Raw genomic sequence first — 72,089 nt, 5'->3', positions numbered from 1 at the left:
GAATATTTTCCTTATTTTTTTTAAGCCATGTTTTGGTATGTCAGCAATTAGCTTAATGAGTACAATGTCACCAACAATGCAACTAAGCAGAAATATTGTGTTTTAACTTCAAAAAAAGTTTGTTTAATGTCAGCTAATAAAGCATATATATATTTTTTTATATTTATAGATTATATATTTTATATTTATATATTACCTTTATTGATCCCTTATGGAAATTGTTTCTGTATTTTTCTATCCCTTCAGCCCCTGAGCAGTGTGTTCACTGGGAGCAGTGGGGAGACATAACGTGGTGCCCAGGACTCAATTTAGGGGTTAAGTGCTTGCACAAGGCAGTTCAGCCACGGACAAAGAGGTGAATCAAACCTGCAACCTTTGGTCCCAAAGTTGCTTCTCTAACCAATATTCTACTGTTCCCACAAATGATCAGACAGGAGCCGTAGTGTCATTAGTGTCCTTTGATGCACTCTTTTAAAGAGCATCAAGCAGAACTTTGAACTGTTACAATATGGTCAATGTCTTTTACTTCTCCTGTCAGTGGTCATAATGTTATGCCTGATTGGTGTATGTGTTGTGCTACAGAGAAATGTTGTTACCAACACATTTCAACCACCCTCTTTGCTGTCAAATGTAATTTGTTTCAAATAATGTATTTATTAACGCAGGTTTGTGACCCCAGTTTTCCGATACATCATTAATAGTACAACAAAGGCAACACAATAACTCGTATAGCGCTTCATTTACACTTGGTCCTTTGAATTCCTCTCTCTGAATAGCAATTTGTCACATAACCAGATCTAGGTCTGCATGAATGACATCTGATCCAGTTTAGGCATGAATTAGTGACTATGCAATTATCCACATAAAGAACATAGAGTAAAAAAGGAATTGGGCGAGAGGACAGAAAAAAAAAAAGAGGGGCTGGCTTGAGGAACTCTTAGATGAATGTGCACCGTGACTGTGTCACTACAGTGAGCTGCCAAAGCGAGCGAGTTAAGTGGCAAATGCAGATTTGCTGTAACTAAGTGGCTACTTGTTACAGAAATTATGCAGAGGTGAGTGTGTGTGTGTGATGCATATGCAGTAGCCATAATGGAAATCACTCAAAGCAGCATTTTAACTGTCAAAGATTTAACCAACTAGGGGATAAGGACTTTCTCTCGCTAGAATTTCAACAATAGTTTTACCTACAGTAAACACTGGTAGTTTTTATATGACTCTTTTTGTTCTAAGTTTATGCCACTCTATATCAAGTGTATGTCATCAACATCATCAATCAAAATCGAAGTAGACATCGTGTTTGACATAAGAAATTGGAGAAAATAATCGTTGAGGATTTTCGGGACGGTACATTAGACAGCACATGTGCTGCCGGGAGGCATGAAGTGAGGGCTGTGGAGGAAGGGCGCAGGTGTTGGGGTGACTTCCAGGGAGAGAAAGGTTTGAGAACGACTGAAGATGAGAGAAAAGGAATGCAGTTCAAAAATGAGAGGTACGATGAGTAAGACATGACAGAACAGGATAGGATAGTGACAGCAGACAAGCAGGGTCATTTAACCCAAAAGGTGCTAAACCTGCAAGCGTGCCAGCTGACCAAATTTTAAGCCCACATCTTGGCAGGCAAGCGAACAAAAACGCACACACAGACACACACACACTGGTTGGCAGAACATCACATGATGGCACCTAGATTATCCGGCAGGCATCTGGTGAGGCAGCTAACACGATCTAGCAGAGCATGCAGGCTAGGGCCATATGTGCGCATGTGGGTGTACAGTATTTGTGTGTGTGTGTGTGTGTGTGTGTGTGTGTGTGTGTGTGTGCGCACAACCCCGTGTATTGATGAGTGGTCCCGTACATGTTTGTGTGTGTTTGTGTGTGTCAGGTGTTCAGACAGCTGCTCACTAAATAGTATTATTGTGTCTAATTGGGGATTACCAAGTCCGTGTGTAGTAGGGGAAAGTATTTTGTTTCGGCAGTTGACAGGGGCTCACATATGCAGATGTACAGGAGGCAAAGAATAGGGGAAAATCAGGGTGCATCCTCAAACAGCACGTTTCCATCCAAATGGAGTAATTTTAATCAGATTTCCATAAATATAGTAAGAAAAATTGGCAAAAGAAGTTATCCACATGAGTATGTGGAGTTAGTCCATAAAGATAAACATCTGGTGGCACTAATTCTCTTAGGTGCCATTACACCAATGCAGAACAAGAGGGTGCAATGGAACAGTCATGTGTCAAAAAATTGAAATCCAATGAGTGAAGTTTGCCATTCATGTTTATTTCATGCACCAATTTGAAAAAGGTCACGCTCTCCTCATTGCTCCCAAGAAATCAGGTTTTGTCATCTGCCATTCTGTTCTGTCTTTTCAGCGGAGCAGAAGTTTTAGTTGACATGATTTATGTAGATGATGATGTGTTCGTTTATTACACTTTGCTGCATTTTGCTTTAACCAATACATAAAATTTTCTAACCTCAGCAGAAAAGTTCTTGGTAATATTTCAAGCTATTCTTTAATCTTCTGTGCACAAAAAAAAAAAAAAACAGGTGAAAGGAGATGATGAATGCACTTGTATCCATGAAAGAGTGCTGAAATGATGGTGATCAAGCTTCTCTGGTTCAGCTGCTTCTACCTCTAGAAGTGTTCTCAATATGATTGGGTGTGTGTACATGGACATGTAGTCCACTGTTGAGTATCTTGGTTTGGATCAGGGTTTAAGGCATTTTTGGTTTGTGTGTTTGCACATGTACAAATCATATCCTGATTTCCCTTACGCTGATTTGTAGAACTTCAGTTGTGCTTTGTGGTGTACTACAAAAGAAAACCAGGAAAGTGCTGCATGCATTGCATCAGGATTGTTGAGAACTGTTGACTACCTAGACAGGCGAGGTAACACAAACAAGGACAATTTTTTTTTTTCTCACTTTGGAGAGAAAAAAAAGTCAGCTTTGTTTTTCAGAAATAAAATAATCAAATATGCTTGGTACTTTTGAAAAGCATAAAAAAAGAAGACCCAGTCTGCAGTAATCAGGCCGGTACAGCAGAGAGAAGTCAGTGCAGCAAGTCCGGTCAAAGTCAGGAAAGGGAAGTCAGGTCACAAAAGAAACATTACTATGTGTCCAAACATCAGTACTACAGACGTGGCTCTGAACCACTTCAGAAGGTGTTGTTAGTGTTGACGGTGACGTCCGTCGTGCCATGAATGCTGAGCCTCCAAAGGGTGCTATGCAATATTCAGATAAGCTCTAATACTAACACCTATACTGTTTATCATGGGTTTCCACACTTTTTCTTTTTTTTTAACTAAGAGCCACATACGGGAATATATAGAGAAGAAAAAATACAGCCTACATCATTTCATTTCATTTTTTTTTTTGTTACAAAAACAGTCAGCAGCTCATTTGGAAACAGCAGCTTGCTGGTTAGTCATGTTGATGGGTGGAGGTTTGTTACGCAAATAAGTAATTGGACTTAACACCTGAAGACTGTGGAATATGTTTTAAACTCTTCGCTGTACTCAGTGGGAACAGTTCTGCTTTGGACTGAAGGATTTGTGGCAGGGCAGGAGGAAGTTTGGAGGTTGAGATGTGCAGGACATCACAGAGATAGCTGTTAGTCATTCATTCTCAATCTGCTTTTCTGTAATGCAAATGAAGTTATTGTCACCTTCCCAATAAAAAAACGAACAGCCGTGCGGTGTCTCTAGAACCACATGCAGTCGACAAATCTTCAACTTGTCTCACAACTATGTTTCTGGACATGTTAACGTTATTGAATGGCTGCCTTTTTTATGCAGGAACATTAATTAAGCTCTTGTATGAAGTCACCATCTGAGAAAGGTTTCCTGTGTTAGACAATGAGTTGAGTATCTTGGCTATTGTGGCATTTTCTTGGGTTTTGTTAGCATGGGAAAAAAAGCTGTTAAGCTTACAGACTAGCTGCCATTTGCCGAACTTTCTGCTCTCATTCGACACCAGTGTAGGTCTGATGTTTGGTTTCATCCCCTTGTTTTCTGTGAAGAAATATACATTTTTCCAGTGTGTCAGAAATCTTGTTCTGTGGAGACTAGGGCTGAACGATTTGGAAAAATAATCTAATTGCGATTTTTTCCCCCAATATTGCGATTGTTTCCCCCAATATTGCGATTGCGATTTAATATGCAATTTTTTATTTATTTTTGATTTCATCCTCTTTTTTTCCCAACAAAACATAATGATGTTCTTTCCCATAGGCTGGGCCTATTTGTTAGAATTAAATTAAAAGATGCATGACTATGACTTATGATTTTTATTTAACTGCTCATTACAGAAACATCTGTGGCTTTGCCACTGTGCATTTAAAGGGAAACTACTGTTTTTTACAACCTGGACCTTATTTCTAGCATAAAATCGTTTACACACCAATGTCACTTTTGTTTCATTTGCACTTGTTCAGGAGATAATTAGATCAGCGTATATCCATATAGCGGGAGTGGTCAGGGCATCGAAACGCAGCCTCTAAATAACACATTATCTGCATCGAAACTCGTTCATTCTGCCAATACTTTGTTATGATACGCTATTGCTATTCCCCGTTGGGTCCGGAGTTACGTGTTAACATCATGTCTTCTGACCTGGATGATGTCATCTCTGAGCGGCGCACACACCCGTTACGGTCGGTTTGTTTACCTGTAATTTGCTACTGCTATGGTTCGTCCACAACCTCAGAGTCGGACAAATATTCAGCCATGTTGCAAAAAACTAGCAGTAGCAGATTACAGGTAAACAAGCCGACCGTCACGGGTGCGCGCGCTGCTCGGAGACATCTTCCAGGTCAGAAGACATCATCCGCGTCGCTCGCGTCACGTGACCTTGTAATCGCGCAAGTTGCGGTTAGAAAATCGCATTTTATCATATTGCGATATTATCGCAAATGCAATTAATCGTTCAGCCCTAGTAGAGACTCTGTAGCATTCAAGACACTGTGGCGTTCAAGATGCTAGCGCCACCTACTGTTAAAGCTAAATAGCACAACACAGTCAAGTGCAAGTTCCATGTGTGGGCCATTTTTCATTATAGGTTTAGAATTTGCCGCTGGCCAAAAGTCACAGGTGGCCCACGGGCCATAGTTTGGACGGACCTACTGTATATCTTCTGTATTCAATCTTCAGTCATTGTTGTAATTTGTTTTGTAAGTATAACAGGAGCCTGTTCAAACAGTATGCAGCAATATATATGAAAATAATTACAACTAGGATAAGCCTCGTGACCGACGCACATTTAAACATTAATCAATCTATACCAATGAAGGAGTCAACATTTTGCAGATATTATTTGTGACTAATATTCACTTATAATATAACTTGCGATGATATGGTCTGATATGTTTTATACATTTCTGTTGGCCACGTCACTGATCCTGAACAGACAGCTGCAGACTGGGAAGAGGTCACTGAGGAGAGCTGGAAAAAGATCAAGAAGGCCATCCACGTCCAACGGCTGAGACCACAGAGAAATTCCACGTTCATGTTGCATGAACTCCAAAATAAAACAAAACAAAAAAAAAACATCTTGCAGACAAAACCTTGACCAAATGTCTGCTGTGAAAAAGGCCCGTTGTGAAGTGTTTCAATGTCAGAAAATGTTCCACTATTTTTGAGTTAAAGTTGAATTCATTAATCGTGTGTTTGTCAAATAATCTTTTATATGTTTTCACCGCTTTTTCTTTTAAAGGATATTTCTATGTATCCTTGCGAACACACCATATGGTATGCTAATTCTTTAGCAAATATAGTGGAGTATTTCTTCAGACATCAGTTGATTAGTTCACTGTGCATCACACCATATGTTGCTGAGGTATTCCAGGTTGTCTGATTCAAACAATCATATTCTCCACTGCTACTCCGAAAATATATTCCCTCGGCATTTTGATTTATGTTCCTATTGCCTAAGACGTAGTGCTGCTCTACATCTGTCTAAATTTCTTTTTATAATATCATAGGGTGAAAACCTTTCCTGAACGTACATTGCTCTGCCCAGATAGACACAAACCTTTTTTTTTTTTTATACATTGGCAATTTCTAAAAGCATGAGCACACAGAATTCATACAAATGCATACATGCCCCATACACACACAGACTTTGATCTTCATGCCGACTAACCACACACCCATTTCCCCAACAACCGCTCAGACAAATCACTGGGGGACCTGCCTCCACGTCTCCAAGCAGCCAGTCATACACTACCTATCCTTCTAAGCCTTGACACACAACGATGTAAAAATACCACGGCTGCACTTAAAAAGGCACCAGGGGGAAAGAACACAAGGCAGTCAAAAGCACTTCTGTTTATTTCTAATAGGACACCCACATAAGATCCGCGGGGAGAAAACGTTTCGACTGCCATGATTGACTCACTGGCCACCAAGAACAAAAAAAAAGAAAAAGCTAAATTACCATCTAAATAAAAGTCTAAGATTCTGCAAGGTTACAATGAGGCTGCATGAGGACTTTGAAGACGTCATGTTGAAGACATTATTTGCTATTATTGACAGTCATTTGTTCTACCAATCACGTACAGCTAATTTGATATTAGACTGTGAAATTATAGCAGGAAGCACCTGCCATGTGAAGACAGAGAAATGGAAAGTTAGATAACCTTGCTTTGGGGCTTAAGCTGCTTTATCTTGGCAGCATCCTGTCCATTGGTCTTTCTGTTCCGTTAGGTTTAGAGTGTGAGAGACAGAAGGTAATTGGCCAGTTAGATTAAAAGTGGATGTTGTAACTATTACATCTTTATCTGTAACAGATTTAGACATATTTGGTACAAATGGCAACCTCTAGGGCTGAAGCCAACACGGTAGTGCCAAAAACTGTAGTTCACTTGGGGCTGGCATCAAAAGTCAGCTCCCCATGTTAAATACATAGACCTCCATGTTAAAATGTCCAACATTGCATCAGAAATAAACATGTTTACAGTCTGGTACAAATAGCTTTGGTCTTTATAGCTAATTTACACATTTATCAAATTAAATTATATCAAGACTTAAAGTTATACACAATTTAGCATGTGGCCACTTTGAGTGACAGATGGGTGTGGTCTGAGGTTGCGAGCTGTCTACCCAGGTATCACCTGCCCATCTTGGCTCCACTACTCTCCATCTCATCCCAATTTTGAATTAGCTGCGAGTTAACAAGGTGGTGATGGCCAGAGCCACCCACACTGATCTTCAAAACCTCTCCTTGTTATTTCCATTAATTCATGGAGGGTGTGTCTATCTTTGTATAAAGTCAGTGATTTAACACAATGCAGAAGAGCACGGATCTATGGAAATAGATGCTGTTAATTCTTTGACTGGTACTCTTGAGATGGGTGACCACCACCTATGGCAGGTAGGTATACACTGACTATGAATACGTCATAGAACCACATTTCAAAGAAACAGATGCCCTTTAAGCTAGCTGGATGGATTGTAATTACAGTGTATTTATCTGAGATATATATATATATTACATAAAATACTGTTATATTTATCAGACTTCCCGCAACAAATGCATAAACCAGTTAATTAAGCATAAATGTTAACCCACTCTGGCTTCCTCCCACTGTTCAAAGACATGCTCATTAGATTAACTGGTGATTCTAAATTGGCCGTAGGTGTGAATGTGAGTGTGAATGGTTGTCTGTCTCTCTGTGTTAACCCTGTGATAGACTGGAGACCTGTCCAGGGTGTACCCAGCCTCTCGCCCGATGACAGCTGGGATAGGCTCCAGCAGACCCCCGCGACCCTTAACAGGAATAAGCAGTTACAGAAGATGAATGAATGGATGAATGTTTACCCATATTTAGTTTATACACACTAATTCTGAAGTTTCTCCTGATAAAATTATGGAGTATACATGTAAAGTAGCATTCAATAACGTGTATGTGGGTAACTGCACCCAAATGTGTTCCACCACTGTTTGTAGTTTTAGCAGTGGTCAAGGAGAGATTCCAGCCTCTCTTAGTCTTGATGCTAAGCTTACTAGCTCCTGACTCCATCCTTATACTGAAAAAACTAATTAGGGTAGCTGCAGTTATTGAGGTGCTGTGTATGGATGAAGGTTGCCTGACCTGGAACACAGTACGTACTGTACACTGCGTGTGTTTGTGTGTGCAGAGCTCAGTTGAAGCAAGGCCATATGGAAGCTCGGTAGAAGCTTTTTGCACCTCTTTGCACCTCCTGGTCTTACCACTGTTAATATTGCCGTAGGGAGGACGGCGAGGAGAGGACTATACAGAACAAGTTAAGAACTCTAAATGGCTTTCTGAGACATGCTGTGTGTAAGGACGCCACAAGGACGTGTGAGATATTGGTGGGTGGGGGGATTCCAGAGCACAGAGGGAAATAAACAAACCTTGATATACAGACCAATACAAAGGCTCACGCGGCATATCATTCCTACAAGAGGCTGTTTAAAAGTCATCTCAGCCTTTGTGAATATTCCCTGAAACCCTCAGTAACAAATACTGCGCATGGTGTGTTGTGTAAACATCTTTTGTTTCGCACAGTGGATCCAGCATGCTAAACAGCCCTCTGCTAGTGTCTGACAACTTTCTAAATGAAGCTCATTATGTCCTCATTGATTTTTCATATTCCTTCTCACCGGTAAATACCCCCAAGGTGCTCCTCTTACACTCGGCCCTCCCGCTCGCCGCTCCGCCCCACGTCTCTCGCTCTCTCTCCACGGTACCTGCGCTATCTATCCATCCATCCATCGCTCCTCTGGTTTTTAGCAGCCACTCCCTGAGCAGCAGCAAACAGCAGAGCACTTAAGGGAGCTGAACGGTTTCCAATTAGCAAAACAAATACCTCCGTTCACTCTCACCCTGTCACATAGTGCCTCGGAGAGCCTGGGCGGCCATTACAGACAATTAGAATTTAATAAGCCCAATATGCTCACTGTACTAATGGAGAGGGAGGAAGGGAGGTGAGGAGGGAGCGCGAGAGATGTGCCCCCATCATCGCTCACTCTCTCCCTCGGTTGCCATATATTTCTTATTGCTCTAAATCCTCGTAGTTGTCCTGGCAGCTTGTTCTTATTTGAATAGTGTCAGGGCTTGCCGGGGTAATATCCGTCACTACGCAGCGCTCTTTCCCTTTCTCTCACCGTCTCATCAGTATCATTTTCTCACTCTTTTTTCGCCTCCTCTTCTCTTCTCATGCCCTTTTTTCCACCTCACACCTATTTCTCTCCATTCCGCCCATTTCGTCGTTTCTCTCCATTCAATTATCCCATCCTCTCATTCCCTGCCAGTCCTTTCCTCACCCTCCGTTTTTTTTTTAAATCCTCATTTCTCACCTGTCTGGCTTTGTTGCTCTTGCAGATGTTTTTCTTTTGCCATTTCCTCCAATTTTACCCCCCTCGCCCCCCCCCCCCAATCTCTGCTCTCATTTTAGTCTGAAATCTTCTCTTTTTGGTCTGTCCTTTCCTCTCTGCTACGCTCTCACCTCTTTTTCATTCTCTCTTTCATCCTCCCTCCACACTCAACCTACTATATCTCTGCTCCCTCTCCGTGTCCCCCCTCTGTCTTCTCTTCTGTTTCATCTGTGTAGTAAGTCCTTATGAAATGAGGTGATACAAATGGCATTTTATGGGGCTGTGCAGCACAACCAGGCCGAACACGGCAGGCAATCATAAAAGCCATTGTCTGCTGCGCATGCCACTTTTAATGTGTTCCATTTGATTTAATGCAAGGGATAGTTGAGGCAAGAGAGGAGGGGAAGACTCGGAGGTGAGCGAGAGAGGGGTAAGAATGGAGATAAAGGGGATAAAGAGACAGGGCTACAGAGGTAAAGAGGGGAAGGAGAGAGTGAAAGAATGAGAGGTGAGAGCAGAATCTAGGTCGTAACTGGAGCCCTTACTTCTGGGTTGAAATAATAAGGGACAGCCGGGCTGATATCTAATTTCTAGGGAAGAAATGCCATTTAGAGTGAGAATGAAAATGGAATGCATGCAGGGAAGCAAGCCGAGGAAAAAAAGAGACGTACAGACGGGGGAAAGTGAAATATTAAAAAATAAATGCAATATCCAATGCACAAAGTGATTACATTGCCAGAGGGTGGCAGAGGTGTGAGGATTCTGATGGCTTTTTTGTGCTTGTAAAGCCGTTCATTTAAAAGAACAGACCTATTTACATCCAGATGGGGACCATGTAGGCATTACCTACGCCCTCGCCCCCTACCCACACCCCAACTGCAAGACATATGTGACAGAAGTAATTGCAGGAATCTGTCGTTAGTGTACAAGATTGGATGCATGATTCAAATTTCAGCCACTTTTATTTTTCATAGTCCATTCCCGTCAGTGTTCTTGTAGGCGGCGAGAGAGGGGTGGGTGGAGAGGCGCTGCCGTTAGCAGCACATTTCAGTGGACCTCAGCAGTTCAATTACACTCACTTGGATGAATAGCCCAAAAACTGATGAGTTCAACTAAACATGCTGTGTATGGCTCTACCACAAAGGTAAAAATAACCCTGATCAAACTTCTGCGCTTAATATAGAGTCCTGAACAATGGATTAGACTTATTGCACTTGTCTAAATAAATGAGTTTTGCAAGCCAGGCATACAAAACCTGCACGCACACAAACAGTACAGTTCATTTAAGTTTGATTTTTCTCATGTTATCACCACTGTGATTTTTTTTTTGTCCTTACACACATTTTACAACTGACATTTTAAATAGCTTTGCATGTTGAGACTGTCAGATTCAGTTGAAGGACTGGATGTTACATCCAGATGTATTCCATACAATTCCAGTTCACAAGGTCACGATTCGATTCGACTGCTTCAGAGACATTACAGTTTCAAAACTAGTTTGCTTAGTCATGAAACAAATTTTCACAAAACTAATCTTGTCATTGCTTTTGGAGATTTGTTGTTTTTCCCACAACATTTTATCTCTCGTATAAGGCTTTGCCTTTGTCCTGCTCTTTTCTGTCATTACACATTTTAGGTCCAAAATGCTGCCACACATCAGGCCTGAATGTATGCTAAGAGATGGAGCTTCTGTCATATTTTGTTATGTCCTTCACACGTGGACCAACATCACCACACAGCAAGAGTTATATTTCCAAAGAGACTATAGAGAGGAAATAGGATTTATTAGGATCAGAAAATGGACTCTTTAAACCCAGCCATATTCAGTTACTCAGTTAACAGTCTGATAAAACCATCTAAAATTCATTTTTTATAAATAAAAGCAGTTCATTCCAAAGACTGAAGTACGTAACCACTATCAATTAAAGAGTATTTGCAATAGTTTCTTAGTTGCAATAAAATTATGCATGTGAATAATAAGTGTATAAAATTCTCTGACAATTTCATGCCTATCAATATGCAAGTAGTGTTTTCACCAGTGTTGGCTGAAGTGGAGTTATAAAGTACTTTATGCACATTTACTTTGGTTAGTCTTGTAGTTCCCAACCCAATCCCATGTGTCACAAGATGAAGTTTGGCTTGGCTTAATCTAAAGATTTGGATCGTTGATTAGCAACTACGGCTTCTGATTGTTGCTGTGGTGTAAAAGCAGTAGGGCTGGGCGACATATCAAATTCATTCTACAAATTTGGGTGCTCCCTTTCTTGTTATCCAAATATCAGTCAGTTCTCAGTAGTGACATACTGCAGGCTGTAGGTTCCTTTGAGTTTCCATCATGTTTGAGTTTTATGTGTTAACCACAAGCTTGCCGCTGCCCTTGAAGACGACCAAATCATACCAAATACCTTACTATACAAATACCTTGCTGTGGAAATTGTTCAGTTTGTGGATGTCTGATGTGGAAGAGGCCGAAACACACAGTTAACACAGTCGAAACGTTTGTAAAGATACTGAAAAATGGACAACTCCAAGAATGAACCCTCAAGTCAGTCTCATTGCCCTATTTTTACAATGAAATATGAGAGAAGATAGTGGTGCTGCAGGACCAGAAGAGCCATGCAGTCTGAAAAAAATATTTTATCGTCCAGCACTAAAATGTAGTGAACTCAAATAAAAAGTAGCATAATATTCCATCTCCCAAGTTTGTTTCAACTATCAGGGATGTAATTTGTTGATATTGCTTCCGGTTCATTTACACCAGCATTGGCTTAGTGTCGCTGTCGGCTACCAGGCATAGCCTCCATCAGTATCATTTTAATGTCAACCTTGGCTGTTTTTTTTCCCACCATCAGAGTTCAATATCATGGCAAAGCTTAACAGTGGATATGAGACGCCACAGCCAATGTTCAAACATTTCATTAACGTCTCTATTTGTCAAGGTTACAGTTATTTTAATGCATTCTTGTGCTCTTCCTCCTCCCCTTTCTGTTACAGTTAAGACTTACTGTACATCATCAATACTTAAAGAGTCAGATGAATTATGCATACATTTGTCCTGTGATGCTACTTGTCAAACAGCTGTAGGCTGGTGGTTGATCTGGCTTGGCTGGCGTAACCACAGAGATCAGTGCTTTTGGCCAGCCCCCATCTCTCAGCTTAATAGTTATACACACCCTGAGAGCAGTCCTGTGATTGTCAATGAGTACTTTAGCTTCCAAGCACCACGGGATAATTAGCTTGCTTTCTCTGCCTGTCAGACTTGGCAAGACCTCCCTGGTTTCTTTCTCAATTTTAGTATTATTTTTTTTTTCCACCCTTTCTGTGCATGTGTCTGTGTGTGTCGAGAGAGAAAAGAAAGCATTTCTGAAGAGCTGTCTTAATCTAAGATGGTGCACAATAATGATTACTGTTGCAATATTGCTGATGGACACGCATTTTGATAGGATGTTTCCATTTCTTGGACCTGCATGCTAAACAATGTCAAATGAATGTTACCAGGCTAACTATGTGCTAAAAGCTTCTCCATGATTTTCTTGGCCATCATGGTGATGAGTCCCACCACAGACGTGAGCCAGGATGATGCATACTTAAACATCGGTTCTTTAAATCAACCAAACAGAGAAGGAGAATCACAGGTTCTATGCACATTCAGCTTATTCATTTTTAACCCAGAACTGTTTAAACCGGATTTAGCCAGTTTTTAGTCATTCGTGCGAATATTCAAAATACAGCCCATTAATTAAAAAATGGAGGTACTGACCTAAAATTAATAAATAGAAACACACACAAAGGCATCTGCCGCCATGCGATAGACTTTCGACCTGTCCAGGGTGTACCCCCGCCTCTCGCCTGATGACAGCTGGGATAGGCTCCAGCAGACCCCCGCGACCCTTAACAGGAATAAGCGGGCACAGAAGATGAATGAATGAATGAATGAATGAATGAATGAATGAATGAATGAATGAATGAATGGCATCTGCCAGACTGAAAGGGTCAAATGATGAAATGTGTCAAGTTGTATTGAATAACTAGGATTCCCATGTTTTTTGAGCTACTGACATATTGGCCTTCATTTTTTAAACCCTTCTTTTGTCCACCAAATTTCTGAAACCGCAGAACTAAATAGCTGAAAGAGCAGTTTAACAAAAAATAATAGACCAGACTTCACAAGGGCTTTGGACATCCTACCTTCTAAACAAAATGCCAATAAAGTTGATCAGCTCAGCAAATGAGTGGTGAAATCAAACTCTCTGATGAGGTTAATTGTTTAAATTTACAACCTTTACCTTATTTTACCTTTGATGCGTGCTTCGGAAGTAAGTCATTTGGTGTCATAGAAATGTCCTGGCCAAGACAGAGAAGAACCTGAATGATTTAGGCTGCGGTGAAATAACAGTTCTGCATTCAAAGATCTTCTAGCTGCTGATGTAAGCTATTTTTCCCTCCTGCTTGCCGCCCATTTAATCACTGGATGTAAATCAAACAGAGAAAGAAAGCACTAATTTAAACCTGCTTGAACAGTTTGGGTCCCTACAGAGACTTAATAAGGTGGAATGTCTTGCTGTGATGAGAGCGTAAAAGCGGATTAATCTCTTTTTTAAAGGATTGTGACATAAAAACCTAAACTCGCAGGCAGATGATTAATAGAGTAGGAAATAAGGAAGTGCTGTTTATTGGCAATATATGTTCTCTGCAGGCTCTAGAAAACCACAGAGTGAAGGCAACACACACACACATACACACACGTTGCAGTACTTAGCATGCCTGAGGTGCGTCCTCACCCAGGTGTTAGTCAACAAGCTGTACGTCTCTGTCACTAGGATTGTAATTTCTGGACGCCTAAATGGATTGATTCATAGAGATGGCGTTTTCTAATCATGCTTAAGGCCATATTTTTCATTGCACTTCTGAGTGAAATGAACTTGTTTGGCAACTCTCGAGTACTTGTAGGCCAATGTTTAGACAGACAGAAATTGCTTTCATACCCTTGTTGTTCTCTAAATGAGAAGAGGGGATTTTCAAGGCCATTTGCCGAGTAGATTAATCTACACAACAATGAAAAGTTGTTTTGTTGTTCAATAAATTAATACGTCTTAATCTTCAAGCTCAGTCTAGAGAACAGTTTCTAGTAGGGGTAAACAAATGTGATACTCCATACTGGCCTTAGGAGGCAGTCTGAGCATTAGCCAGGCATGACTCTTTCAAGTGAAACTCTGTTCTCTCCTCTGCTTTATTGACTCCCTTATTATTTATCAAGCCTCGTTTAAAAAGAATGTATTTTATGTTTATGAACAGCATTTGTGATTTTTGTCCATACAGGAAATGTGAAAGATCTTGGAAACCTTTAAAAATTCACCTCCTGGGAGCCGTGATTGGCTGTACAGAATTTTACAACAAAAAAATGGTGGTTTCACCAGCATGGTCATCCCTAAAGTCATGCTGCTAGTTTGGCTTTAACTGGGGGTTGACACACTGAAATAATACATTCTCAAACTGACTGGAACAATATAAATAAAACATGGGAAAGCTTAAAAAGAACGATGAACTGCAAAGTTATTTTAACGTGCGAATTTTCCACTGTAACGGTAACAAAGGCGACACCGACATGTACTTCGCGTTGGCACCGATCCCTAGCTTAGTTATCATAATTCGTTTCACCAACTTTGTTCTACACTTCTTTGAACTCGAGTATCTTTGTGTGTGCTCTGTCTCGCAGCCTGGTCACTGTGTGTCTGTGTAACTTGCCCCTACAGGCCATCACACAAATCCTGCCATAAGTTTGATGTGTTCCTTTTCGGGTTTTCTGTGGAAAAAAATACACAGTGTGTGCATGCACCCCCTGAGCAGCAAAAACAAAACTTCACGGCTACCTCAGCAGAACCTCAGGCTTCGTCCAGAAGTTTTAAAAATGGACACAGCTTCTGAAGTTTGTACTTTTTATTGTTTCAAGGAACTTGGCTCTAAAATTACACAGTTATTGTTATGTAAATACTGCATTTTCAGCATTTAATTCATATGGTCACATGCTCATATGCAAGAGATAGGGTTGAATGAATGGAGGTTGACTGAGTCACTGATTATACAGCTGCATCTTAAAAATAACATTATACAGTACATTTTCCTACATTCTAATGATTCATTTATATGGAACTTGGAACAATGTGTCAAGTGAATCAGCATCGATGCCTGTGATCCACGATCGTCAAAAGAAAGAAGCCTGAATAGCTACATCAAAGAGTGATCTCATATGCATGAATTTACACTATTCCTGTTCTTCAAAGCAAGAATATCAACATCATTGAATAATTCGCTATGATCACTGTTTACAAAGCCAGCAGAAGAAGACAGTGGCTTGTGTTCATGCGCGATACGGAGAAGAAAAGAAGTAATACGTTGGAGGAGAAAAGAGGAGGGGATAAAGCTCTTCTAGGAGAGGAAAAAATAAGTCACAAAAGAGAGGAAAGAAAAGGGAAGCAATCGGAAGAGACAGGGAGGTAACTTTGACTCACCGCAGAAATGCAGCACAAGCAGCCTATTCCACGCTCCCTGTAATCATTTTCAACATATTAAATTTGGATTAACAACAATAGCTGAATTACAATGGTAGCTGGCAAGGAAATTATTTTCACCTCACTAATGAAATTCATGAAATAATGCGTTCCGTGATTCCCACCTCAAGGTAGATTCACTCTCTTTCACACTCGCACACAAACACGTGCATGTGAACCCAAGGGGTTGATTAGGAAGTAATAATGGATGTGCCGTCGTGTCATTCATCACTGTACAAAAGCAGAGGTGTTTGCACTGTTTATCTGCAGCGTCTGTGATTAAACATGGATATAAGGCAGTAGCTCCTTAGGTGGAAATCCTTTACATAGAACCACTGGCTATGTTAAGGTTCCAGATGGCAATGTGGGTGCACGCCTAAGCAGACCACGAGGGAACAACCACACTGACATACTGTTAACAGGAGAGAAACACAGACTATATGAAGTCAAGGTTTAGGGTTAGTAACTACAGCAACAGAGGAAGAACCAAGAGCTGCCTGTGTGTGTGTGTGCATGCGTGTGTGCGAGAGAGAGAGAGAGAGAGATGTGTGAGCGTTCAGACATCCGCGCAAAGAAAAGTATCAAGAATTCAAATCCTTTCAATACAAGGCACTCAGGCATAATCCACATTAAATCACATATATTCATACAAATGTAATAAAATTTAATTGAATGAGTCCACAGTGGCGCGTCTTGCCACCCCCCCCCCCCCCCCCCCCACCCCACCCCCCAACATGAGCCGTCGCTTGGCTACCTCGTACTAAGATGGGCTGAATTATTTCATGAATCGCCGGCTTCTCCACAGAGCGCAGCATCCACTGTAATGTTGTGAAATGTTAGGACACCTCACCCCGTGCTCTTTTTCTCCTCCAGTCTCACCGAGGCTCTGCGATGCCGGCGGCGTGATCGAATGAGACAGTACCGTCCACACGTATGTGCCCGCGTGTGTCATGGGATATGCACGTGTGCATATTCATCAGATTACGTTTGCATTTCTCATGCCGGGAATGAGTCTGTTTATATGTAGATAAGTGTTCATGTCTGCCTTGTGACCTTAAAAGTGCACATAACGTGTCTTTGTGTGTGTCTTTGTGTGCGTGTGCGCATTCGCCAGCCATCTTCAGTCACGGTCGATTGAGAAGGACTCTCCATGATGCTGGTAGCCCAACAGAGGAAACCTAAATCAGGCTGACATGCTCCTGGCACACCCTGTACCAGCACCAAATTGTTCCTGACAGTATCAAATGCATCCCATTGGGTGTTCGACGCTAGTCCAGTTTCCCTGACCTCTTTCACTGCTGAGAAGTCTTGGCCAGAAATCCAGATGATATTGGTGAGAGTAAGGACTTCTCTTGTGTAAAGTGTGATTATGTTTTATTTCTTCCCTGTCAAAAATTCGATAACAGTAATTGCTGTTTGACTGGCATCAACAGAAGTGGACCATGTTCTGAGAGCATGAGCATGAAAGCGGATGAAACGGCTGTAAATAGTGAAAGAAACAAGTATTTAATAAAGTCAATAGTACAGATCTAAACACTTACACTTTTCTGTGCGCATTTGAGGAAACTGTGGCGCTTTGAGTTGTTTGTCAGAACACTTAAGTAAAGACATCTAACCAAATCAATTTTGAAAGCTTGTTAGAAGTATTTCCGCTTACAGTGGCTCCCCAGGCATTCTGATTCATGTTGTCTGAATTAGCTCAACAGAGGCCTGACCCATTCTGCCTCTATTCTCCAAGAAGGTTATATCTTTGATTCATGGCAAATAGCAACATCAAGAAATTATTAATAATAAATAGAATAATAAATAGACTGTTGCAGTGTGATCCACTGACGGTTTTGGAAGGTGTTTCTGACAATTCTGTGTGCACTGAAAATGTGATTACTTAAGTCCAATAGAGAAGGAGGAGTCCAATAGGCAGTGGAGTGTCTGCCAAGAATGTGTTCTGATTGCAAGTGAGCAAAAGCACGGGTGAAAAGGAGCCTCTGTAGATTTGTAATTCAGTGGAGTGTGGAAGTACAGTCACCGGTCACTTCTTTAGGTACACTAGTGAAAATATAACAGTCCTGAACTAAATCCCCCTTCATGTAATGGTCAGTTTATGATGATACAGAGCCAGGAAGATGGCAATTGAACTGGATGATTATTTTGGAGAACGCAGTTTGTGTTTGTTAAAATCTAGCCCACTGACTAAAATGGGATTGCCAAAATAATGGGAACATGTGGTGATACAACATAGTTCTACAAACCACAATCTCAAAAGTGAAAACACAGTTGAATAAATAGCTTTCTGTCATTTTAAACAGTGCTAAAAACCTTACACTTCATGTAGATCCAGTTCTGATATTAGACATTCCTGTTCACTAGTGTACATAATGAACAGGCTGGTGAGTGTATGGGCCCAATGGTGACTCATTATAGCAAGGAAAAAACTCCCTTTATTTGTTAGTTCTCAGCGTCATGAACCAACTTCATCCCAAACCGAATGCATTTAAGTCAACATGTCTACTTAAGTGAAGTCTGATTAATTACCAGTCACGTCAGTAAAGCGAAAGACACATGCGCTGACATATGACACACAGTTCTCCATTAGCCCACAGTCTGACACAAACCCCTGACCCTCAATTAATATGTACATCATGTGTGGATAAGCAGGTAAATGTCATTGTGGCAAGGAGAAGGTCAGAGATTCAACTCCAAAGCTGATCAGCCAGAATACTGAAATCAGTCAGTCATAAACAATCCCGCCAAAATAAATGCTACACGAGATGCATATCCAGCCATACTTCTGTAATGTTTGTTGCATGCTTTAAAGCTCAGTGGCTAGAAAATAGCAGTGAAACTCCCATGGGCAAACACAGCTGTTCATTAAAAATCCTTCAGTGCAGCAGTCTGTGCATTCATCTCAGGCTGTTTGCAAATTGGGTTTGTTATTATAAGTCCAAATTTCAGTTTGATTGTCCCCCTTCTCTCTACCCATGCCGCTGTGCCTTCACACTTGTTTACTTATGCTGTAATTTGTGGTATGTTTGCACGGAAGCCTAAGTGCAGCTGTTTAACACAGTTGCCAGAGTTGAGATTAATGTCCATTCAGATGAATAGAGAAAGTGGATGCTTGGTCTGCAGGGACATCTGCACACGAATACTTGTTTCTACAAATAGTAAACATGTCTGATCTTTGACTGGAACTGGTCTCAGATCACCTCATTCTATATGGGAACACTTCCTTGGTCCGTTAGGAGAATGCATTTATTCAATCAGTTTAAGCAAACAGATTTTTATTTTTCCCCAGACATTTCATAGAGTTTGGGTTAATTTGATGCTAATATAATGCATGCTATCAGAAGCCAATCTGCATAAGTTCAACTACAAATGGCAATGGCTAGAGCTTTACACTGATGAAACCAACTACAGAATAAATGAGATTCTTACCAAACCCGAACCCTAACCTATACATGGGTATACTGTACACACAACATTTTGAACAGCAGTTATATCTATGATACATTATAGGAAATATATCCTAAATTAATTACTCTTCTCGTTTAAATATGTCTTTTACACTGTAAATGGACTTACAGTATGTAGTGCTGTTTACAGCTGTTTGCTTCTCATTCACATAAACATACACATTCACACATCATGCAAAGTATTCACCTGTCATTAGGAGCATATTGAGGTTTAGTGTCATGCCCAAGGACACTGTGGCACATGGACAGGAGGGGATCAAACCGCTATGTCTACTATTGGTGGATAAGTATTTTTACAACCTGAGCCACCGAATCTGTTTTTGTTGTTTTTAACTTATTGTGGCAGCGTATGTAATGCCATAACCGTTTTGGGAATGACTAGAATGTAGCATTTGATAATATGTGGCCCATTTTCAAATTGAAACAAATAGAAGACTGTGAGCCATTTAAGAGAATAATCATTATTTTGATAGAAATAACATATCAAATTAAAATGTGAATATGTAACAAAGTGAGTTGAGTTGATGTGAAAGAGCTTTTCAGCTGCTTAATTGGCAACTTCACAGTTTCCCAATCTCAGAGCATCATTATTGTTGTTTCAGTGAAAAGGATCTGAAAAGACAATGCTGACTTCCTGTTCAGCAACAAACACTAACTACAGTTAGAGCCAGAAGAATCCTCTTGGGGTCATTTAAGGCGCAGGGTATGTCACTCAAGAGTTGGTAGAGGCCAAAACAGAGGATTAAGCTGGCCAGAATTTTTTTGGTAATGTTCCTACAGCCCCCTTGTGACCAAAATGATGAGTTCTTTGTGGGTTCAAGACTAAGACTGCTGCAGTGATATTAGTAATACATACAGTGAAAACAAATGCATTCTAACATATCAGTCCTACACTAAATCTAAAGACAATTCTAATGTTCAGTTCATGTTGAGACAGTGTCAAAAGGGGTTGCAATTCAAATTTTGGAGGATGTAGTTTAGTCTTTACTTTAATCCATTTTATTAGTAACACAAAGTGTTTCTGTTATTTATCCTAGCCCACTAATTAAAATGGGGTTGTCAAAAAATAAAGGAAGTACAGTCCATCACATTCCAATACTCCTACAAACCACGGCATCCAAAATAAAAACAGAGTTCAATCAACAGCTCCCCCACCTGCATTTATTTCAGCTGATCATTTTGCAAAAAAGTTTCCATTCACCTCTATAAAAACTACTGAATGAAACTTTGCCTTCCACCATTTGAGGTTTGAATGAGAATTGAGGGGAGAATAAGTGCTAGAAATGGTTTCTCTCAGGGCACTAATCTTTGGATGTGATGACAGTATATAGCCAAAGAATGCAGCCCTCCAATACAACTTACAAGCAAGCCATGAAAGAAATTCTGTAAAAGTTTCACAAAGATAATTAAATCTGGAATGAAAATTGTGACAGCCCGGGCGAGATAGTCTGTTGAGTTCAGTTTTAATTTAGTTATTTGCAGACACAAAGAAAATACTGAAGTTTAACCACGTAGAAAAAAATGGGACTCCATCATGTAGCAGATGAGTAAGAAAGCAATATGGTCAATGTGAGTTATCCAGTAGAACTGTTACAGGCAAGAACAATCTAAATATTTCATACTTTAACATCAGAGTCTTAAAGATTGAAGAGGGACTCCTGAAACAGCATCATTTTTTTCTTCCAACCACCATCAGTCTTGAACTACTAAATCTAGAGCACAAATAAAGACAGATTCTCTTTCCGCCACATATATAGTAAACTAAGCCTGTGGATCTTTACCTTTGGGCCCTCGGTCTAAACTCTAATCCCTTTAGAAAAGAAAGTCAAACTTAATTCCTCTCCCCCCACCCAAAAAATTGTGTGTCCTGAACCAAGCCTTGACATGATTATCTAAAGGTTAGCCTTCCCCTCTCTCTTCCCTCCCTCCATCATCCCCACTTTTTCACCAGTTAGTCCAGCGGAATAAAGCGTGCGGGCCTGCCTGAACACTGACTGAGTGCCTATCACAGCTGCCCATATCGGCCGTCGGCTTCGCAGAAACAAGAGTTCTTGCCCAAGAAATGAAGTATGGATTTCTAATTTAGGGGAATGGTTGGAGATGTGGGTCAAAGTTGCATTTATTTTGAGGCGCCTCAGCCCCATCATGCTTTCGATCACCCTTTAGTTGAGAAATACATATTGGGCCCAGCTTATAATGGATGAGCGAGCCATTGATGGTCGGGTAGATGAGAGGTTTGCATTATGTATTAGCTTTATCCCGTGAATGAGTAGCTGTGAAGATAATCACTGCCTGATGATCATCATTTCTTTTGTTCCCAATATGCCCTCTGAAAATGGTTGTTACATAAACTGTACATACTCTGTCTTTTTGTGCAGCGGAAAATGGGAAAGAGAGATATGGAATGAGAGTAGAGATCTACAGAGAGAGAGAGAGAGAGATTATCAGTGACAGAGAGGCAGTATGGTGTGAGATTCAGAGAAAATAATGCATCATTCTAAAAACCAGAATTCAATGAGAACCCGCTCTAATTACAGACACAGTGTGCTACCTGCCCGTCAAACCAAACCACATTCACTGAACCTCACATCTGCAGTTCTGCCCTGCCCTGCACATTACAGCTGCAACTGCAGTAGTTATCCTCGGCTGTCAGCCATTTCTCACTGTGGTGCAGCCCGGGCAGACATGTGCGATCTGCCTGAGAGGCGTTCTCACACCTGCCTCATTCAGGAGCGGAGGTCAACCCCAAAGACCTTTCTTTTTTCTGGTACTAAATTTAGCTACCCGACATGTGCGAAAGCCCCCGTCACCCTCTTGGTCATGCCAGAGCAGAGTACCAGCCATCTAAAGACAGTGAAGGACACTGCTTTTAGCTGGTTTTCATGAGGCTGCTGAGCATAACGTGGCTCAAGTTTACATTCAGCCTCATCTTAAATCAGCAATTTATCAGGTGTCACAGGAGTCAGGCCCCGTTTGTTCTGCTGTTGTACAACCAATGTCAGGGTCGGAGACAAACTGTTTGTGAAGTGAGAGGAGCTGTAATGAGTATAATAATACATCAGAAACTGCTGAGGTACATTGGCACCGAAAAAGGAAAGAACAAGTAAATATCCTGCTGCATTCGCAGCTGCTGCAGTCCACAAATTGACAGGTTAATAATTATTACAGGTTCCAGTAAGAAGGCATTACCACTGGTTGATGAAGTGCTTACTGAAACAACTATCCAGATCTTTTTTTTTTTATTATTTTCTCTTCTAAATAGGTAGTTAATAAGGACAAACACTCATAAACCTTTCAAAAAATCGATTCTACTGATGCTAAAGACATTTCATAACAAGTTCTAGCATTGCCTTTAGTGCAATATTTTCAGCAATGTACATATTATAGTATTTTTTTCTCACCCATATAAATTTTACACCCATAACAGAGGCAAACAGAAAGGGCATAAAGACGAGAGGACTCCTTTCTTGTCACAACCACACACACCCCCAAATGCACAAAGGGAGACATTATCTTGAGGCGATGGATCATGTAAATGGCATTTTGTCTACATTATGAGAATGTGGAAGATGTTTTTCTGCATGACTGAGGTGCTTATCAAGTGGGACTGTCTGTACCACCAACTCAATATATTTCATCTTCAGAGATGAGGATGGGAGGCTGGAGAGGGTGAATATTTCTGTATGTTTGTCTGTGTGTGAGCTGTGGGCTATGTGTGCGGCGTGGGAAATAAAATAACTTTTTTCCAACATAATATGCCTCTAAGCAAAAGCACGACACGGACCTCCAGCAAAGACTGGCTTGCAAGGACTTAGAAAAAACTAGAAAATGGCACTTAATTATTAGTCTGGAAATGAAAATAACACAATATTGAAACGGGCAAAGCTTCCCCTACAACCCCAGACACTGCCTCCTCCTCCTCCTCAAAGGACAAGTCAGGCGTGTTCAGAAAATCATCAAAGTGTTCTTCCACCAACAGACTAAATCTTCAGTCGAGGTCAGCAGCTCTCCTCCCTTGCTGACAACAGGCCTGCCTCCTTTTGCAGTGACAGTTTGCCTCCTTAAGGCCAAGCAAGTCTTTCTCCATGATCTCAAAATTCAGCCCACGACTGAGATTTTGCTTCTCTTCAACCCTAGAGTCTGCTCTTCCATCTTTCCTTACAATACCTGTCAGCTATCTCAGGAGTAACTGGGCTGCTAAAAAATATTCCTAAAGCTTGAAGCCTCCTCCAGCAGGTTCTTGGTAGGTGATGGCCCTTTGGCCCCAGCTCAACCCAGCTGCTTCAGCAGTGCAGGATGTTTAGCATGGACATTGCCCAACTCCTGATTCCATCTTTCCAGGTGGTAGGCGAGCATAGCCCCCAACATAACACTTTAAATGTGGGTGTTTTCTACAAAGTTGTAGCCTGGAAGCCAGCCCAAAGGTCCCACGCCTGCAAAATGTTAATGGCGGGAGTCACTCCGTTGGGAACTGCCTATGTCCTGGCAAAGATCAATCACATTGTTTTGGTGAATTTTATGCAGTGAAGGATGGAAGAGTTAACAGTAACGTAGTCATGCACGTCATCTGGGCACCACTGAATTAAATCTGTTTACAAAAAATATAGTTCTGATTGGTTGCATTTTTCTCTCTACTATTTGCAACAAGTCCCATAATGAAATCCAAATGGTGTGCTACCAGACTCATACTCCTAAAAGAAGGCAGTTTTTATTTGCCACCTCCTAAGTGCTTGTTGTAGAGGTCACGGGCCGGCTTTCAAGCCGACTTCTGTAAAGCGTCTTGAGACAATTTGTATTGTCACTGAGGTCAATAAAGAAAACCGAATTAAAGTTAATCGAGTCTGGCAGAGAAAACATCTAAAGGAGATTGTAGAAACAACTAAAGTTGGGTTAAGAACTGTCCAACGCATTATTAAAAACTGGAAGGATAGTGGGGAAACATCTTCTTCGAGATGAAATGTGGTTGGAAAAAAATCCTGATTGATCGTGATCACTTAAACGTTTGGTGAAATCAAATAGAAGAAAAACAACAGCAAAACTCATTCCTATGTTTAATAGTGAGTAAGAACATTTCCGAACATACCATACAAAGGGAACTCAAGGAAAAAGGCTTCAATTTGCTAGAGAGGATAAAGATTGGACTCTGGAGCAATGGAAGAAGGTCATGTGGTCTGATGAGTCCAGATTTACCCTGTTCCAGAGTGATGGGGGCATCAGGGTAAGAAGAGAGGCAGATGAAGTGATGCACCCATCATGCCTAGTGTCAACTGTACAAGCCTGTGGGGGCAGTGCTATGATCTGGGGTTGCTGCAGTTGCTCAGGTCTAGGTTCAGCAACATTATGTTCCCAAAAGAATGAGGTCAGCTGACTACCTGAATATACTGAATGACCAGGTTATTACATCAATGGATTTTTTCTTCCCTGATGGCACGGGCATATTCCAAGATGACAATGCCAGGATTCATCGGTCTCAAATTGTGAATGAGTGGTTCAGGGAGCATGAGACATTGTTTACACACATGGATTGGCCACCACAGAGTCCAGACCTTAACCCCAATGAGAATCTTTGGGATGTGCTGGAGAAGGCTTTGTTCAGTGGTCGGACTCTCCCATCATCAATACAAGATTATTAAGGCAACACTGGATGGAAATAAATCTGGTGACATTGCAGAAGCTTATCGAAACAATGCCACAGTGAATGAGTGCTGTAATCACAGCTAAAGGCTGTCCAACGATTTTAAACAAGATTGTGTGACCTTTTCTTTTTGGTGGTGACTTTTTTTGGCCAGGCAGTGTAGCTTTAATTGTGACCCTTAAACATTATCACATCAATTCAGAGAAATATGATTTGTACAAAAATCACAATATAACACAAATGGCTTCAGAATTAACAGACTTTTACTTACAGTGTGGATACAAACACTAAGTTCTGTACATCATATTTTTCTTTACACTAATCAAAACAGAATGCACCGGACACAAGGGAGAATTTGCTAAACTACACAAAGGACGCAATCTAGCACTATCAGTTACTTATATCCATGCACGCGATACAATTGCATTGAATGGAATTTTATCCAGCATAAAATCTGCTTCAAGAAACTGATCTTTTGAAGTGTATTATTACGTTTTAGAAATGTAATCACAACACACTCAAGTGAGTGAAGTGAGCTGTGAGTGGCAGCCTAATTCATGTTTACTACCTGTAGCTAGCACCTGACAATGGGATGAGCTTTTGAAATTCTTACAATAAAAGGTGAAAAAGTTCAGTTCTTATCATTGTATTAAGGATTCTAAATGCTGAAACTGATATCTGATCACAGACATTGTTTTTTTTTTCTGTTCAAACAAAAGCTTGCAGAAAGCACACAGCAACCTCCAAGTCTCATCTTGGCCTCAGGTCAAGTTATCATGGTGACTGGATTGTTCCTTCCTCTTGCTTACAGTATCAGTTTCTGTGATTTGCGCTGAGTAACCATCTCCTGCCTTACAAGACTCTGTCCTCCCTTGCTTGTACTGCTTAACCGAAGTGATCATCCAATAGTTAGCTGCTTACAGTTCCATCCTTATCAGTCTCAGTGTATACAGTGTAAGGGTAGCTTAGTAGCAGTCCTTAATTACACCGGTAATTAAACTAGGACAGTTCCAAAGCAGTAAAAGGGAGACAGGAACAAAGGTGCCACAATGATGCAGACTTGCCTTTTTTTCCTGTCTCCGTCGTGATTCCTTTTTTCTGTCAGCCAGCTACATGTAAACTGTAAGAATGCATGTCTGTTGAGAAGTCTTCTTGATTAAGTCACTTCTGTCTCACAAGTAAGCCTTCAGACAGCATTATGTGCACACTTATTAGATTCTCTCAATAATGACCGACTAATGTTACCCGCAAAATATTGTAAATAATTTGCGTTTTTTTGTTTTTTTGTTTCTTTAAACGGACACTTTAAAAACATCGTTCTCCATATTATTTCCACATCTTCCCACCATCTGCACCTCAGTCCAGTCATTTAGTCTCATCTGGTGTCTATTTATGCTTGTAAAATTGCAATAATGAGACTTGATTGTGAACATCTGCAGTCACCAAAAACCTTCCTCCATCAGATTAAAATGGAATTAGCATCAGATTTGTAGCTTCGCTGCGTACAGTGGCCAGTGTCTATAGTTATTATATTGTTCGGAAAGAGAGCCGAGCGCTACATTATTAAATCAGCCCAACCCAGTCAAAGAGGCATGATTAATGGAATATGAATTCTCACATATGAGTGACTCTTATCCATCAAATGGTGTAGTTATGGTTAAAGCAGGGATCCATCTCTGCTGACAGTTGTCTAATTTACAGAGAGGACAAATGGTAGGGTATCGCAGAAGATGATTTTTGCACGAGCTGTTGGCGCAGGGGTGGAGCTGTCACCGTTGAGATGCAGGATAAGAATCAGCCTTGTTAAAAAAATGCTGGTTTGACAGTTCTGCAGTGTCACGCACAAGAAAGTGAGAGATGGAGAGAAGCATCTGTGGTTGTTGGGGCAGGGCGGGGGTGGCTAAGGCGATGACATGGAGTGTAAGCAATGAGAGGTGAGAAAAGGTTGACAGAAGGCGATAAGATGAAAATAGGTGTCATATGTCAGACTTTAAGATAGAGGTAAAAATAATAACATCAGTGTGAAACACTGTTTTGTTTACGGAAACAACTATAATAGCTCTTTTGTATGATAGAGCACATTAGTATCAGTCACTTAGTAGAACGAGGTGCAGTAATTGAAGCCTCTCACACTAGAGCATGGGTCTGAGACAGATCTCCCTCAAAATGAAATTCTTATATAGACCTACAACCTAACAATTTTACCATCAAAATTAGGATAGCAGTTATACCGAACATGACCAAAAGAGCCGAAACCCCAACATCAAAAGTGTGGGTAAAGCAAGACCTAATGAGTTGCACAGTGACTGAAAATAAAACTGACACCTGCTGTAGCACAGCTGCTACGTGTGAGCACAAGATGGCACTCTGCCTCACCCCACGCAAACTTTGGACCAATCACGATTGACATTCATCTGCTGTTTCTCTTTAAAGTTCACAGAGTAAAAACAGTTCTTCCATATTCAAGCGTCTCAGGCACTCTCAGTACAGTTGCAAGTGAGTGAGAGACAAAAAATCATCTACTAATCTACTACCTACTGGGGTTAGTCAACTTTACTGCTGTGCCACGACACTAACATGGACGACTCCTAGAAGACAGGTGAAGAGCCCAGTGGGTCATCGCTAGAAAACTAGCAGCAGTTCATCAATGCGTGCAAATACTTCACTAAAGATGAAGCCCATTCTACCATGATACGCAGAATATGTAAGCCAGTCCTGAAATACAACAAATGTACTACTGCGTCACACACATCTGAAAAGGCATCCGCTAACGCTAAGAGAGCAACGGTCCAAATCCCCTAAACGGCAGTCAATTAACCACTTTACCAAACGTTGTGTGGTAACGGAGAGAAGGAGGCTGCACATCAGCAATTTGCTGGTGGATTTAATTGTCAAAAGTTATTTGACCTTTAGCTGCTACACATGGAAAAGGCTTCTGAGATATACCACATTTTTTGATCACATTTTTAATGTTAGGTCTAATATAGTGCAAATTATCTAGAGCACAGCATAGCAGATAGAAGTAACAATCTGAGGATGCACTGGAGAATGTCTTCTCAATTTCTCTCTCCATCATACATAACAGAATTCACATAGGTTTGCTTAATGCCACGTGTGCTGAATCCTCACTTGACAGACTGCCAGGACTTTAAACTCAACCACATATGGACATCTGAGGCCAATTCTTTATGTCACATTCACTAAAGATTTGCTGGTTAAGGCAGTTGGACATTGCTTCTGTAAGTTATTACTTATATAGTGCATGCCCAAACTTTCACTACTTTAATAATAAGAATAAATTACCCATGTAGCCTCACTGTCCTTTACAAGAACTGCATGTGCATCACCGTGAACAGACAGCATAGACTAGGAGGCAATATATTCATCAAGGTGAGCAATGTCGAGGTTGGTCGAGTCTCTGGTTACCAAAATAGAAGAAAATAATTTGGCCCCATCCATGTGCACCTGTGCCTCAAGCTTGAGCACGCATTCCTCTTGTGCCAAGATTTATAATATGCTGGATGCTAAATGAAAACCATGCAGCAGCCCCCAAATATTTTAGCCTTGAAAGTAATTTGTGTCTGTTGGTGGGCATTGCCCTCGTACGATGGAGATGATGCAGCGAGAGTGACTAATTGTTCTGGACCGGGCACTACACGCTACACACCTGAGTCTTTGTGACATAGTGATCCTGTATGAGAAACAATTCTTAAGACCTATACGCAAGGGATTACTTTTACCTGGGGACGTCATGTGATTTAGAAATTACCACCATATGTCTGAGTTTTGAGTTCATTCGCACGGGATAAGATACTCAAATTTACTATCCATGGTTATGGCATGTCTGCTACTTTCCACCTCACTCCACTACGTGTCACAGGACATGTCATACATCTACAATTTTAGACAGCTTTAGTTACTTTTTAAATTTGGATTAATAATAAAAGATTGTTTTAAGACTAATTTACAAACTACCTGGCAGTATTTATATCATCCAAACCTTTACTGATGTGATAAACACGTTAATGTTTGACTTAATAAAATCCAACACATCTAAATCTGCTGCCAAGCATGTAATTGATCTCATCGTCCTCCGCAATTTTATTCGTCTGATGGTTTTGAGCTTGCTTTTTTCTGCGAATGAGTCAGCGACATTTCAACGTTGCACCCCATGAGCTGTCCAAACTGTGATTTATAGCACAGCCTTCATGATTTTTAAGTGAAAAGAGGCAGAAAAAAAAAAGCAGTGAATCAAACAAAACTCAAATTGCAGCGATGCCGGTTCGCACTGGATTAGTTTTATCACAGGACCTCTGCATCAGGAGAAATATGGTAGGAAATCTGCGGTGTAATTTCTATTTTAGGAATTACGGACATGGATGATTTTCATGGGATTAAGGTCACAGACGACCTCTGCAGTTATTACAAATTACGAGAGGCCTCCAGGTAAAACTAGTCCCATGCAAATAAGAATTTTGACACAAATTCTTAGAGTACTGTTGTATTCGTTGACATATCGTAGCTTTCCACGCTCCCTTTCTTCTCTGCAGTGGCAAAGACTGTACATCTGTTGACAATCAGGAGTGACCCCTGGGTGACAGACTTCCCTCAGCAGTAACGTTAGTGTTTTGAGCATGGGGTCAGGTTGTTTTCGTTTTTTGTTTTCAGTCAGACTAAATTCAGATAAGATGAGGAGTGATGTGGAGCGTGGCTTTTTAATCAGGTCCTCCTTCACAGAAAGCAGGGATTCATCATAACTGGCTGAACTGTCCGAATATGGACAGACAAAAAAGCTGTAGTCTAATCGCAAAATGGGCCCTTTATTCAGTGACTTGTTTCTGAAAAACACAAAAGCAAATTATGGTTGAAGAAACTGATCCAAGTTGTCCAACAAACGGAGAGGAGAATTTCTATATGTCCTCAGCTGGCCAGCACTTTCTCTTCTTGAATTTTCCCCTCACGTCTTTCATTTTACTCCCTGTTCACACATTTTCATTTTTTTTCTCCTAAGATTCTGAGCTACCAATGTGTATTTTTGAAAATGGATGTCAGAAAGAGGGTCATCTGGATTTCATACAGATTCATTATTTTGATTGATGCCACGGGATTCCACCACTCAATGCAGATATAAGAGGATTCAGCTACATGCTTTACGGTTTATAAAAACCTCAAAGGAAACCTTAAGTCCCTTTATAGATCTCCCTGGTGCTTTCTCTTGTCTTTCAACTTGATCTTGACAAACAGACCAGAATATTTTCCTCTGCAAATAAAGTTAGTGGGAAGGCTTTCTGGAATACTTTCTGCCTTTTTTTATTGGCAGTGCTCTTCTCCAAGGCATGATCGATATGATCAATATTGCAATGGGGATATATTTGGGTCTTTAATCCCCAGATGGAGCAGCGTGACTGGAATATCCGTTTTACATAGGCAGAGTTAAGGTAAGTATTGCTCAGAGATTAGAGGAATTGTTTGCGTTTGGGTAAAGATATTGCTATATGTGGTAATCGAGCTGTCATTGAAACAGACATAGGGTTGCAAAAAGGGGAAAAAAGCAATCAGAATAAGGATTGAATTTGTCAGCTTTGTTTTCTTGCAGTGGTTTGCATTCATAAATCTTAACAGTTTTACCTTTGGTAATGCTTTATATGCAGAGAATTTAATAACAACATAGCCTATTTGCTTTGCTAAGGCTCTCTGAGCAATACCATTCTATTGCAAAAACAATTCGGAATTAATGAAATGGCTTACTGTGAGTATTATGCATATTGTTCAGGGGCAGAATAACAGAGTGAGAGTAGTTTTTCACTTGGGAACCATAATAGCGTAACCCTTAGGGCTGACAGTGAGCCATAACACTTCCTGAGTTACATATCATCAGCAGGATATTCCGGACACCTGAAAAGGAAAGGAATCTCTGAAAGAGCACCCTATACAAAATCATTTCTCATTTGCCATCATTTTTTTTCTCCAGCTGTTCAATTTGCTAGTACAAATTCAGGACAAGAGTGCACAAGGGCTGATTAGAACCTCAAACGATAATTTATACTTCAGATGGAAACATTACTATTTCCTCTTCCTGGGGAAAAATGGACTCGCCCATTACCAAGGCCACTTTCCACATGATGGATGAAATGGAGGAAATTCCTTCCACCATGAGTGCAGTTGCAGTTAAATTATGATTCAATAACCTGAACATTACGTTAAATGATCAGTCTCAACATATTTTTCCTCAAGCTGGTAGAGACCAACACATGAGCTAGAAGGAAGCCATGTCACTGGAAACACAACTCCTTAGGAATGTGAACATTGGGTGGAGATGTAAGTTTGATGTAAATTTGCACCATGCCAGTGGTTTATTTGATGTTCATTGTTCTTTCTGTCTGATTAACATCACTTTAATAAAGCAAATACTATTTCTGTGAAGGTCATCCAAGTCATGGTACATCTCCAAAGCAAATCAGAAACAAAGACAACTGGACTTGTCACCCAAGTATTTTCTTCAGTTCTAAAAGACTGGTGGGGAGTTGGGGTTTTGCCCACTCACAAGGACAGAAGGACAACAAACACATCAGCATCACACATCAGACAAACACTCAGAACGTGTGAATATCCTATCTGGACCTTTGTTAAAAGCACAAAAAGATTTCCCAGAAAGGACAGAGGGGAAGAGAACAACAAGAAGAGAAACACTGTTATCCCTTACGTGGCAGGAGTATTGGAGAATTCTCAGTAAAAACTGCATCCCCTTGCACTTCAAGCTCAGGAACTCACAGAAGCAGAGACTCCAAACACAAAACTGTTTTTTATTTTACTTGGACTGAAATTTACGAAAGCACCCACTGTTTTCCGAGGCATGGAATTTTTCTAGTCTTCGACTCCGTTTTAAGGCTTATTGAATCTTGACTGTAAACCTCAAAATTAATTGGACTTTCAGCCCAATATGAATGCAACATCGACAACATATTGGTTTCCCGTTACTGACATGGCAGCATGGTATGGTACTCGGTGACCTGTACAAGAGTGACCCGCAAAGACCAGCAGTGCAGAGTATTCCTGTAAATGAGTCGTGGAGCTCACCACAGTCATGCTTCTCAGTCAGAAATGAGCGCGCGCACACGCACACGCACACGCACACGCACACGCACACACACTTACAGTATGACACAATTCACATTGCCTGGCAGTACTGTTGCTCCACAAAAACCTACTTCCGCGTGAGACGATATTAAGGCATTGCGTTATGATGCATGATTAAATACAAGAATAAAAACACTTTTGCTTTTATTGAGACACTACCGCCAGTGGCAAAATGACGTCCTCTACATGAAACAAGTACATAACTGCAGTTACAGCAACTTTTTCAGCCTGAATATACTCACAGCAGTAGGCTCTGATAAATGATTCATAAAATTGTCACTCTTTCCATGTGCTATTCGGCTTGGTTATAAAACCAGCGCCTTTGTACATTAGATTCACAAATGGTCAGCAGCATGGGATTCATGAGAAAAAAAAAAAGCAATTCACAATAAAAATCAAAAAAGGCAAGCGTCTGGGAACATTTAGGACTTAATTAGCAATGCAAAACAAAGATGAAGTGTTACTGTGAATACTTCGTATTAGGGATGGCTCGATCCGATACTTAGGATCGGTATCGGCCCGATATTGGGCAAAATTTCAGGATCGAACATTGAAAAAAATAACGATAGCCCGTCCGATCCGATACCTAAGCCCAAATGCTCAACTTAACTTTGCGCGACATGCCGTAAACAGAGAGCAGCTGCTGCAAGCGTGTGTAAACAGAACGTCGTGACAGTGAATTAGCCTAGCGCTCTTATCATGTCAGCTGTGTGGAGTTACTTTGCACGCAAGGAAGAGAAAAGTAAAACAGCCGAATGCAACTTGTGCAAGGGGTGGCAGCAGCACTGGACGCAAGTGTTTGTGACAGTTATTTAAAGTTAGCAGTCACTTAAAGCAGCTATATGTCCTATAGAAGGGGTGCCGATTACGTCGATCGCGATCGACCGGTGCGGGTACCGGTCAGTCAGCGATCGAGACAGCGCTATTTTTCTAAAGGCGCAGTGCTCCAATTTTTCTTGATAAAAATAAAAACAAAGATGGATAGAGCTTTTAACACTGTAGCAACAATTAATATGACTTAGGATAGGCAGATCACTTTGACTTGGTCATTGTAAAAGCAGCTCGCAAGCCAAAAAAGTGTGGACACCCCTGTCCTATAGTCTTCAATGGAACATTGGAAGTCCATTCTATATCTAGTTTGATATGGGTGTTTTACATACAGTTCAACCCCAGAGGTTACATGTAAAAGAAGAAACATTCAAGTTTGCAGTTTGCACTGATTTGAAGTTTAAATAAAGAGCTTATGGCTTGAGGCACATCGTGGGCTATTTTATTTCTTCCCTTAGGGGAGCAGAATATTTGTTGCACAGTTTGACAATGGTGTTTTTAGATGTCCATATTAAGCAAAGTACATCTATACAAACTATATATTATTAACAACTTAACAGAGGAGAAAAGAAGGTATCGGATCGATATCGGTATCGGTAGATACTCTAAGTTGCAGTATCAGTATCGGTATTGGACATGAAAAAGTTGTATCGAGCCATCCCTACTTCGTATCCCATCATCCGCAGACTAACCAATATTGGTGGAGCATATTGTGTTTGATTTCAAAAGCCTGACCACTGTTTTGAATGAAGATGGCTTTTATTGGGCAGCAGTAGAACAGCGGATGTGCCATTCTTCACTGCTGGAGATTTAACACATTCATTCATTCATTCATTCATTCATTCATTCATTCATTCATCTTCTGTAACCGATTGTCCTGTAAAGGGTCGTGGGGGGGCTGGAGCCTATCCCAGCTGTCATCGGGCGAGAGGCAGAGTACACCCTGGACAGGTTGTCAGTCTAACGCAGGGCGACATAAAAACAAGACTACTTTTTGCCCCATTTACTCCTGAATTACAGACTTTTCTTTTCACAAAAAACAGTGAACCAGTAATGTTGAAGTCTTTATTTACATAGAGATTTTAAGGAACTATAAGGTATAAATCTATAAACTGCATGCTCACACACATATTTTTTCTTGAATTTGATGTGTGGGAAAATGGGAGTGTGTAAGGATGTCCCAAGTATGTAGTGGTTAGTGAGTACCAAAAGTAGTCTGAGGAAAGATAACCTGTGAACTGACAAAAAAAGGTCATGGGCACTCAAGGCTCATTAATGTGTGTGGGGTTTGCAGGCTGGACAGTGTGATCACACTCCACTGACACAAATAGATGGCTATGATAGATGGCTGTCTGAATACACAGCATCGTAGCCTTCCATGCTGACCCCTTTCCCCCACCAAAAGCGCCTATAATGGGCATGTGAGCATCAGAGCTAGCCCCTAGAGCAATGAAAGAAGGCGACCAGGTCTGGTGAATCATGTTTGCTTTCACATCATGTACTGCCAGGTGGCTTGTGCGTCATTCACTTATAGAAGGCAAGCTGGTGGGGACAGTGTGACGCTCTGTACAAAAGTCACACCTAGGGTCCTGGCATTCATGTGTACTTTTATATTTACCACCTACCTAAACATTGTGTACACTCCTACACCGAAAAATGTTTGAGAAACTGAAATAAAAAAAGCCACAGTTTAATGTGTTGACTTGGCCTCCAGATTACCCAGGTATAGATTTGATCGAGCTTGAATAGGTCTAGTTTAGGTCTAGGAACAACTCAGAAAACTTAAAAAAAAAAGCACAAGGTGTTGACCTTGCCTCCAAATTCACTGGAACCCAAACTGATCGAGTATCTGTGGGATGCACTGGAACAAGCCCGATCCACCTCAACCCCAACCCATAGCACTCAAAAGCCCCCACTTTCGTTAATACACAGGATAAGATATTACAATCCCTTGTGCCAAGATCCCAAGCAAAACACATTTAGACTACGTCGACTAATCGTCCCAGCTCTAGAACACTCAAATAAATTTAGGATATGTGAGGCACCCAGACAGTGGACATGTGTTGTGAAATATAAATAAATGCTGCTGGCTTGTACAGGCCACTCAGCAGCTAAACAAACAAAGAAATATAGCTACCAACCAACATGAAGATATTAGATACCTGGCCAAGTTAACGGCAGTATGCAGCATGTCATTGGGGTTTTCAAATGGGCACCTCCCTTCACCGACGTTTCGTTAAGTTAGGCCCACGACACCTCAAGAAGGCTTAACAGTGAATTCCAGCGTTCTAGAGTCACCCCCCTCAACGCTGCCACTGCACAACAAGCAACATCCTGTTGTCAAGACACCACAGGATAAACTCATAAGGCCATGTCCATTCGCTGAAGAGTCACAACTGTTTTGGAGGCACAAATGAGACGTACATAATGTTAGTAAGGTGGTCATGATGTTACACTTAATCAGTGTACATACCTCATGACATCTTCAGTGGTCTTTCGGAGTCCATACCTCCATTGGCCAAAGCTATTCAGGCACCATGAGTGTGATGCACATGATATTAGGCAGGAGGTTTTAATATTGTGGCAGATCGTGCTCACAAAAATATCAGACATGCAGTTGCAGACACTCATATAAACAATCTTTTCCTGAGAGCAAACTGCACATCGTGAAAAATCTTTTTGTAGGAGACAGCGTGATTCCCACTGCTTTAAGCAAAGCTGCGGGTGACTTTATTCTGCTAAATCATATGACTGACTCCCATCACATGCCCTAAAACACAACCATGCACATATCCAAACATGCACTCACCCAGACACCGCACACACATACCTCCAATGTCACAAGAGCAGAGCTGGGCGCCCCAGGCACTAACAGGGGAAGCTTGGGGCCCTTGATGAGCAACAGAGCACAACGGACAGAGAAAGAGAGTGAGGGGGGAAGCGAGTAAGAGAGGAGAAAGCAGAAAGAGAGGGAAAGAGAGAGGAAGAGGGGCTGCGCTCAGAGCCACTGCGTAGTCACAAGCAGCAAGTGATGAGAGAGGACAAGGTCACAGATCACAGACAAGGGAGATACGGGCAGTCATGTATGGCAACATACCTCCTCACCCTAAGTCCCCCAGCGAATCACAGAAAATAGAACATGTAACTGCATGATACTCACCTGTGCACGTTCACAGGCCGTTATGTACAAAAGTACGATACTCAGAAAATTTGCATTGATATAACATGTTAATATATGCGTGTGAATATTCAAACTATTCCAGCTTTTGTCAGCTTACCGCCTTATATGCTAAGAGCTCAGAGAGCGCCGATTTCAGATCTGTTTTCCTTAACCTCGCTGGTGCCCCCGAAAGTCAATAGTGATGCACAAGAGCTGACCTGAGTACGGCGCCTGTAGGCAGTTTGTTAAGCTTGCTCCCCGGTGAGTGCTTTGCAGACGGGTGTTGCCCAGAGTTGAAGTCTATTAGTTCGAGTTTATTTACAGCCAAATGCCCAGAGACCCGCCTCTGTAATGTTGTTTGGGGGAAAATAAGAGCTGAAATTGAATGAAAAGCATCACACCACATGCATAATTCATGGCTATCATTATCAAGCGCACACAGACGCACAGACGAGTGCACACATGAAAACCACAGAATGAACACATATTCGCCAATACAAAAACGCGCACACACACACATAAAAAAAGGTCCGTACACAGGCCATTATGTGTGCTTATTATAAGGCCTTTTTCCATCATTTATCCTGGTGCTGAACTCAGGCCAATTTTCTCAGCATGGGTCCTATTTAAGCATAATAGCACAACAACAACAACAACAACATCACAGCAAGACTTGAGGACTACTCAGACCACGCAAGGAAGGAAGAACAATAAAGGTGGATATTTAGAAAATCAAAACTAGCATCATTTGAGCAAATTGTCTCGTTTTCCCCAGAGAAGCTCCTGATGCATTTATATGGGTGATCTTACTGGGTAACTTTGATGAAGAAGCGTGTGCGAGTGTGTGCGAGTGTGTGTGTGTGTGTCTGTATGTACAAAAGAAAGAGGCAAATGAAGTTCAGAGACTCATGAAGAAGAAGGTTAATGAGAAAGGCAAGATGAAGGAAGAAAATTAAGAAGTGTGAAAGATGCAGTGGAAGGTTTGAAGGAAAAATAAAGAGCGAGCGGTGAATTAGTGATTTTTCTCTCTATAGTTCCGAGTATCGGTCTTATCTCCCTCTCCTGGCCCTTTTGACCTTAAACTCTCTTTGATGTACTTCCACCAACCTAAATTCCTCATGAAATTGAAGTTCCTGGATGTACACACGCGCACATAGACTAAAACACACGAGAAAGACCACACTGAAGTTTTAGAACAAATTTACTTTAATACTCTCATACATGCGTGCGCACATTTGCGCAAGCATGCCACACACATTGTTGGGTTACCATTAAGAGTGCTTACTGAAGCAGTACCCCGGTGGAGAGAGAATTCAGCAGGATTCTCCAGTGAATAGTGAGAGATTCTGGTCTCATTCAGCAGACAAATGAAGCGTGAGGAGTCTGAAGGGCACACGCACACACTTAGACACACATTCATTCATATGCTGAGCGAATACACACACACACACTCTCCTGGCAAAGCTGGACGTATACACACACACACACACACACACACACACGGACACACGCCCAAACGCACGCACACACCAGTGCTCAGTGCACTGTGACACCCAGCAAAGGAATGGAGCTGCAGAAATCTTCTTAATGGATATGAGGCAGCCAACTGTGTTAGCCAGGGCAAGAGAGGAAAAAGACAATACAAGAGCATAGGCCCAACATGATCTCACATGTACACAATCACACGCACGCACACACACACAGAGCACCTGCACACGTCTCGACGGCACGCAGTTAAGTCTTTCAAACTCTACCAGTAACCATTCACTGATTGATTGGGAATATACTTCACACTCTGAGCGGGTGAAATAACAGCCGAGGGAGTGAGAGCAGAAGGAGAAAACTCCAGAAAGGAGGACGTATTAAAAAGAGATGAGAGATGAAAGTGAATGGAGACGACTCTCTAATGCTTTTCCTGCATCCCTCCTGAGATCTGCGAGCGTTTGTGTGTGTGTGTATGTGCTTTTGTGAGTGCGTAAAGAGTATAGAAAGCTTTGTGAAAGATAAAAAGCATTGTTTTAGACGGGCTCTTGTTATGCCGTGCGCCGTATTCGCAGACTTCTCACGCCTGCTGAAACTCCCACTGCTCTTTCAATCTAATTGAAGCCCGCGCGCTGAGGCGCTGTGACGTGTGATGTGATCAAAAGGTAAGGCACGTGGTGGGAGAATGATATGTCATTTTCAAATCGATCCAATATCGTGCCATTTCTCATCTTTACAATTTCAAAGAATATATGAAGTATATGAGAAGGAGGCAATAAATAATACATCTAATGTTGCTGGCAGTGATCATTTTATACTTTTGATGAATCATTCTTTGGATAATGCACTTTGGAACAGATTATAGCGTGTAAATATATTTTTATTTCCCATTACAAGAGCACTCTCCACCGGACTTTTGCCAGCTCCAACAAGGCAGCGTTTTATATTTTTGTTTTATATTTATATTTTCTACCATAATTTCAACTGCAATCATTTCAGAGTTTAAACCTTTATTGCATGCTGTCTTGGTGGACACTTCCAAATCAATGCACAGACATATAAAAAAAAAAAAGGTCTCACCCTGCCTTGAACTCCTTGTGTGCACACACGTGTGCCACCGCAGTTGCAGGTAAAAGCTCAATCAGCCCGAGTAAGAGAAAGAGACAGAGAGGTAAAGTGAGAGAGACAGAGAGTGAGAATCCCCCTCGGCTCCAACAAACCTTTATCCTTCATGCTTTATCCTCAAATACTGCCTTTTCTCAAAGTTCAAACAGCTGGCAGTGATTCTTACGTTTTGATTTATTCCTCCTCCGTATTCTCGCCTTGGTCTCATCCTCTACCTTCTTTCCCTCCTTCCTACTAACTGACCAACTTCTCCTTTCTCCAAAAAGAAAAAAAAAAAAAAGGTAACTGGACTTGTTCACCACTCGATCCAAGTAGCCTCTTCAGTTGTGAATGACTGGTGGGTAGTTGGGGTTTTATGAGGAGCATCTATGAGTGGTGTCCACCTGAAACTCAAATGGTCTGCCACAAACGATACTCACATGAAATTGGAGAAATCTGTTTTGATCCCGTTTCAGGTGTGCACCACCCACAGATGTCCATAATAAACCCCCACCAGTCATGTAAAAGTGAAGAAAACACCTGGATGAGTGGTGAAATGTCTTAAGGAACTCTACAAGTCCAACTCCCTTTGCTTCCTTTCATTTTTCCCTTCCTGTCGTCTTGTTCACTTCTCTCCATTTCCCTTTTTAAACCTAGCCGTCTCCCTTTTTCCTTCAGTTCTTCCTCCCTTTTAGGAAACCCAACATTGTCACATCAACTCCTGAATCCAGTCAAGATCCCAGAAGCTCAACCCTCTTTCTCACTCACCTTCTTCCCGCTGCTTTTCTCATCTAAAGTTAGCAGCTGCTAATCAAGACGAAGCAGGTCGAACGGGGAGACCAGGGCACACGCATATACGCACAAACACGTGCACAAAAACACTCAGACACACCGCTCATGCACACACACACACACACACACACTTGCAAACACAAACACAAGATAAAGGAGTGAGAGGCAGAGCCTAGGGGTTGCCTGGAGCTGTTTCCCAATCAACGCCACTGGGGAGAACAAGAGAGACCTTCAGTGTCTACACTGAGAAGTCTGAGTGGGCTTCAGACAACACACACACACACACACACACACACACACGCACACCCCAGCCTCTACAAATAGACTCTTCCTCTGTAGAACACTTTTAAAACACATGACATCTGAGGGCGTCTGTGATCAAACAGGCCACGGCGGTCTGATGTGACTCATGCACATTCATACACGTGGAACAGCCTCTATATTATTCTTGTTTGAAACATACAGATTTGCATTACACACAAAGTACAACGAGGCTTTGAACTCAAACAACTAATTGTATTTTCAAATGATATGTTCACATGTACTTTGTCTCTTAATATAAAAGGAATGCAAAATGTGTAACAAAGAAAAGGATGTCACTGAAGAGAAACGCAAAATGTGCATTTCACAAGTACTAAAATCTGTCACATAAAGTTTGTGCAGATTCTTGGTTTTGGAATTTTCCCATAGATGAGACATTTTGTGATCTAAGTGGGCCAATATAATGTACATATGCACGGAAACCCCTGAACAGCAGTATCCAAATAACGTATTCATTCGTATTAGGGATGCACCGAAATGAAAATTCTTGGCCGAAACCGAAAACCAAAACACCAAAAGAAATTATTACACCAACGAAATCCCACATCTTCTACGACAGAGAATGGCTGATCATCTAAGGCAGGGATTCCCAAAGTGTGGTGGGGGTGCGCGAGCTGCCTCTAGGGGGCACGCGTGATCTGTTCCTGAGCCTATGCTCTTTGTTATTTATGTTGTGTGTCATTTGTAAGTTTATTACAATTTAATTGAAATGACTGGCGTCCTAATTTTACTTCCATAACCGCTGTGTTATGGTGACAGGTTTGTGTTAGCTCCATGGTCATTTCAAGCTGCTGCAATTTTTGTTTAACGCGGCTGAAAATAGAAAAGGGGGTGCGCAGCCAAAAAAATTTCCCTTGCCGCTTCAGCAAAGCGATCGGGATGTTTGGATTTCAGGTGATAAATTAAACCCGACATGGAGAAATTTGTCGCAGATGAACCCCCCCTTGATGTTAGCATTGCACATTTTGCAAATTGCTATCCGTGGGTTTTTCTCAGATATCCACTATCCACACCGCAGACATGTTGGCCCTTCCAGGCAAGCCCATGCTGGCCGCGGTTTTTGCCCGCATCATTACAACATCCCGCTTCGGTCGTGCTGTTTTCGGTGATATTTCGGTGGCTGAATATTCGGTGCATCCCTAATTCGTATGCATGTTATGCATGCTGCAAATGTCAAACACTTTCTTAATTTAGTAATATGTAACAAAGTGCATGATTTTCCTCAACAGTATTCTTTTTATCCCCTCTTAACGAGTAGGGAGCGAATTCACCAGTTTTGGAAAATTGTAACGTTACAGTGAACACTAAGATTTTGGCAGTCTTCAAAGCTTTTAAAGCTGATGTACAACAGAAACAAGACGGGATAACCTTTTAATTACAGGTTGTACTTGTGCTCAATGGTAACTAATGCTAGGGGCCAGATACAGCCTCTAATGAGTGTGTTAATAGAATTTTGTGGATACATATGTAGTCTGAACTGCTCAGAATTGTCTACATTTCTGCAAAATCAGCACAAATCCTTGAAGTAGTCAAAGATAACCAATTCAAACAAATATGAAAAAGAAATAGTATACTTGTGTAATTGTTTATTCAGGAAAATGACCCAATATTACATATCTGTGAGGTGCAAAAGTAAGGGCACCTCCAGTATTACAAGTTAATTTCAAGGCCAAATTAGAGTCCATCTCCAAGTCTTTCCATTCTATGTACTGACATTCAGGTGTTCAGTGCTCTGTTTAATTTTTTTAAAAACTGTGAATTTGTCACAGTCTGATCTTCACAACACATGTTTGTGGAAGTGTATGATGGAATGACCAAGTCAACGTCCTTTCCTGCCCCAACAGAAATGTTGTGAAAAGACCTGAAGCAGGTCATGTGAGATAACCCACCAACATCTCAGAACTGAAGGAACTTTCTGTACTGAGGAATGGGCTAAATGGGCTTTATAATGCTGGTCTTAGAAGAATTGTGATTTAGAGCGTTATGGAGATAAATATTTGTATAGCTTTAAATAAAGTTCTTTAAGTTTATTAGCTGATTATTCAGTTTGTTAAAAACCATCCAGCTCTGGTGATTTTGTTTTTGTGATAAATGCAATGTACTTCTTTGCCATTTTTTATTTTGCACAATGAATAAGCCTTTACGGTTAGAATAAACTATAATTCCTTTTGGAATAGCCTGGAGGACTTTTTTGTTTTGTTTTGTTTTGTTCTTAAAGCTTTGCAAAGTTGGCAAGGAAATGGGCCTACATTAGATGGACTAAGTTTATTGTAGGTAATATAGTTGCAAAGTGGACACATGACCTAGGAGAATATCAATGCAACAGACAAAAACCTTTGCGAATCAGCAAAAAATAAAAATAAAAAGTTATTTGTAACTTGGATTGGCCGATACTTAATATTAAATTATCCAAATCCAAAATACTTGATCGGGACATGCCTGGTCCCCCAAGTCTATTTTGGCCCCTTTAATATTGTAATTGTAATATTTCTTATTCACATTGTGTTTTATCCAAATAATTAAATATACTATAAATGATAAATATACCTAAATCTGAAAACAGCTCTCGTCTTCTGAATTTGGCACATTTAATTTTTTATGACCTACTTAAATTAGACAAACAGACAGATTGTGATAAATGGAGGAGATTTAAGACGACTGTGCCCCTTCACAGGGGTAGTCGACCAACAAAGATCAAAGATCAGTCAATGTGCCATTGTGGCTGTAAAGCACTTTGAGTACCAATAGGTAGAAAAGCGCCACATAATTATAATCCATTTACCATTTACAAAAGACCATGGGAGACACACATCTAGCATTTAACAGTGCATGAACCTAGTTACACCGCTGCACAGTATAGATTATTCAGCATTTCTCATTACAGGCATCCAAGCAGCATGTAATGCAGTATTGTTGCAGCTGCAGAGGCAGATGGCGAGTGTGTAGGGGTTCACTGTAGCATTGCCCCATGCGGTAGTTACACTGAGTAGGATCAGATGGAAAAATAAATCATGAGCATTAAAGAGCATGGACTAAATCCCCAAGGTAAAAGTGGTATAGTATTCAAAAGCATGTTTTGCAGACGATGCAAACAATACCACTTCATAATGAAAGAGAGGGGTAAACTCTGAGTCAGTGGTGCAGTATTGCAGTTTATCATGTTAGGGAAGCATGGGGTAATGAGGACATCAGAGGCTGTGTGGATGTCAAGAGTGTGAGATGTGGGAGCAACCTTTAGGCAAAGAATATGGACACGGAAGACATACTGTCTTGTTTGACCTGGATCAAATCTGCTGGACATGATATACAGGTGGTCTAACAGGCTATCCCAAGACAAATGCACCTCATGCTCCCTGTCAACGCATATCTTGTATAAGACAGTGAAAATTCTTGTTTTTATTTCATATTCTCTCAAACAGTGACAAGTATACCCATACCCACATAAAAAAATGTGTAGAAATGCTGCAAAAGGACAGTTTGTCATAAAAATGAATGAATTTAAAGATGACTGCATAAAAAATTCTCAGCCTCTCAGTCCTCCTCTTGTTTCAGTGTTCTCCAATGAGTCTCGGCACTGTTTGTCCCCACTGTTAACTGCTAATCTTTCTCTATCTCTGGGCCAATCAAATTGTTTCGGTGGGCATTATCCAGTGATGGACAGAGGAGTAACAGTGACATAGCCATACTCACACATGTCATCTGAGCACCATGGAGTTACCTTGTGTACAACAGAATGGCTCTGATTGGTAGGCGGACGGGACCAAGACGGCATGCAGAGGTTTTTTGTTGTTTGTCCTGCCGGCTAGAACACACTCCCATAATGAAATCCAAATGCTACCACACCAGGCTAAAATACATCGCTACTGTTGAAGGAATATCACCACATACTACTCAAAAAACAAACTGCTAAGACAGTAAAAAGGCTCCACTTCAGTTGAGTCTGCAAGACAGACAGATTTGAAGTCATAGCCAGAGGAAATCCAGATGTAACATTATGTTAATCTCCTTCAGAACAGAGAGAGGCTTGATTCAGAAAAACGCATTTGTTCATTTCTTCTTTTCCACAGATTCAACCGTAAAAGAGGCTTTTTCTGCAATTCGAATAGATAGATAGATAGATAGATAGATGGATACTTTATTGATCCCGAGGGAAATTCAAGAGAATAATGACATCTCAAAGCACAAATGGATGAACTTTAGGCAGGAGACAATACAAACTCTTGATTAGAGATTTTGGAGATAGGATGATCTTCTGTAAAGATTGACAGAGAGCCTTTGAAGCTGTGTTCTTTAAAGTATTCACAGCACAGAAACTCTACTATACTGTGAAACACATATTTATCTGGCGCTGATCATCTTTTCAGCCTTGTTTAAAAGGGCCTGAATGTAACGGAGGTTCATTTATATGTAAAAGTCCCGCACTATAGCTTTAAAAGGAAGTTTACTAGTTTTACATCACAATCTCTCTGGCGGGCTCAATGAGAACTCTTGCAAATGTGAAAATGTTGTATAAAGCCTTCTGTGGCTCCAGAGGGAGCTATGTGATAAATTGCCACTAGTGATGTCACTTCAGTTAGCACCAGGTTTTTTAGAAAAATGAACTTTTGGAAAGAAGTGAGCTCACTTGACCTTTGTGGCAGATTCCTCATCTGTGTTTCAAGCTTCGAGCAAAAATCTAAACTAGCCTCTACTAGCATAAAAAAAAAAACTAATCTCAAATATTACATTCTGTTCCACTTGAGATTTATAATGTTAAGTGTGCTGCTAAAACAAAGGAGAGCTCTGTAAAGGCCAAGTTCAGTACCTTATTAGTGACAAGTACAAAGTGTATTATGCATTGTGAACAACAGCACATTTGTTTTGCGTTATCTCAAAGCTGAGTCTAAAGTTTTCATTTAATGCAGCGCTTTTACCACTACCAGGTTTCTGAGCCTTGTAGCCATGAGCCGCAGAAGCTTCTGCCCATTCTGAGTTTGAAAATGTGACCTTTAAATACCGATTAGGTCAATCGATACCATTTTTCAAACGTCAGATCAGCATACGAAGACGCATCACTCTCGCAAGTTTCATCAAAATTAGACCAGAGTGAGATATCTCTTGAGATGTCACATATAACAGATGAGTGTTCCACACAAAATGTCCTTCCAGTGAGAGAAAGCTATTTTAACCTTTTATATCATATGCATTATATAAAATATCCTCCATCAAATATCCTAGATCTGATCTTACTGAGAAGAAAAGAACATTAGTACCTTGATGCATGAAGGGAAACTAAGTTGACCTAAAAGAAAAAGCACCTGTTAACACCTAAGTGCTGTGACAGCACAGTGAGTTTTTGGACAAAATGTTTAATTCATGTGTTGACTTCGCCATTTCACTTCCCTGTACTCCAGTGTGTTACTTTACCTGCAACCTGGGATATGGATTTTCCGCAGGTTGGTGCCTTTTTCACGTCAGACTGCATTTCTTTCTGAAGCAGGGCTCTCGGGACTCTGTGTCACTGTAGCAGCAGAAATTATAATTCACCTTTGCGATTTGCAGGGCAAATGCACAACATACAAACATACAGCCATAATCTAAATCTGCAAGTTGTCTGTCTCTGACCTCTAATGATCCCCTTTGTCTGCTGATTTTACAATCTCACTACAATTGTTTATTACATTTATTGAAAAAGGACAATATAGAAAAATACCCAGCTAAGACAGTAAAAGGCTCCACTTCAATTGGGATTGCAGGACAGATTTGAAGTCTATGTCAGTGGAAATCCAGATGTAACATTACTTTAATCTCCCTATGAGAACAGAGAGATGCTGGATGCAAAAAAAATTTTTAAAAAATGCATTTGTTCATTTCTTTTTTTGTCTTGTAGAGGCGATGAAATACTGACAGTAAAGGAAGATTTTGCTGCAATTCGAATAATGGCAACTCAAAGGACCAATACACACAAATGGATGAACTTTAGGCAAGAGACAATACAAATTCTGATTATGGATTTTGGAGATAGGATGATCTCCTGTGAAAAGTCATAAAGTTCTGATAGGGAGCCTTTGAAGCGGTGTTCTGCCAAGGCAAAAGTATTCACAGCACTATTTCTCTCTAAGCTTCAATTGATTCCAGCTGCTTGGAGAGTTTTCAGACGGATCTGTACAGCATGTAGGCGTCCATGTCACAATACAGACTGATACCATGTTGGAAGACTTGTACTTTGTGCTGCATCTGCTCTTCTCTCATGCTGAGGTACTGAAAGCAAGCCACACACAGCAGTCAGGAGAGCGCTATGGATTTTCCCAGTGACAACAGGTGCTTTAAATATCAATTCATGTATCTTTTTCAAACAGTTGTTCTGCCACTTGTCATAACTATGCTACCGTCTATTCAGCTGAATCCACTCCGAACCTTTCGGGATGTTATTGTTAATATTAGAAACACTAAAGCACACAATGCCCCCTTGTCTTTTACGATAAAGGCGATCATTATTATTGTGCCCACTTGCAACCTCAATTAAATTTAGAGGCCGTTTTGTCCTCGCTTTAAAGAGCCTCTCACTTCCTCCAGGGGCTTAATCCCATAAACCACTATGACCCACTGACATCATAACTTTAAGCCGCCAGGCAAGGCGATGTCAGACTATCCTCCAGAGGAGTTAAAATGGATGCGGGTCTTGTTGAATTTGTGTGTGCATTTGTGCCAATTGTATAATACCATCATCATTGCTCAATAGTGATACATTATAATGACATGATTGCATTTTTTCTAACTAACACAGGACAAACAAAGATTTATATTTACTGTTGGCTTCAAAAGACCCTTTTACGTCCTACATCATGACGACGTCACGGTGATTAGCTGAAAGCAAAACAACCAAAAGCTGGAGGCAAATACTAATCACTACAGAGCAGAATAAGCGGCTACCGTTCACTTAACAAATCAGAGTGTCATCTTTCTGTGTTGTCGGGTGCTAGAATTAGAGGACTGTGGTTAATAGCTGCAAACTGAATTTAGCTAGCAATCCATGCAAGTGTAGTTCGCTATCAAGATGTAGCTGTGGTTTGGTTCATAATAAGGCTGATGCATGTTTGTTTTCTTTAGCTGGTACAACAAAAAACGTATCTGTTAAATCTTTGCAAGTTAACTCTTGTACATGACCATTCAGGACAAAGTTATAGATATCTAAGGATTTATATGCCCTGAATTCCTCTTTAGTGTATACACATGGTTTCTCTATCAAGTACGATTGTCTATCTATTCTGTTACTATGTACGTGTCAGCAAATCTGGTCCTGTCAATTGATGTAAACTTTTTCAACCAACACTCATGGTCCTGCAGGGTGAGTGACCCTACATATTCAGATAAAGTCTGTTTTCTTCAACCATCGTCAAAAACAAGCCGACACAAACTGCTAATCAGAGTTCATTAACATATTCCTGTGGATTGTCTTCCTTCCAGCTACGCCCACCCACTAAAAAAAGTCATCATGTTTACTAAGAGAAAAGGGGTCTATAAGGCGTGTGGCACTGGACAAGAACATTAGAATCTCCAAGGACTGTTCATCACTACAAGCTTCACCATTGTTCCACTGTATGCAGAGGGAGCAGCACTGGGCTACGACTACCACTGCTGCTTCTTTTCCTCCGTGTCCAAACGTGCTAATGGGTCCGACAAAGCAAGAGTATACTTTATTTGACAATATGCTTACCGCAGGTTAATTTAAAATAAAATAAAATAAATGGCTGGTTCTACAAAAACTCTCTACTGTAACTAGTCTAAGTGTCAGCTGTGAAAAAAATAAATCTATTATCTGTCTCTCAATTTAACTAAATTGTGACTGAGGCAAAACCTATTCAAACACTAGCCACAGAGTTGTCACAGCATGAGAATGTCATCAGAATATGTTTCGTTGTGTCTCATTTAGGTCAGTCCCGATACTGGTTTGTGTTCATATACTCATAAAACAGCTCTTATAAAACTGCACATTATCTGGGTCTACAAAATGTAACCAAACTAACTGCTGCAGTAGTAAGTGGACATAAGGCATCTTTAAGCCAGTTTGGTAAACCCAAGGTAGGCAGCGGCAGACAGTTCGGCAAATACTGTATATGTAAGGTATGTAAGTATATGTAAAGCAGTTCCAAATAGTTTAGTTGAAGTGCAGTAGAGTTTTTTTTTTTTTCATCAGAGGCAGTGCAGCATCTTTTGACAGCTGCAGCAAGGTTTGCCTTCGCTGTTGATGTTACGCCCACAGAAGCTCACTTTCCTGGTCAACTTCTGAAATGGAACCGGCACCGGCAGCATCTTTTGCAACATTGTCGGGAGCTCATGTACAGACTCAAATATTCCTAGAGGCTGCTTCTGTACAACAATCAACAGGTGTGTACGTGATTGTATCAGCTTTTGGTGTGGACGAGTAACCAAATATAAGTACTTGGACTTACATCTTTGGGCTCATTTGGAGGTAGTTTTTAAAATATGACATTTTCAATTAATACATACACCGACCAGGCATAACATTATGACCACTGACAGGTGAAGTCAATAACATTTGTTGCCATCTTGTGACAATACAATCTTCTGCTCTGAAACTTTTGGACCTGGTATTCATGTGGATGTTACTTAGATATGTACCAGCACAAGGAGTTGACCTGGCCTCCAAAGTCACGAGATCCCAAACTGATCAAGTATCTGTGGGATGCACTGGAACAAGCCTGATTCACAGAGGCCCCTCCCTTCAACTCATAGGACCCAAAGGGCCCTACTAACAACATTCTGCTGCCAGACACCACAGGACACCCTCAGAAGACCCATGCCCATTATTTGAGGAACTGTTTTGGAGGCACAAAGAAGACCAACACAATATTAGGAAGATGGTCATAATGTTAGGCCCGATCGTTGTATAACAGGGGCAAACTGGCAAATGTCAACAAAGTGTGTTATATGATATACTATATGGCCTTTTCCTATAATCCAGTTGTCGTTTAAAGGTTAAGTGAAATAGGATTGGGCTAGTTTCTGCATCAGAACGGAGATATTTAAGTATCAAGTAATCGCTTCTACCATTTTCACAAGAAATCACTTTTTATTTGTGTAACATATAGATATATATATATATCATTTATAAAGAGATTATAAAGACCATTAACTCCAATAGTTAGCAAATCTCTTAATGGAAGCTAACATTACCATTTATTGTTGTAGGTGACCTATTTGGCATGTCAGGTCAGGAATTCGTGCATGTGTCTCCTGTGGTTTCTGTAATGTATAGGCTGTACCAAAGCGGACCTGAGGGCCAGCAAGCCAGGGATTAGCCCCGGGAACAAAAGACAAAAACACCAACGTGTTTCTGTGATGTTCACAACAAGGGATTAGAAGGTTCCCTCTGACAGGATTAAAACAATACCTACTGTTTCCCCTGTTTTCCTGCTCTAACCCGTTGCTTGTTATATTAGGAGATAATGTTTTTCTTTGCTCTCTCTCTGTTTGGAGCTTTTCTCTGCTCTTTTTATCCTGATCCTGCTTTTTCAATGGTTAACCTGTGTTTTGGCCTTTTCCCTCCTCTGACAGGATTATGTCAATCCTACCAAATCCTGAAATTCCATCTTAATTCTATGTCGCTGAATGGTATTGTCATATATGCAGAAGATCAAATAGTAATGCTAACTTCTAACAGCCAGTGCCCCAGCCAGCAAATGTGATGAAATTAAAAACCAAAATGATGGATGTCATTTTTTTTTTCCATTTGGTTTCCGAGCGGCAACGTAGAATATGTTAAGGGCTTTGTCTGACAAAAGCAATATAATCAACTGAAATCACCAGCCACACTGAACCTAATTGAGTCAATCAAAACCGATTACCTATCAACCTGGCACACCAAAGAAATGGTCAGAGAAAATTGGGTCATTACTGTTAGGGCAGCACTCATACTAAAAGTAATACGAAAAAGAAAAACGATTTGATATTAAAGGCCTGTTCTGAATTTGTCATCATTCAGCTGCAATGACGACGGGCTCACTGGAACTCTATGAATGATAGACTTCCTTCCCAATTTGTGACATGGATTATGGGATTTAAACAATATGCTGTGAGCACTCTTTAATGGGAAAAATGAAGTCCAGACAAGAGCCGGGGTTATTATTTTTTTCTCACAGTAGGATCCGAATGTAATTAACGACTAAAAAGATTGAGTGATAGAGTTACAATCAGTGTGACAGCCAGAGATGATAGCGGATGTTGACACAGCTGATATGTGGAGATGAGACGACTGGGCTGTGACCACACTGATTGGTCTGCTGTAATTGGAATGTTGACAAAAATAAACACCGGTTCTGGAGGGCACAAATTACTCTAAACGCTAGCCCGCCAGGCAAAAGCAATCCCACCCGGACAAACCTCAGAGCTATCAATAATCACCCCCTACGCCAAAAATCCACCCAACCGCTGGGGAAAAAAAACTCCAAATAGAGATGTTTACACATAGATAAGACCCCATGACAAACCCCTGCCAAAAACAAAAACAAGGTCTTTATGCAAGGCTGCGATTGCAGGAAAAACCAAACTGCAAGAGTAATCAGACAAAGATTAACCTCCAAGGCAGGAGTAATCAAACACAGAATGCCTGGTGGGAAACAACGGTAATAATCAGACGCATACTGCCATCCTAGCCTGTTCACTGTTGGGCCACTGGGATAAATTTATGATGAAGATATTTCTCCATTCAGGAGCTTTTGCACAGCAGAGCGGACACAAGTCAACCACGCCTTGAGGGTTGCTCGGGGTTACCTTCTGATTGTAGAATAAGAAAGCAGATATAGACAGAGAATGAAAGCTTAGGCTAGATAGGCTAGATATCAGATTTTTTTTTTTTTTTTATTTTAAAAAAAGCCACATTCATTGAGAAAAATCTCACTTTAATCAAAACGTGCCTTATGCTCAGTATTAATCTTATTATCCATTGCATTTGCTCAACAAACTGTCATTCATGTGCCTATTTTTTGACCTTCAAATCTATCATTCGCCCCATCTGACACACAGCATCTCCAGATTGACACTTCTGATGAGCCGTGGGGGGCGTTCACTGCTGTCAGACAGACTCTTTCTGACAACTCAGCACCAGTGGGTATGTCCAATCTCTAAGACCCGTGGAAGGACAATGTCAATACAGAAGAAAACTGGGCACTGAAATGCTCTCTCTTCATTATTGTTCTGTTGTGATTCACTTTGTGCTTCATATAACACAGATTTTTCATTTTTACAACCATCTGCCTTGGTCTTGGTGTGCATTACAGTGTGTGTGCGTGTTTTGTGAACTGCACCATCACTCTCCTATCATCCCCATCAGCTACTCATGTCTTGCTCTTCTCCCAAATCTTCCTGACCTTCCTCAAATAAACCTATCAGCTGTAATCAAGAGCTATCTCATCCTTTCTCCTACATTCACTTTGACATATACACACAGACTCCCAGACACACACACGCACAGCAGTGTCAACTTTTCATGCAGGTCTTTTTCTCTCCCTTGTGGACTTTAAGGAGGAGAAGGTTTGTGCCAAAGTGCTCTGTAGCCGTCCAGGCCCCTGTCACATACTGGGCTGCCCACCAAAGCCCATATATATTCACTTCTATTAGAGAGATAAGGTATTTCTGTCACCCGTCGTCTACTAGGAGAGCCTGTAAAAACTAGCGGAGGCACTGTAACGTACAAAAGACAGAAAACATTTAAGCATAAAAGGTGAGACATTTTCAGGAAAGGGTAATCTCTGCGTTTGTAATGCAATGTGATAAATACCAGGTGTATATTTAAATCGTCTCCTTGCAAGCACACACACACACACACACACACTTACACACATTCGCATGGACTGAATCTCCCCCTCAGTCCCAAGGCTAGATTATCATAGACAAAAAGAGAGACAGAGAGAGCAAGCAAGGGAGAGAGAGCAGAAGGAGCTTGGTTTTTGTCAGTGGGTCACACGGTGGTGGCATGGTTAACTAGCTAATATGATTAAATTTAGCAGAGGCACAAGTCACATTGTCAGCCCACATCAAAGTCTACCCGCTACTGCGAGAGCAAAACGAGCCCGCTGTGAAAACCAAGAGAGAGGGAGAAGAGGGGAGCAGACGAGGAAAAGGATGATGTTTTAAACATAAAACAGACACCGAATGTAACTAAAGATGAGGCAATAACGAGGCAAGGGAGAGGGAAGGAGTGTTAGGTTAACCTATCAAGTGAACTGTGTGACCGGAAAAGTAGCAGTTAGCGGCAAATATCAGCCTGTTTTCTACGTACAAATGAAGGGCCATTGACAAATACTTATGGTGTCAAGTATGAAACCAGCTTGCTGACCTTGTGGTTTGATTATCTGCCTTGAGACTGAGAGTTTGAGAGCTCACTTCTCAGATGGTTTATTGCGTGGCATGAAACATCTAAATTGCTTTTAGAGTCGACTGAACCAATTGACCTGTGGTCAGCCTCAGAAGTACACATGGCGTTAAATACACATGTAGCACTAAAAGAAAAATAGATACAGTAAGGAGAAATGTAAAGGACCAGAATAGCAGTTGTCATTTAGCCTATTAAACACATTTATATGGACTGCAACACACCCCTTGTGTGACAAGACTTATTGGAGGTTGTATAATGTTGCCAAGGTGTACCACCATATAAAATAAATAAAACACTTAAACAGAGACTTTAACACATTGTAGTGAACAATAAAAACAACACCAGATTTCAGTCTTGATATTAGCAACTAGCAGGCATGCCATGGGACTGAAAGAGATGGTGGGCACTGGTGGGGACATGGACAAGGAAAATGCTTCTGTTTCAATCTCTTTAACGCTCCTTATTTTTTGTTTATTTATAATTCATTAATTTCAACTAATAAGGATACAGGAAGAGTGTTGTGATATTTTTTTTTCTTTTTCCACAGTTCACCATCAAGTGTCAAATGCTGCATAGTTACACAGGCACAAAAGAAACTTGGCCCCGTGAATGTCAGTTTCATGCTGAACTGAAAACAGACTGCCATGGACAAAATGACCATTGCTTACAATATTTTTGATCATTTTGTATTATTAAGAGGTCAAATTTTCCGTCATGCAGAGAAATATTTTAAGACCTACTTGTTTGTCATCAAATACTATGTGCTGATTCTCAATGCCAGCTCAGCTACTGTATGTATGCATGCATGCATGCATGACTTAGAGAACAGAATATTAGAATAAATTGAGTTTGGGGGCTAGCACAAGGGAGGACATCTCTTTCGATGGTGTTGTATGCCAGTAAGTAATTCGAATTCAAACAGCAGACAACTTTGTGAGAATTACAGGGGATTTAAGTTGTTGTTCGTGCAAAGAAAGAACTGTTTGTCTAAATTATGTTATTAATGTGTTGTCTGCTATATTGTGGTGTCAAAACTGTTCACATGATGCCAGCACAGAATACAACACCTGCTTGATTTTGCCTTATGTAACAGAGAATTCTCTGATTGCATGCGACGATAAGACTGCATCATAATTGTCACTGATCCACGAATACTGTAATAAGACTACACAGCTCCACACATACCGAGATACACGCTCACAGTCTACTGGCGCTCAGCGGCAAACCCTTGCAGCTCTAAACACAATTGGAGTCCATCCAGTGTGCCATTATACCAGTACATTTTACCAGTCCAAAATGTCAAAGCAATTGAAAGTGATCCGAACAGAATCTTTAACATAAAAATGAGAAAGATTAGCAGAAAACCAAGACAAAGGATTAGAAAAGAGCAAGACTGTAAGCAACAGCCACAAATTGGACTACAGCCAGTAAGCGTTGTCTTTCTTTGTTTTTCTTAATTTAAAATGACAGCGTATTTACAGTTTTTGTGAATTGCCTGCAAAGTTCTCCAACATCACTTCAGTTAGACTGGCTGTTTGTTCATGGCTCATTATCACGCCCCTGAGATTGCCAGCTATTGACATTGATAATATTTAAAACTGGCTGCAAGCTCCTTGTCTGAAGATATTTTTCATTTCTGAAACTAAGTGTGTCACTGGTGAATTGTACCTTGACTAAAATGTTTGCAGTGACAGTGAGCTGAGCAGTCTGCACCGGACATGCATTTCCAAACACTCTCATTAGTTTTACGGGGTGTTAGCTGTGGGGCTCATTTGTTGATGTTTTGTTTTAGTTCTGTTTTGCTGCCGATTCTGTTGTTGAGCCCATTTAGGCTGTGGAGACACAAATGCATACTAAGTCACTAATTGATATTCAAAACATTGTTTTACATTAGAGCCAAACAGCAGAATTTGTTAACAGTCTCTGCACGTGTCTTATGTCTGCAACTCTACAAAATCCTGACCTTAAGTGTATGATGCAGATTGAGGCATATGTATATTAACATTCATATATTTACATGGTAGATTTCTTTATTGTAACAAATAAAGCAGTTTGTCTCAACTTATTATCAAAAAGTATGGTTCTGTCCATATGTAAAGATAGAAAAAAGACTAACCGCACTTTTAAAGCTCTCTAATTAGGACATGATACAACGATCAGTCACAACATTAAAACCACTGTGACTGTGACATCTTGGGTTCTGCTAGGAAACTTTTGGACCTGGCATTCATTTGGATGTTACTTAGGGTGTATTCACACCTGCCTTGTTTAGTTCGATTAAAACGAACTCAAGTTCGTTTCCTTGCTTGGTTCGGACCTTTTTGACTGGTGTGAATACAATCACTCGAACTCTGGTGCGGACCAAACAAGCGGACCGAGACCCAGCTGAGGAGGTGGTCTCGGAGCGGTTCCTACCGAACCCTGGTGCGGTTCCTTTATGGTGTGAAAGCAGCCCGACCTCGATCCGACCCAAGTTGCAAAAATCTACCTTTTTGGATTTGACGAGCTCCCGTAGTTTTCGCGCATCTATCGAGAAGCGTCTGTGTGTCTGTCTGTCTGTGGCACGCATATCTCGCGAACCGTTGGCCCGATTGATTTGAAACTGGGCAGGTGTCTCGCTACGGGCACGAAGATGTGCACTGCTAAGTTTGACGTTGTTTGGATAAGAAATGTAAAATATATCGGTAAAATAGATTTTCTCCGCTCTAATATTTCCAGTTGCCTGATGACAGTTCTAAATTATTGCGCTGGCTCAAACGCTAGATGGTAACCATGGCAACGGAGACCCAACGTTATTTTACAGTTTACAGACAAAACATGAGTGATTTGATTATCTATCTATAAATCAAGAATTTCTTTTAACTTATTTGGTGAGTTTGTGTCTGTCTGTCTGTCTGTGGCACGCTGATTTGAAACTGGGCAGGTGTCTTTGTGGGGAGGAGACATGGGTCACGACAATGGTCACAACTGAAAAATCTTCTTCAGCTCCCACTATAGGAATACATACTTCCGACGGGCACTGCACTAGTTATGGGAAATGTAGGATAGCCTAGTGACACACACAACAGAGAGAGACACGTGAAGCAAACAAACGCAGGTAGGTTAGGTAGAGATGAGCCGTGGCTTAACCGAGCTCTGAGGAGACACGCTGCCTCCTAGATATCTGGGCAGATGTCCAGATATCTCAAATGCTGGAGAAAACACATAAAAATGCAGAAGTATATAAGATTTTTAGTAAACAAATGAGAGAGAGGGGATTCCAGCGCTCAGTTTATAAACCATATTGCTAGCATAATAACAAGTAGACCTACAGTACGCAAAGTCTCCATTGTAGCCTATTTACGTGGGACATTTGGCTTCCTTCTTTACCCCGCCTATACGTTTACCAGCCAATGGCTGAACGACCTTAGCACATGTGTTTTTGTTTATAAATTCTGGTCCGGTTGCAATTAATCACAGTGTGAAAGCGAACCGCACTAAAAAAAAAAAAGAAAAAAAAAATTGGTCCGGACCAAAGCAAGTGAACTAACGGACCTTCCTGGTGTGAATACGCCCTTAGACATGTACCACCCACCTAGACCAGACCAGGCACCCCCACCCCATAGCAATGACACTCCTTGATGGCAACAGCCATCCCCAACAGGATGCAGCCTGATACAGACACACACACACACACACAAACGGTTTAGGAACAACTCTCAAAAACAAAAAAAAACAAAAGAAAAACAAACAAACAAAAAAAACATGAAGAACAGCACAAGGTGTTGACCTGGCCTCCAAATTCACTAGATCCCAGACTGATCAAATATCTGTGGCACAATCCACAGAGGCCCCTCCCCTTAACCCATAGGATTCAAAGGCCCCCACTGACAACATTCTGTTACCAGACACCACAGGACACCCTCAGAAGGCCCATGTCCATTCTCTGATTCACAAATGTTTCGGAGGCATAAGGGAGACCTACACAATATTACACGAGTGGTCATAATGTTATGCCTGTATAATGATTCTGTAATCTGTTAAAATCTGAAGTTTAAAAACACACCAAAGTCTTTGTGCTGGTCGCTGGCTGTTGCTCCCATACAGACATGACTGTGGTTGTATGGTATATCATATGTAATGTAACTCTTGACAAGAGAGAGATTTCCTCCTTAACCAGTCATTTGTTAAGCTAAGCTTCCAACATGACTCGTCCAGGTTTTAGCTTTTCTTGCATCTTTACCTTCATCTATGATCACATGGCGCACCAAACCTCCATTTGTCCCTTTTGTACAATCAACAACACTTCCCTCCCCTCATGTACATTTGTTCCCCTCTCCTCTCCCAGTGCAGAGTGAAGGGCACAGAGGACTGCCAGCCTGGTCCTCATTATAACAATATGTGCGATACCTTTTACAGTTGTCAGCGTGAGGGGGTAAATCTGGCCACATTGCCCCCTCCAGCAGGATCCCTGTCACATCAGTGACCAGTGCTTCGTTCTGATTTGCTGTCGCCCATGGTTACAAATTGATTCTAATCTGTGCCCGAGCCTCTCTGCACTGAGATAATTAAAAACACCCCTTTCACAAGTACCAGCACTTGCTTTATAAAGTTTATTTCTTGTATGGATTTCTTTTTTTTTTTTTTTGCTTGACAGGTATCACAGTCTTGACATGTACCCACCTCGGAATGAGACATAATGATGTTTGTGAGGGTAGAGAGTGCAGAGATAAGTGACAGTTTTTTTCTTAAAGGCTTTGGAGATAATTACAGTGTTTACCAGTAAATTGTCAAATCATATACCTGACATTTAGGGGCATACTCAGCTGAGGGACTCTTTAACAGTTGGGAAATCTTATTATTGTTTGCTGTAAGCCTCAATGATTATGAAATCACAGAGGATTATAGAAAAGTGTTCATTAGAATGTCAGTAAATGTTAATTGCATCCAGTGGGAAGAGATATATTGGATGGAGATGAAAATACTATGAATGCAGTCCATAAAACAATGACATACACCTCCTGACAGAGCTCATAACCAACACTGTATATCAATTTATTGATCCATCGATAGCCCAATCCACATGCCACTTCAATTTACTAGATTGTACATCACTCTCACGCACAAAAGATATCAGTCAGGTTCACAGGCGCAAATACACACACACACACACTTTATATGTCTCTCATGCACACGCGCACACATAGACGAATTGAGCAGCATATTTCACCAGGAGAGAGGAAAAATGCTCCATAACAAAAATGTCAAGGTGTTTTAAGGAAGAAATATGCTTTGGCACACAACAGCAATTGATGAAATGTGACCTTGAGTTCTTCTTTTTCCATTTTTGTTGCATCAGAATAATGAATGGTGCTGGGTCAGGAGAAAAAGAGGAAAGGGGGAAAAGAAGCAAATCGAGGAACCATGGGGAGCCATTTTTATGGTTATTAAAATCAGTTGTCAGGAGCAAGGAATATAAAATGAGTTTAAAAAGTGGAGGTGTATGCATGAGTCACTGCCTAACACCGAGATGCATCCAACAACCAACACAGATCATTCTCTGTTTATAATAACTCTTACTAATTACTTTTCAGGATCAATAAAACCTGGGAATTGAATGGAAGTGTTCTTTTAGCACAATTTATAGGACGGAAAAGTGTGCTTTTGTGTTTGTGTGTGTGTCTGTGTGTGTGCAGTGGCCCTGGCGGTGGGAGGAGTTAATTGAGTTGAGAAATGAGAGCATGTTTGATAATTTGGCACACAGCAATTGACCTATCATAGGAAGTTTCAGAGAGGGAAATGAGGGTTGGTGGGGAAAATAAAAGACGCAAAGATTGAGGTAATTATGTGCTGATCCTTCTGGGAACATTTTACCTTCAGATGTTTCTTTTTCATTATATGAGCAGTATTTTTGCATGTACTTTGTTAACCAAAGGGTCAAATATGAAGCTAGTGAATTTATTTAGGCAGTGTGTATAATTGGGCATGTTGGGAGTGCAGAAACAGTCCATGTTGACTAAATCCAACTACTATGCAGTGATGCTTATATGCATCATTTAGAGTTGGTCAATCTTGACAACACTGTCTACAATAAATTATGTTTAAAAACTGTTAATTTGCACCATTTAATACATTCTGTACAAAATAGAATGCAAGTAACAAAATGAATATACATACACATATATATATACACACACACACATATATATATCACATGTCCTGCATCCCCATGTTAGAAATGCATGACAAATCCACATGTGACAGCGATCTAGAACATGACTCTGAGAGCACTGTCAGGCCTGAAAGCTGATTGCACTAAAAAAGTATGACGACAAAGAAGAGCTGTGCATAAGCAACACCATGTGCAAGATGCGCCAACGAGAGGATAACCTTTGTGGAAATACCAGAAATCTCTGGATCACAAACATTTGTTTTAGTTTGAAGTAACTGTTTCGAAAGTGATGTCTTTCTCAGTGAATTGATATTGAACCAGATTGAGACGGTTGAAGATAAGTGTGGAGCACAGATACCAAAATGGATAACTGCCATTTAAAAACAATATAGCATATTAACTGTTCACTAGTCAGGGACCTGAGTCAGGGTTATAGTGGTGCACTATAATGAAACTGTGCTACTTTCTTGTTCTTTTTACACATTCAGTATCAGTATTCTTCTTGGCGCCTTCCTTTACCATCCTGCTTCTCTATTTTACTGTCTGATAATATCTCCACTATCAGTTACACTGACATATGACCCGTCTCATCTACCAATCCATTTTGTCTGACCTCTATTTCTCACTTTCTTGCCTGTCTGCTGTCTGTCACTTATCTCAGGTTTTGAGTCCCAATAACTCCATTACATGGCCTCCATATTGCCCTTTCTCCATGATTCCTCTGTCCCAGAATTAGCTCCCTCCCTCCTGACCCATATACCTACCTGTGTGCCCAAGGTTCCCCCTTTTTTTTCCTCATCCCTCTGCATCCAACCCTCCCCTCTTTTCCTTCCAATCTTCTTTTCCCATGGGACCAGGGCCTACCTCATGAAAGAGTCATCAGCGGTGCATAGCTCTTAATAACAGCTAATCTGTTTAAGCAGCCGCTAAAAAGGTCATGGCATCGGCTAGCAAGGAACAGAGGGAGGGAGAATGAATGGTTTGGGCCAGAGGATTTAGCAGTAAGAATAAGAGGACAGGAGAACAGACACACAGGGAAGGACATGCAGCTTGAGTAAATTTGCATTATATTGGACACAGCCTACAGTATTTTCTAATATAAAGTTACAGAATAAAGCATCATGACTGTAAAAATGTGTGTAATTGTCTAAAAAAACAGTATGTGTTTAGAGTGCTACTCTCTGGTACAAGATCTCGACTGAATTCTCATGAATCCAGCATTGGTTCAATGAGAAAGTGATTTGTGAACACTCACACCCATCAGATCCTATTATAGCCCCTGCAAATTCTCTCATAATGACTGTAAGGAGACGTGCGATGGCAAAATCAATCATAGATCTATGCACTTATTGAGAAGCCATCAGAGGCAGAGAGGAAAGTGAGGAGAGAGGATCAATATGATACGGCAACAGTGAAACACACATTGTACGGGAAGACAGAGGGTTCAGAGGGCTGCTGGGTAGGTCAGCTGAATGAATAAAGCAGGAGAGGACAAGCAGTGCAGCTAATGAGGAGATGGACATTTACTGTGACAACAGGCTTGATCAATGTCACCAAAATAAAATGTATTGGTGTGGTTTGATTGTTTGCCTGTGTATGTTGCCATGTATCAGTGATGTCCAAGTACACTTTCTAGCATTTATACCAGAGATTAATACACATCTATGATTAGTGGTTTATAATCTAATAATTTATGTATTATATGGGTACTGAAATAAAAAGTTTTGTGGTTTCAATGTATTATGGGGTTGTGTCACAAGGTGCATTAGTCCATTTAACCCCTTGAATGCATACGCCGGGTCTATTGACCTATGTATAAGCTTGTCATAGCCTACATAAGTGGCCTATACCATTTTAAGCAATTAAACTGTGATTTCTGTCGAACTGTGTTTCTTTGAGTACTAAATACAATGGTGAAAGGAACTGAGAATATCATGTTGGAGTTGGAGCTACTACGTGCTGACTTTTACTGAAATCACTGCAATGCTAGAAATGGAAGACGTCTAGGGGCATGTGGTTTGTACAAACGTTGACAAGGCAGCGCATTTCTGACTAATCACAGCTTTTGTGGTGTTCATAAAATTTGCTCAGTTTGAAATGATCTGGTGTCAAAAAGGGCAAAATTTTCTGTTCTTTAAAATGTATGGGAAAAATAGCAGAAAAAGAAAGCGAACCACAACTTAAATTCTTTAATTTGTCCAAAAAAATCTCTGTTGCCGGATTAACAAAATGGAGATGTTATGTATAACAACATCCACTAACCTAAACTGGGGTTTCTTAGTCGATCTATCTAAAAGAGAAGGTACATGCAATAGGCTAAACTATTGGCTATTAAAGAAAAAACATAATGTCTTGTTATAGTTGCTGATATGACATCCCTGTGATGATCTGTTTTAACTTTTCCCTGCCTCTTGTCCATTGACAGCTGGGCTAGGCTCTAGTATCCTCAACTATTCTAAAGGATTAGCTGCTATAGCTAATAGATTATTTATTGATCAAAACCTAGTTGGATTTTGCTGTGAGTACAAGCTACACCAAAAGTTAAAAAGATGTTATTCTGAGATCAGCACACTTTGTGTTGCATCTCTTTTTTTAATAATTTACCAATTTAATCGTCAACAGGTCCAATAATAAATCATATCCCTCGTTTCTTTCATATATACAACTTTTTTCAGTTGCAAACCTCCAGTCACTTCAATTTAGCTTCTAATACAAATATAAAATCTAAAATAATCTAAAACAAAAGAGGTTGTTTGCTTTACACAAGACCTGAATTGATGCCACAATACAGCGCTGGATAGGTACCATATAAAAATTTAGTATAATTGACTTTGACTATTTATAAATGAGATACATTAACAGGTGTTTTACTTTAAAAGTAAGAACACGTCCCACTACAATAACAATGTTGTCTGCTCAAAGTAATGTCTGCCATCTGTCGTTAAAAAATAATTCTTTTTTCTTTCTGTCTACTTTTGACCCATAATAAATCGCAATAGACTACTCTTCTGCGATATTCAAAAATTAGGTTCAGGCCAGTATAAACATAACTGATGACTCTTCTCTCATTCTTATAGAAATTTAAAGTTTTACCCTTGAAAATAACTATATTTTCATCGGCTCAACTTTCCCACATCCGAGACGTCCACTCAAACTACCTTTTTGAAATTCTTCGGAGCAGGTGGACTTCCCACTTCCCAACACAAAACTAGAAAGACAATAAGCCACTTCAGAACTCAACGACTTCTAGCCCCCCATGGGATTTAGCGGATTAGTCAGGAGTGAGGGAGCGAGAAGAGAGAAAGACTCAAGAGTGAAAGACATAAAGAGGGAAGTAAAAGGGAGAGAGAGATTGGCTTCCCCTTTCTATTCCCATTGTGGACCATGGGCCGTGCCGTCTGAATAGCTATGCTAATAGGCAGCTGAAAGTACGAAGAGATAACACAAAACCCACTTGACTTCCTGACACCTACTTGAGTGGGGCCACTGCGTTTTCCATGGCTAGTTGTTATTCATGGGACCTGAAAGTAGCCTGTCTGTCAGCCTTTGGGTGGACGGTTATTTCGTCTTCGGAGTAAAATACTCGAGCACAGACCAATTTCTCATTACAAATGCGGGCTTTAGTATTAATTATCATTTAAATGCTTGTAGAATGGAGAGGGTCCTTTTGAAGGTGGGAGTGCAGATTAGGGTCCTGATGTGGGTGTGGAGATTTAGCCTGATCTTTGGAAAGAGGTCAGCAACTGGTGAGATTTAATCATCTGCAGCAGCTGCTGGATCTCGACAAATACCTGAATTATCATAAGAATACATGGCTACACATTGCCAACCACACAGTCATGGACAGCAGCATTAAACCACGATGAGCGAAAACATCACTGGCAGGATTTCGTACTCTGACCATGTAGCTTCTCCACACTTGGAAAGAAAAATAAATAAATAAATAAACTCTTGGTTGTGTTCATAATGCGGAGTCCGAAACAAGGACGTGAAGGCCGCCGGAAAACGACACTTTTATATACACCCCATTAATACGAGCCTTCGCAAAAAAAACTGAAAACCAGCCCCTCAAGACGCAAATTTACACACACCAAGACAAACACATCTTAATGCACTGCAGGGTGTTACCATGGTGAAAGACTTTCAATGACATTTTGAAGGGACAATATGTGCTTCACAGTCTATTCATAGAGACTAATTTATCCCTTTCCCCCTGAAACTCGTTCATTCCCTTTTGATTACTTTACAGTCAAAGTGGTAGCAAAAAACTCTTTCGTGTTACTTTGCTGTGACTTAATTACAACATTTAGGAGGTCATATTGTTATGTTTTTTCTTACTGCTCCAGCACTGGCATTGTGTGCCACATCCAAATTTAAATAAACGTATTACAGTTTAAAAGCCTCCTTAAAACGATGTCATTTAAAATACCAAAGTCTGCTCAAAATCCAGGATGTTACTTTTAATAAGTAAGAGGTTTGATATAAAAGAGGTAATCCTCATGTGTACATCGTGCACAGACAGTAAAGAGAGTGACATGGCGTGGACAGTTGAGCTGATTAAAGGGGATGTGATGGTTTCTGATTAAAGGGTAAGTTTTGTCCCATATCTTTTGGGCTATGACAGCTTAAGATGGCAGCTCACTGCCATAGAGGGGAAACTCGCACCCGTCAAAGGGAGCAGTAATGAGAGGAGCCCTTTCCCTGGCACCGATTGAGGTTTGCGGAAATATATTTCTTTTCACTTTCGCAAGTCATAGAGTACAGTTGTGTTTGATCAACATTCAAACAGCTTCCTCCTTCTTCGCATATTAGGCTTAAATCAATGATTGGTGTCACACAGCTTTTTTTAGTGTGCAGAGAGGCGAAAAATCGCAAGTGTTTTAAATTCCATGTGGCCAACTTTGAGATCTTTTATTTGGCATTGAGTCACGAAAATGTTATTTCAGTTTTGTTTTGCAGTGACAGTATTTCATTGCTTCTGGGCATCTTGTTCAAAAGACCCCTGCCAATGAAAGAAATTGCATCAGCCAAAGCATGAGATCTCTCCACTAAGGCAGAGTCACTTAAATGCTACTGCACTTCAAGTCACAGATTGTGTTGTCATTTTGCCCTCAATCACAGAATTACTTTGATGGCAGCCTTCTTGTTGAGAAGTCACTTAAAGACAAAAAAAAAAAAAAAGAAAAAAAGAATTTCAGCCAACTCCTTGAAACTCTTCACATTTTAAATTCTTTCATTTCTTTGGGATTTGGTTTCCAAATCATTATTTTGTTCCATGTTCATGTGTAAATTGTGCTGATAATTACTGGGCTGAAATCTATGTCTGGAAGCACAAAGCAAGCTCATTGTATAATGGAAGCAATTTGCATCTGCTTTCACTAAGGCTGCTGTGGAAACCCCGTGAGAATCAAAGGTTGATTAATGCGTCCAACCACCATTTATTAGCAGCTGTTCAGGTAACTTTTGATAGTGTGTGAGTGTGTACGTGACAGACAGAGAGACCGGCGGTGTTAAGCCCTGTTCACACCTAGCTTCGCCACATGTGCAGTGTGGTGTGAACTTAAGTGCACCGGCGACTTCCCACATTTGATTTGCTTATGCCCAACTTGAACTAGTTTTAAAAGGTCACACACACAAACAGCTGAGATGAGAACAAACAACACAAACTGTACAACCCTGATCAACACTGACACAATGAGCTGTTTGAAAATGAAATAATATTATTAAATAATTAAATATTATTTAAAATAACATTTTAGATTAACCGAATACACTTAAACCTTTTCCATTCCCATGGATTTTTTCAAAAATAAAACGATCTTCAGTTGTAGATTATATCTTTTGCAGTTTCCTCACTTTTGACGTTTGGAATAGGACTTTTTCAGTAAATATCGTAATGCATCGATATTTTCCGTAAAATACATTGTCATCATCAGTGACATCAGACAGTCCCTAGTTCCAACTGAAATAAAGGACAAAATAAATCGGTTTTGTAATGTAATGTTATCAAAGTTGGGTAAGATTTGAAAATTCAGTTTGGGTTAAAAACAACTTCATTGAGGTTATTTATCAAAACAGAGCAAAAATTCCCACAAGGAGAAAACCATTGACCATCCACCCCAAACTGACATCAAAGAACTACTGGCTTCTGAACACAGGGCAAGGACATCCTGAATCAGAAGAAATGACTCTTCGTACCTACAGGTAGCAGTAGTCTGTATACTCATTCAAAATGGGAAACTAGGCGAGTAAAAAAAGAGTAACACACTGTTGCACAGAGCTAGCCTCAAAACGTGTAACAGATACAAAACAAATATGCTAAAACATCTGTTAAGATGGGCTAAGTACCTCTTATGCATTTACCAAAGTAGTCAGTGCAATACACAACTAGAAAGGTAGTTTGTGTGAAATATTGAGCATAAGAAGGTTACACTTGTCAGATGAATTTAACTGATGTCCCATTAATGCTATTCATGTCTTTTTCAGTCTGTAGCTGCTGGCTGTAGTTATTAATCGGGCTGCCACTCAAAACGTTTCAGTGTTTCTGTATTCTTAGTCAACAAAAAGTGACAATTTTTGAGATGTAGTTATTTTTAATTTAGTTATTTGTGTAGGCTGTCAACTAGAAACAATAGGGATCAGAAGGATTCCAACTTGATTTTATGCTAAGAACTTGAACCTTTATTAAGATGCATCTAAGTTGATTCCAATGGATAATATGAATTACGGTATATACAAATGTATTCAATATGAATTAATATGGCGACATCATCCTGTACACAAGGTCAACACAAGGCTCCAAAAGATAGATTTAAGCAATGACGAATGTCTTTACTACTACTACTGCTTCTACTTAATAATAGACAGCAGAAACCATAAAATCACCCAGAAAACAGATTGTTGTTTTGTTTTACTCGTCATTTTAAAGTTAGAGAAAGATTAGTGCAGTCAAAAATGAAACGCAAAGACACTTTTCTTAATTATTGCAAATTAAACTAAAAGAAATAAAACTAAAAGAATACACTTTTAACATCAAAAGGTCAGAGTGGCCCCAGCTTAAAATAGCTTGTACTAAACAAATTCCCTGCATTGAATTTTCATTTTCTATGCCAAAGTCGCACATAATTTTTCTTTAAAAAAAAAAAAAAATAAATAAAAGAGGCTTAACTCTGAAAATGTTTTTCATTATCATAAATTTCAATTTAACTTATTTTGTTTGTGCACAGATATTGCCCAGACAAACTGGGTATTTCTGTTTTTAGAGCAGAGTTTCGCAAATTATTTTTATGCTGCCACAGTGACATGGCAGATGTGGACGCCGTCCAGCTTGACCATCTATCACACAATATCTGACACGAAGGGTAAATCAATCAAAAGAAAGAGTGGGAAAGAACCAGTGTGCTCGTTGCACAACCTTACTGCCATTTCAAAAAGCAGAGAAGTCAGAATATCTTGTACAGAAAATACAAATTTTCACCTGATGACCCCATAGTGCAAGCAAGATGCATGGTGACAGAGAAAAGAAGGAAGGAATGGGGCATAGGAGGAGAGGTGAGAAAGGAGGAGCGGTAAAATGGAAACGTTGCAATGGCACAATGGAACTATATAAATCTAAACGAGTGCATTTGATCATGGGCTTTTGACAGAAGCGGGGATGGAAGAATGTGTTCCAGGGAGGGGAATGCGGAGGCGAGGAAGTGTAATACCATGAGGTGACTAGCTACAGACGTTTTGTGATTTTGTGCACGTCCAGAACGCTGGCTCTTTGTCATGCCAAAGTACAGCAGTGGCAAGGGTATAACGCTGTGATATTTCCAGCCCGCTGCGGTGACACATGTAGTGGCTTCGGGCCATGCAGGTTTAGTTAGAGTCTGACTCATGGTCATGATGTAGTGTCTTATACAGTGATAGCTTTGAGACATATGAGCTGGTATTTCCAGTGCCAGACGCAGGCCGCCATTTCCTCGGCTGGATTAAAAGCCATTCCCAAAGGAGAACGGTGGATTGATTGTGTTCTTAGGTTTAGGAGCAGGTCTAAGCCAACGCTGTCACGGCAATAACAAACGTGTGGTGTCACAAAGAATGCAACCTGGAGAACATAAAAAATGAACTGCACTCATTAGATTTATTGATGAAGCTCTGGCCCGCGTGATGAATCAATAGACTGCCAGGATTTAAACGTAACATAGTCTGATAGCAACAGGAAAAAAAGTGAACTGCAAATGTGAAAGCATAGCGAGCTGGGTGCACGGAGTTGACTTTGAAGGTATTTTTTATTTATTTTTTAAATTTTTTTTTTTTTTACACATCCCCACAAACCTTATACTCAAAGAGGTTGAACATTTGCACCAAAAGCTCTGCTGCATCTACAGGTGTATTTTTTTCATCTTCTACTGATATGTATTTTAGTAGTCCTGCAAATTAAGGAAAATACAATCTCAAAATGGCCCATTAAAGTCCAAAGTCAAGAAATAAAGATTCTTACTTCTTACTTACTATGATCTCTCAAATGTTTTGGACTTGAGGTCAAGCTCGAAATGACTACTCTTCATAGTTTTCATCCAGTGTATAGTTATTCAGAGAGACTTTATTTATTTATTACCAACTAATTGAAGAAAGTTTCATATACTGCGAACAGCGAACAATCCACAACAACCCATGTATCCAAGTGTTAAAAACACGATTAATCTATAGTGACAGCAACACATACAATATCTCCCTTGCTCAAAAAAGTGTGAAAACGAGCAGGTCTGAGGAAAACAGCAGCATGGATAGCGTTTTTTGTAAAAGTTAAACTTGAGTTTGAGTTAAAATGACAACTGCAACCACATTTAACACTGAGGTTCAACTTCAAACATTTTTTTTTTGTCCATTTTGTGTCCAAAGATGATCAACTATGTTCAGCTGGTCGCATCACGGATCTGTAAGTCACTCTACTGTCTGATAAACATGAATAAAAAAAGCTAAGAAATGATTTCTGTCATAATTGCTGTCATTAACAAGCTAACTAGATGACACAGATCAGCTGTCATTCAGTCTCAGCTGACTACAGCGATCTGTCAGAGATGAACAGCAGGAAGCAGCATTATGTACTGTCTATAAGCCAATTGCAGTGAATGGCAGACGAACATACTCAGGATAAGAGTAAGATTTAAGAGTAGGGTCAACGGACATGTTACACAGAAACCATCCAAGTGTTAAAACGTATCTGTTGATTCGATACGGTTCTTTTTTGATGTGATCCTCATGGTGAGAGATTTCCTAATGCTAATGTATGTATGTATATATTAGCACTAATGTACAAGGGAAAAAACCTAAAAATATAATAGCAAAATAAACATTTAGTCATCTGTCCATGTTGGAAAGACTTTGATGGTCAAACTACAGAACTGCACTATGTCCATACGCATGTACAATCACACACAGAGTGAATGAGACAGTGCATAAAGGCTGCAAAAGATATTTTATAAATCATAGGCTTTCAATTTTTAATAAATCATCATTCTTTAGATTTTAACTTCTTTTATAGTGGAGAAATAGTTGAATCTTGGAAGAAACTACACCAGCCCCTTTTTGAAAACACATCCAATTTTTAAAAAAATCTTACCGTAAATTCTCTGCATGATAGACTGGTGACTTGTCCGAGGTGTACCTCCCCCGTTGGCCAATCACAGATGGGTTAGGATCCAGCCCCTTCACGACCTCCTACAGATAAGCAGTAATGGATAATTAATAATGAATGGAAAATATCTACCAGTTTATTGAGCCCAAGTTGGTCACAGTTCAAAGAATTCAATGCTCCTCCTTTATAGTTTGAAAACATCTTGTATTTAATTTTGGATTAAAACTCTTGTTAATTGAATGGCATAGATATTCTGAATGGGGTTACCTTGAAGAGACTGAATAGAAACATACAAATAAAGTATGTAAAATTTATGACTGTGTCGGCATTTGTGTGAGCAAACTTTACAAAGACTAATGAATCATCTCGGGCTTTAATTTGATTCTCTGTATTTTGCAATAACCTGAAAAATCCTTTCAGCTTAACCCTCACCCTTTCATAGGGAAAGCATTGAATACACAAAGGATGTCACAAGAACTGCTAATTTGAAACCAAGTTGATGGTAAAATTCAGAAAATTCAGTTTTTCTATGGTACCGTAGATCGTGTGGGAACATGATAAGGAAAGACAGACAGGTGTAGCAACAGATATTTCATTTCTGAATCAGACTGTTAGGTACAAGTCAGACAACCAAAAGCCAGAATGTGAACAGTATCGCTGAACATTTTTAACAAGGGCTGTCAAAGATATTGATGTGTTAAAACAAACTGCTTTTTTTTAATGCACGATTAAGGTAAGCATTGTGTTAGCATGATTCCGTAGAATGTTAACACAAACTTCAAAATATATTGCCTCCAGGTAAATTTAAAACAGCATTTAATTTCTATTAATTTAAGTGTTAAGTATGGAATGGATGCGGTTGATTGTGATTCATTATTTTAATCTATTGACAGCCCTATTTTGGACGAAAGAAGGAAGCGCCTCAAACTCATCCGGGCACCTATAATACGGACTTCCAACTAAAATTCAAAGTGTTGTCAAGTTGTGAACTTCGTATCCATAACACGTCAACAAAATGATCATATCCGTTATTGTTATTTTGACAGCTGCCATCTGTTGTAGCAAACGTTACAACAGGCTAATGCCATTTTGATCAAAATAGCAATAGCTCATAACGTGAGCTTGTTGCTGCTAGTAACGCTAGCTGGTGACTGACATAAGGGAGAAAAATGGCACCAGTTCCCAAGGCAGCACAGGTGGTGGGAATGAGGTGGGCTTCTGGCATCGCTGTCTGAGTAGGAGCTTGTCTGAAATTACATTGTTGCAGTGCAGCAAACAAACACCGACATGCACACACACTTCCACGCACCTATGTGCATGCCAATTCAGATATAATGCACGGATGTCCTCTACGTTTCATCATCAAAGCCCTATCAGGCTGTGCAGGGTCTGAAGGGGAGAATATGAACCGGATAAAACAAATCGTTTGATGTGTGAAAGACAGACACTCCAGCTCCAAAGTACTTAAGCTTCTCCTCCCAGTGGACTGACAAGGGAGGAGGGTAGAAGTGAGGAATGAGTGCTCCTCTCTTTTATTGCCCTCCCCTCTTCCGTTCATCACGAGGAGTTTCCAAAGCATTGCGTCATTGTTTATGCAAGGTCCCAATGTCAGCACGAGCGATGTCAATTAAATAAATAAAGTCAATATTGACAGACATTTCAAAGACGGTGGTGGAGCTCTGAGAGAGAGAAACAGAGGAGACGGAGCAGGAGACAGTGGGTGAATGAGGACTGGCGCGAACATGAAATCTGATGAGCAAGTAAGTACATTTGAGCATGTGCGTATGTGTCGAACCATGATGGGATGAGGAGCCAATTGTGCGATACGTTTCATCTTTGCCGCTGCTTTGATATCGACTCGACATCACAAAATGTGCCTTATTTTTTTTTATTTTCACACTTTCTTTCAAGTCACTTTTGTAAATGTTTTGATACGCTCAGGCATATTATCTGCTGTGAAAATCACCCATTGAAACCGAATTCATCCTGTTGTTGAAATATGGATTTTCACGGTCATTATTCACTATCTTGTAAAGTGAAACAGATGGCAGATCCAGCTTCTTTGTAGATATTAAAATATTCACCAAGCTGCCATTAATTCTTTGATTGTCTGGCTTGACAAAGGCCTTTTAACTCTGGTTAATTTCCCTTCAAAGGAGTGGGAGAGTCTCACTGAGTTATGACCATGAATATGGCTCTTTTCCTAAGTCTTTAAAGATGAAAGGAGCCCTCTGCTCCAGTGTCAAACGCGAAGCACACCTGACCCTTTTAAAGTGCAGAAAGGGTTTTTAATATTAAATTGAATTGTTCTTGTAAATGATCTGATTGAAGATATTCAGATGCAAAAGCTTTAAACACATTCATTTGATGATCGCAGAAATGTTTTAAAAAGCCTTCCCCCACCAACATCGTACACTGCTGCCTAAAATAATTCATCTTAGATTTAGCTACATAATTACTGCATTCAGTCAGAGCTCCCAGTGTCCAATCAGTAAAAGCCAGACAGAGATTTCATTATAGACCCACAATGACCATATTGGCAAACACTTGCTAATGATGACCATAGGACCGGAAAGATGAAGTGAGGAGATGAGCTTTGTTGGTAGTTATGAGCATGTTGACCAGATGCCAAGCCACCTGCTACTGGACTTCAGCAAGAAAACAAGCCACTGCAACTACAACAAACAGGAGGAAGAAATCTCAGCGGTCTGGTCTTGTTAAAGATAAACAAAATACTGCAACAAATCCACTAAGAATCAAACTATTTTAGAGTATTTCTATTTTTGTTTGTAGACTCATGTGTTTCATGTCAGTAGTCGCAGCACTGCACCTGTTAATTAGGCATACGCCAGTCTGTGCTAGGAGGCAAGGAGCCTTCATCAAGCAGGATTAGCAAATGACTCTGATGTCAGAGACGTTAATGATGACATGGTTTCCCCACCTGCCTATACCCCGCTTACACTTTTTACCACCATCTCTCATTTACACCTCTGGTAAAAACAAATAATGTATTCAGGATAAAAAATATGGGGGGGGTATGCTGTCCTAATAAATTAAAAATAAAAAAATTAAAATAATAACCTCAAATTATGATGCTATCCTACCTATTAAAAACAATGCATACGGTATATTAAATGTTTGCACACAATAAGATCGTGGATTTTTATCAGTACGTCATCAACGTACAATGACAAATAGTAGCAGTCTGAGGAGAACACAAAACTTAAGGCTGTTGAGGTGGCATTCTATGGACAATTAAATAAAATAAATTTATAGTAAACAGTTGACTATCAATCTAACTTTGCCAGCAAGCTCTTATAAAGCTAAGCTAGTTCACGCTACGTCTGCAGTCGTTTCCTCCAGGTTTTCACCAACTCTCTAAAGACACTTTCAGAAGCAATAGGGAAAAACACAACGCATGTTGTATGAGACGAGCAAAAATATTTCCGATTCGTTGAGACCATGACAGAGTAAACTAGACCCAGGCGGGCCACCATAGCATTAACATTGTATGGGAAACCCTGTATGTTAATCATCTTTCTTCTTGTATTGTGATCAAATCTCTACATGCTCTTTAGGAAGGCAGAGGTGGTGGACTTGCCAACTAACGTGGTGGATCCCAGGTGAAAATGAAATGCTCCTCAGTTTTCTCAAGGGACTATGTCATACAAGTTAAAAGGACAGTGCCAGTGGGGAAGCTTATTAACACTGGTGGTTTGATTTATGCCGTCAGTCATATGTAGGGCTTCTACAAACATTTACTAGTATCCATTTCTTTGGCAATCTTTTCCTATGGGAAACTAAATCATTAAACAATCCTTTTGTTAACTTACCACTAATAAACAGAACTCCCACCATTAAACTTTTATTCTGATGATACTGTTCATATCAAAAGTTAATTTGTATGCAGTGTAGACAGAACTGTAAAAGATGTTGTTTACAATATACTGCAGGGTTCCCCACACAATGTTAATACTATGGCGGCTCCACCATGGTCTCATAATAAATCGGAAATATTTTTGCACGTTTCAAACAACGTTGTGTTTGTGCTGTTTTTCCATTTGCTCCCGAAAGCATTGTTTAGTATTCCTGTATATAAGCTGCACAGACTGCTGCTGTAT

The sequence above is a fragment of the Chelon labrosus genome (assembly GCF_963514085.1).
Source record: "Chelon labrosus genome assembly, chromosome: 2".
In the NCBI taxonomy this organism is placed as follows: Eukaryota; Metazoa; Chordata; class Actinopteri; order Mugiliformes; family Mugilidae; genus Chelon; species Chelon labrosus.
This window is presented reverse-complemented; position numbering follows the sequence as displayed.